The 72089-nt window shown below is 41.0% G+C and overlaps 1 protein-coding gene across 1 annotated transcript; it reads left to right on the top strand.

The window, feature by feature from the left end:
• Positions 1 to 41437: 41437 nt before the first annotated feature.
• On the top strand, positions 41438 to 56415 carry LOC116512408 (uncharacterized protein K02A2.6-like). The gene is made up of 3 exons (XM_032222878.1): positions 41438 to 41649; positions 53274 to 53448; positions 53980 to 56415. Exons 1-3 carry the CDS (start codon positions 41438 to 41440, stop codon positions 56413 to 56415), a joined length of 2823 nt encoding a protein of 940 aa, XP_032078769.1.
• Positions 56416 to 72089: the final 15674 nt, after the last annotated feature.

The raw sequence follows: 72089 nt of genomic DNA, 5'->3' as shown, positions 1-72089 counted from the left end.
ATGTACTGACTTGTCTGCTGTGATAGAAGTTATATGGTCGCCTACAGCTTCCCACTGAGTTTCCCCAGCTGTTCCCAGTGCTGCAAAGTGTATTTCATTGCTTTATTTACTTTTGTAGATTTTCGCTGGATTGATTTTAAGAGCCTTGGGCATTACTTCAATTATTATGATTTACAGGCTCATCAATTTCACAGTGGGGGGGAGTGTGTTGGGTGGGATAGCATATTATAGACCAATGTTGATTTTTTAAAAAGAGTATTCCCTGGTGAAAAATATTTGAAGTTGATGTTTGTTATTACTGGAAAACCCCACTCTCTTCTATAAACAGAGAATTGCACAATGGAGCAAAAGTCTCAGCTACTTACACACTTGGTTTGTAAGGAATAATATCCAGGTAGTTCTATAGATGCCCACTTGATTTTTCTTGCAAAAGAAAGTGAGGAGCAAGTCTGTTACACTATTCAGGAGCTGTTTTCAGTATCTCGATTTTTTTTAAAAAAAATCTGTGTTTGAAAAGAAATCCCAAGAAGCAATGGAGCAACTGCTGAACAATGATAACGTTTTGTGACCATTGTCATTCTTTTAATAATTACTGCATTTAACCTGCTCAGATTGTAAACATGTTCCTTTTCATTGTTTTCATAAGCAGAAGAGAGAGGAAGATACCTTTCCCAAGTCCCTGAAAGCTTAGGGCTATCACATCTGCATTGCAAAAATCTAAATAACATGAAATGCCAGGATATTAATTATAGCCTTTATTATTTCTCTTTGCTGCCACCTCCTGGTCTTTCATATTTTTGCATCCTCAATATGGTAGCTACCTGTATATAGAAGGCTGTGTCATAACATTTCACTTTCCCAACCAGTGGTAGGCTGCTGCCAGTTTGGACCAGTTCGGGTGAACTGGTAGTTCCAACAATCAGTTGGCCCCAGCCACCTGCTCCTGCCCTATGCTGTCCTATATTTCCTTCTTTCTGGCTCAGCTGATTCATTCATTCATTCATTTATTAAATTTATAGGCCGCCCTAGCACGAAGGACTCCGGGAGGCTTACAAAGAGAAGAAAAAATTAAAATAAAATAAAATAAAATAAAAAATAAAATTCACCGGCACCACTGATTTCCACGTCTCGACAGTTCTACTTACCAGGGCTGCCTTAGAAGGTAAGCAGCTGAGCTTCAAATTGCTGTATTTTGAAAGCTGCGCACAAGCGCATTAGGTGCGTACACAAAGTACGTGATCACCGAACCAGATGTTAAACCAATTGCAGCCCACCCCTGTCCCCAACTTGTATAGTTTTGGATTATTTTCCTCCTTTTGGAATTTGAGTGTTTTAATAAGTAGTTCTTATTCACAAAGTCAGTAGTTCACAAAGTCAGGTAGAAAAGAAATGAACCTAAAGAAATGGCTACCTTCATTTTAATCTGTGACTTTATTTTGTAATCATTTCCATTTGATTGTTTACATAGGTATTGTTTGTTTACTGAACTATCTCCTCACAAAATCAATACATGTATGCTTTAAAACCTTTATTTCTTCAGTTAAGTCAGCCTGAAAACATTATTAAGAGTATTACATGGACATCAACAGGCTGCTTCTTGTTAAATTAAAACCAAACTCAAAATCACACAACCTTGAAATGTTGACAAATTGTTGAGCTGAAACAGTTGGAACAATGGCTATGAAAGAAAGTGGCCTGAAACTGAACTAGCAATGCAGTCTTGTGCATGTATACTCAAAAGTAAGTCCCATTAAGTTCAATCAAGCTTAGTCTTAGGTAAATTGGTCAAGCCTTAAGCAAGACTACAAAAGCAACTTTTCCAATTGATTTGGGTAATTTCCTTCTTTTAGGAGGGGATTTGCATCAGAGGAGAAATATAAAGTGACTAACTCTTCCTCTACCAGTTATTATTCAACCACATCCTCTAGATATAACATCTCTATGTCTTCATCTACACTGACACTGTCTAAACCTGACAACTTTAAGCCATGCTGGTTGGAGAATTGTGGTAGCTGAAGTTCCCAAGTCTTAAAGTTGCCAGGTTTAGACACCCTGATCTATAGGGTTTCATATCTGGAAGAGTTCTAATCAATAGGGGAAGACTTAGGGCATAGCCACGTGTTCTGCTGAACCCATCAGCCATATATTCTGAAGTGTAGGAGTACATGATTCCTCCCACTTCTGGCCCATTGCAAAAGCCATCCCTATGGATGGTTTCCAGAGTTGACATAAAGTGGTATTTTTTCTGCACAAATCACTTTAACTCTTGAGAATCCATTGTTCCAATACTCTCTTCCAATTTACCTAACAGCTATAACTGTGATTAACTACATGGCCTGTCATACCGCTTTCCCTCAATTGGAGATGTATAGCCATTTCTTCCTGGCTGTTGAGTGTTCAGCTCCTCAATATCCCAGCCTCTCTAAAAATTTCTGCTAAACTTTGAAGAGTTTCTTCACAGACTATGTAAAGCAGTGGTGGATTCCGGATCCCGTTGCAACTGGTACGGTTGCAACGGGGCCCGGCATCCACCACATGAATGTGTGCAGCATGCATGCGTGCATCCTTACCTCTTGTGATACCTCTGCGAACTTCTGCGATGCTCCAGCTGCTCGGCAGAAAGTCGCACAGGCGCTGTGCACTACGTGCATGTGTTCAGAAGCACCGAAGAGCTCAAATACAGGTAAGGAGGTTGGGCAGGCAGGTGGGCCCTCCGGAGTACCGTACTGGAATGGTACCCAGTGCTCCAGTCAGGCACCAGTACACCCATACTGGGGCATACCACCTGCAACCCACCACTGATGTAAAGCTTGTTCCCTTCCTTTCATGCTTCTTGCTACTGAATGCAATATCGCTCCATGTTTCTATGAATTGTAGTAACATTATTTCAAGCTACTAAAGAAAGATGGCTAGTGAGATAAAAAAGTGGGGATACTCCAGCAGGTATGATTTCTATAAAGCAGGGGTGTCAAACTGATATCATTGTGTCAGTGTCATATGATTTATTGGGAGATTTTTCCCCTTCACTAAATCGGGAGGGGGCATGGTCCGCACATGACACATCTGGCCCATGGGCCGGGAGTTTGACAGCCCTGCTATAAAGGAAGGATGAGTTCTGATACAATATTTAAACAGATCCTGCTGGAAATGAAGTGGCAGAGTGCAGGAGACCATCCGTGACAGAAAACAAACATGGGGGAGATTATTGAGGCAGGACCAATCTCTAAAAGAAAAAGTCAAGCACAAGGAGAACTGGCCACACCACAGCCACCTAATAATGTTTGATTTCCCTGCACAGATGGGAAGGCAAAAAAGTTGGGTAAAAACTATCAGATCCTGTGTTGGTGCTAGTCTGGACTGAACATCAGCCTAATTATGTTGCCAACCCACAGCAACCCAGATGGGCTTTCTGAACTTGGCTTACAAAAAAGGCTGGAAACAGGTAGCATGGGACAGAACCAGCTTAGGCTGCCAAGTAGAAATGCTCAGCGTTTGGCAAAGTGGCTTAAATATCTCCCCTTGTATTTGTAACATTATTTCAGAAGAGTCTTATAAGAACATAACATTGTTCAAGAGTTACACCAAGCCATTTAAAATGCCCTTAAAGCAATGAAAAACAAATACAACAGTAAAAGGAGGCCTTCAGCCTGACCCTGCTGATAAATTTTGCATATCAAATATGTGTACAAACCTGTCTATGTCAGGTCATGGAAAACTTTGAAGCACTTTTTTAATTTAAGAGGGAGATGTTTTCTGCTATCTCAAAGCATTTTCTAAAATGTGAATAGCAAAAATATTTGCTAAGTTCCTATCTCAATATGCTAATGACATCAGAAGACAAATATATGAGAAGCAAATGGAGTTGGGATGGCCACGAGGATAAAGGACAGATGCAAAAACCCCAAAACCATTATAAAAATAGTATGCAGATGTCAATCATCCCTCACCCACAAAATAACCCAGTCCTAGTTTGCTAGAGGACATGGGGGCCCTTGGATATACAAGCCTCACTGCATCCATCTATCAGCTTATAGTTGACAGTTGTTAGATTTCTGTTCTATTTTGTACCAGCAGTATAACCAGCTTCTCAAAGAGGTGTGTCCTTCAATCTCTGTTTGGTAGCCTTCAAGTTTAAAAGGTAATCTGGGCCACTCAGATGGCTAGTTCTTCTTGCAACATGCATTAACATCTATTAAAGTTTCCACAGCAGATAGGATGGGAATGTTCCAACTGCATCTGTAACTGCAAGTGTATCTATATAATTTAATTGTTAATTTTTTTATCTTAATATGATTCAAGAAAATTATCCCAATACATCCTATCTATACAAGAAAGCAGGACATGCAAGAATGAATAGCATATGGGTAGATAAGGGCAACCTATGGCCTGGGGACAATATGTCTTTCTTAAGCACTTTTTAAAAACTTAAAAGATAAAGATTCCCCTCCCACATATGTGCTAGTCATTCCCTACTCTAGGGGGCGGTGCTAATCTCCCTTTCAAAGCCGAAGAGCCAGCGCTGTCCGAAGACATCTCCATGGTACTGCGGCCAGCATGACTAAATGCCAAAGGTGCATGGAACGTTGTTACCTTCCCATCAGAGATGATTCCTAATTTTCTACTTGCATTTTTACATGCTTTCAAACTGCTAGGTTGGCAGAAGCTGGGACAAGTAACGGGAGCTCACTCGGTTACGCGGCACTAGGGATTCGAACCACTGAACTACTCACCTTTCTGATCAACAAGCTCAGCGTCTTAGCCACTGAGCCACTGCGTTCCGTTTTTTGAAACCTACCAAAGCCATATTAGGGAGCAGAGTTAAATGTTCTCATTTGAGTTGAGAACATATATAAAATTATAATAGGTTATAATAGGCCACCAATGGTTTCAAATTGAAATAAGGTATCAAGTGGAGTGCCAGAGCTTTAAAGGTTCAAAGGTGCCAAAGGTTAAGTCCAAATATTTTTATTCCTTAATATTTCATAATATTTTGCAATAAAGACTTTGATAAAGAGGTAGGGGGATGTTTTTCTCCCAAATCTGCAGATATAATATTAACTTTGATAGTTAACACTTTAGAAGACCTCAAATAAAATTTAAAATTATCTTGACTGGTTAGTATATTAGATTGAAAACAGCAGAATGAAATTTAATAGACTGCAACATGGTTCACCTAGAAAACCAAATGATGTTTAGGGAGGCAGAGTCTAACTCAATGTTGGGGGAAAAAACCCTTCCTAAAAGAACAGTTTGATAATGGGATCAATTTCAAAGAGTGTTAGGCTTATTGTATAAGAAGAATGCAAATAGAATCAAAGCAGCTCTTCATTGCAGATTATTTATGTTGGTCTCTATTGGGCGGGCCGGTGGGGGGGCTCAGTGGCCTCTGAAACCATGATTCTATAATTCTAAATCGTAGAGTCAAACCATTTTTAAAAGCAAAAAGAAAACCTACAACTCTCCACATTAATAGTCCCATCCATTTTCTTGCATTGCACCCAATTGTTAAATCTACTAAAAATGTTCCTTAGGGTTTTGCCCATTTTGGGGGACAAAATGTAGCAACAAAGTTTTATGCTCCCTTAGAAGCTTCCTAGTTGAAAGGAGAGTAGAACAGAACAGTATGTAAATCTGGCACTGTAGCTTGGCTCTGAAGCCAATTTCATCTTGCAGATTTGTCTTTTAATTAAAAAGAAATCAACATTACTCTTTCATTTACCATTGACTTGCTGGTGAAGCATTTTCTTAAGCATCAAAGCATCAATACTCTGGCCAAATTCACATTAATTATTTTCACCTGGTTAGACTCTTTAATTGTTGTTGATTTTTCAGCATGGGCAATATATTAATTAATGTATAATGTAATGTTTATTTTTACATTATCATTTGGGATTCATCCCCCATAATTACTCTAGAGTTCCCAGAACAGCATACATTTTCATATCTTTTAGTAAACAATTAGGTTTGCATCACTTCTTTCTGTATATCTTTTTATATCTATATATCTTTCAAACTAATGTCTAAATAAATTGGTGCTGGTGGGAAGGAGATTTCTATAAAAAGTAGACAAAAGAACAGCAAATATTTGGAAATACTGAGCAACTCTTCATATGGAGAATGCACCAAGACCCTTTTCCCTCAGTAGTAATTAGACTAACCAATTATTTCTTTGATGAAACATATTTCTGTATGATAATGAGTATCATGCTCATGACTCATGATACTCATTATCATGAGACTCAAAAATGAGAAAGGGACTGAAAAGTGTATCAATATACATTTTAAAATAATTGCTAGTATTTAAATAGAAAATAAAATTTACCTTATTACATAGTAAGATAGTGACCTTGTGATGTCTCTTGTTCAATGTGCCATCCAAGTCCTAATGTTTGTTAGATGGATTAAAATGTTTGCTCTCCTTTTTTTATTAGTATTTATTTTTGTGGACTTGCCAATATCTCCCCCCTCCCTCCCCCCTCTGTGTGTGTGTGTGTGTGTGGTGTGTGTGTGTGTGTGTGTGTTCCAGCATAACTCTGGAATGCCTCAAGCAATTTCAATCAAACTTGGTACACAGATGACTTACTCTGTGGAAAAAAATACTGTGGAGGTAAGACACCCCTAAAACCCCTCAGGGTGTGTGCTCTATTAAGATACAGTCTGTTGTGCCTTAAAATGGCTTCTACCATACTGCCATAAAATGGCTTCTAAAATGGCTACTACTTTCCTTCTGGTAAGGGGGAAAATTCAACATTAGAATTATGTTTTGTCCAGACATTTGCAACAAAATCACAGCTTTTCCTGTCTAATACAGGTTTAGGATAAATAAACACGCAGGCAGCCCTGGGTTATCAACCAGAACACAGACACAATAGACTTTCCAACCTGACCTAGATATGAGATACAATTCTCAGAATTATTACTCTATATAACCTATACAGTCTAAACCTATCTGGAAATTTTTGGATTGGGGGGGGGGGGGCTGAAAGACAAAATCTCTTCAAATACAGATGCATCATCTTCTGTGCAGTGAAACTCAAGGCAATTTAATTTCAAGCTTGTTTTACTTGAAAGTGTTGTTTTATCATTTCTTCCTCTATATTTCTGTGCACGAACTGTGAATATTCTACATTGTCCTAGCATCATTTTTAAAATAGTGTATCATAAAGAAGAATATTTGTAGCTCAGGATTTAAATGAGGGGTCCTTGGTGCTTTCTAAGCTTGATTGCCATAGTTTCATTTTACTTATGTCTACTCTGATGTAAGGCCTCATCAGGTTCTCATCAAGGGCTGCTGCTGTGGCCTAGAGGTCGAGCTCTTGCCTCACAATTGGGAGGTTGTGAGTTCGATTCTAGGTAGAGGGAGATGGGAGTTCGATCCTAGGTAGAGGCAGGGGTTTGGACTAGATGACCTACAAGGTACCTTACAACTCTGTTAATCTGTTAATCTTCAAAGTTCAGTAAGAATTATTTCCAGAAAAACAGATTTTTCCTTCCTGCAAATGTAGGTAACTAATGGAAGCTATGATGACATCAAAATGAAGCTGCATGAAGTCATTGCATAGTACTTGCCATACCCTAAATAAATAAATCGCATAGTACTAATATTGAAGTACATAATATTTGATATTTGCCGGATTACATTATAATAAACATAATATAACTTCTTCCTCTTGCTCCTCTTATCTTTCCCAGGGACATCCGAGCATTCAAGGAATAATATAAAAGATAATCAGCAGTAGAATGCTTTAGAAACAGAATTATATGTTCTGCCAAAACACATAGTGTCATTTGTGGACAAAAGTTTATATAAATTACTCAACTTAAACATGAATTTGAAAAAGAACATAATCATAAAGATCATAACATCTTAAGTTTATATGCTACCTGTATCTCAGCCCCTCTGTACATTTTACACTTTTCTGAAATAAACATATATAAATTGCACATATTATGACATTTACATTTAAAATTTGGCTTTGGAGAAATTTGCAATAAAGAGTAAGAGTTTAGAGCAATCTCTTTCCTAAAAAATGGGAATTTATACTAAAATTTGCATGTCTTAGGAGATGTTTCTTACAAGGTTCCATACATCACAAAAGATGCAAAAGAAAACGGATGTGGGGATTTATTTGTGAACAAACACATTTTCTAGCAGAACAAAAAACTTTATTTTATTTGTACTTATGGTCAAAGACTAGCAAATTAAAATGTTAGGTTACAAAAAGATACAAGGAAGAGAGCTGTGCTATAGTCCAGATAAAAACATTTTAAATAATGGAAGAGTACATTTTCTACCTTTGGGCACTCAACAAGGAATAGTAATTGCAGTAACCAAACAAATAAACGAAACATCTATCAAATCTGTCAGTAATGTTATTGTCCTGATCCAAGAGACAAAAGGTTACACTGCATTTGTACATTTTTCTCCTCCATGTTTCTTGACCTGCTGCTTTGAATAAAAGTATGACAATCCTTTGGTTTTTTTATGTACAACGAGCATTGAAAGAGCAGGTGGTTTACTGCCTTAATCACTCAGGATAAGTAGTGTCCCAGAAATAGGTTTATTTTTCATATTTTGTATTTTATTTTACTATTTTATTTTATTATTTTATTTTATTTGAACTTGTCTTCCCAAAAAGCTAAAGACAAGACTCATCAAAGCATCTTAATCCTTTTGTAATATTCTTGGATAAGAAATTACATAGCTGTCTTGACTTGTACGTTATTTAGTCTACATCCATCAATGAGCTCATATCTCTTTAGCTATTAACATTCCAGATCCTTTGTTTTTGAGGTTGCTTATAACTATTGTCAGGATCATGCTGAACAGACCAATTTCCTCATTCAGCAAGCCAGAAACTGAAGAATCTAATGCCAGTATCATAGTGGGGGGGAAAAAAGAGATGCAGATTATATCCTACTTAGCCCTTTCTGGGGGACACGGTAGCTAAGTGGCTAAGATGCTGAGCTTGTCAATTAGAAAGGTTGGCTTGTTCAGCAGTTCGAATCCCAGCACTGTATAACAGAGCTCCTGTTACTTGTCACAGCTTCTGCCAACCTAGCAGTTCGAAAGCATGTAAAAATGCAAGTAGAAAAATAGGAACCACCTTTGGTGGGAAGGTAACCATGTTCTGTGCACCTTCGACATTTAGTCATGCCAGCCACATGACTACAGAAACATCTTCGGACAGCGCTGGTTCTTCGGCTTTGAAACAGAGATGAGCACCATCCCTTAGAGTCAGGAACAACTAGCATATATGTGGAAAGGGAACCTTTACCTTTACCTTAGCCCTTGATATAGAAGATTCCATCTAGAACTGGAGACAAGGTATCTCAACCATCAAAATATAACACAAAGAAAGAGTGTCTGCTTTCTTCAATTAGCTCTATTCTGCTAGCTGGAGCCCAGCAAAGCACTAGATTTAACCAGGGCTCTGAAACACCATGTAGGTTTGTCCTACAACAGAATATTCAATGGGTTCTGAGATATAAAGTACATGCATCCTTTCCTCAGCACATTGATGGTGTATTGCATGTGAGCACATGATCATCAGAATTTGTGTCATGATGTTGCAATGCATGTGCTATCACTTGCCCCTCTATATTGCATAGACTGAAACACCAAATTTGCCCATCCTTAAGGCCATAGCTGACCAATGCTATATGAAAATACAGTTTAATAAAAGAAGTTTACCCAGTTGTTTCTGGTCCAATTGAGGAGAAAAAAGTCTTAACTCAACAATATACATCCAAATATCATTAATATTTTTCAGCCAATCCTAATAAATGGGTACTTTTTATTCCTCTTGAGACCTACTTCCAACTTCTATTCTGAGAGTTTTCAAGCTGCTCTTTTTTCTCTAATGTCATACTTCAGTACCTTTTTCTGTGCCTTCCTTCTTCACTGAATTCACTCTAGTTACAGCATTCATGTCCTCCTCTTCCTCCTCCTCCTCCTCCTCCTCCTCCTCCTCCTCCTCCTCCTATCAGTGCCTCTTTTTAGCTGCATGTTTCTGATGCTTGCCACCTTATCTTAATGTAGAACAACACATAGACATATTTATGAAAACAGAATAGAAGTGCATATTAAATGAAATAATAAGTATAAATAATGCAGGAGGAAGGATGAGGTTTACGAAGATCCACCATGACTTTTAGCAATCTCAACTAACTAAACAGTTGAATAGGCAATATCATTCTAAATCTATATATAATGTTAAATTTCTAGCTCTGATTGATATCATGAGGCAACAAAGAGATGAAGTTCAGGTCCAGATTTCTTTGAAGTTAGTTGACTTTAAAACCTTCCTTGCTAAAAAAAATATATATGACAGCTATAAGAAGTTTAGAATAATACATATGGACAAATATTTTTTTTAACATTGCTTGCATTCTGCCTGCAGAAATCACCAGCACACGGAGTGTGCATGCATTCAAACATATAATTGAAAAACTGATCCTTTTATCCTATATATTTAAATTAGTGTACCTAGTAAAACAATGCACATTGTTTTAGTTTTGGAAATTTATTTTAATGGTTTATAGTAAATCGATCCATATTATTTTACTGACTGAGTTAGCTGCTAGAGATTGGCTGAAAGGAGCAGCAGATAAGAAAAAGAAAATGAAGAAATTAAGCATATAAAAGGTTTGCCTTTTAAATTACCTTCCAAGCAATTTTGTCATTGTAGTGTCACTTGTCAAAGCAATTTTATTAGTCAACTGAGACAGAGAGAAACATCCTTAATAAAATGAAGAGAAACAAATCTACTTTCAGTGTGGGAGCTGTTATGATAATTTAAAAGGGAGCATCAGCTCTGTACATTTAATTTGAAGTAAGAATAACGTGCCTTTCAGCATTGAAGGACCAATCTCATTGCTACAAAGTATAAACTTTTCCCCTGATTTTTTTTATTCCCATTTTGACTCTATTTATTGAATGAGGTTAGACAAAGACAGAAAACAACTTTGGAACACTTTAAAAAACACAAAAGTTGTATGTATACCCCCCCCCCCAAAAAAAAAGACTGTATTATCTATCATCCATATTTTACCAATCTGTCTGTCTCTGTTTCTCTTCCATTTATTGTTTGCCTGCCTGCCTGCCTGCCTGCCTGCCTGCCTGCCTGCCTGCCTGCCTGCCTGCCTGCCTGCCTGCCTGCCTGCCTGCCTGCCTGCCTGCCTGCCTGCCTGCCTGCCTGCCTGCCTGCCTGCCTGCCTGCCTGCCTGCCTGCCCTGCCTATCTATCTATCTATCTATCTATCTATCTATCTATCTATCTATCTATCTATCTATCTATCTATCTAATCTCCAAATGGTGTAATCCTTCATTATATTGGCTGTGGCTGTTGCTTTTGTATACTGTTTAGAATTGCCTTGATGGAAGTGGCTTATAATTCAATATAAATAAATGGCCAAAAAAGCTAAATGACTTCCTCTCTGCAAGCCGATGTCTTTAAATAAATAAAAGGATAAACAGAATCCCGAAGCAAGCATGCATTTGTGAAGGCCGATTTGATTGTGGTGCTTAAGATGCTGATCTTGAAAGCTGGAGTCTGTGAGTTTGAGGCCTTCCTTAGGCATAAAAGCCAGCAAGGTGACTTTGAGGCAGTCGTGCTCTCTCAGCTCAATCCACCTCATAGGAAGTGGGAGCATTAGGTATGTATACTTCCAGAGGTGATCAAAAATAAAAGTTCTCAGTTATAACCAACTTTAAACAATTGCCTATATCTATTTTAAAGCACGTGTTTTATATACAGAAAATTAAAAAAAAAAACAAAAAAAAAACATCGTCTTAGCATCTCTGGTCATGTAATAATTATAATTTCCTGGGCAATGAACCTTGAAAACAAGGAAATCAAGCTCTCATTTTCATCATTGCACTCATTTAAGTCATTTGTGCATCAAAAAACTTCCATATAAAACAGATGTGCACTTTTATTCAGCTGCTGTGTGGCGCAGTGGTTAGAATGCAGTATTGCAGGCTAGTTCTGATGACTGCCAATTACCAGCAGTTCGACAGTTTGAGTCTCACCAGCTCATGGTTGACTCAGCTTTCCATCCTTTCAAGGTCAGTAAAATGAGGACCCAGATTGTTGGGGGCAAATATGCTAACTGTAAAATGCTTAGAGACGGCCGTACAATACGGTGAAGCAGTATATAAGTCTATGTGCTATTCTTATATGCACCTCCCTTTCAAATATAGTCTTTTTGCAAATTCCTATTGAAATTTGTTTTCATACATACTTTTTCTATTATATCTGTTCCTTTATGTACTGTTCTGTAGTGTGCAGTTTTTAAATTGGGAATTGCATCAATGCAATTTGAAAAATGTGGATTTAGGCATGCAACTGCTTTTCAATGTGCATTTAAATTTGAATAATGTTAATTGGCTAAGTTCATATAAAAATTGCACTTGTTTCCCATCTCCCATTGTTAGGTTACAAAATGCATTCCTACCTTGCAAGTATAATGGTAAACTATTATATTTAATATATAATCAAGGTACAACAACCAAGGGTTTATGTATGAACAAAGCATAGGAAAGGTTAAAGATATAAAACCAAATGAGCTTCCTCCAATGTCTTTAATATGTCTAACTCCAAGTACCTAGTTGGAGATCTGAAGGAGAGTTGCAGTATATTATTGACTGCTTGAACAGAAGTTTTTACAGGACTGGTAATTCTGTTTTATCAGAGAGCATATTAAAAAAACTAAGGCCACTTCATCTACCTCTACTCTGCATTCTGACATTCACAAACCAAGAACATAAGCAGTTTACTTACATTCAAATATCCAAGATAGGATCCTTTCAGTTGGTGTAACGTATGAGGCTTGGTAAAGCAACTTGAGATATTCTCACTGGAAAAAAATGATGCAACATCTGTATCTCCTTGGACTATTTTCAAATAACGAAAAATTACTTGCAGAAAACTACTAGATCACCTTCAGAATCAACTGATATGCACTGGGAATGAATGGAACATTATGACATTCACCAGAAAATGAGTTTTGCACACAATTAATTAACATACACATGCTATTTTTCTTTCTTGTAAAAGTAATGAATAAATCTAGGCTTTGGATATATTGACCAAAAGGGTTCAAAACTCTCACAAAATGTTAGCAGAGAATGCTTAATATGGCAAGATTATGACTAAGATACTAATCTACACATTTTCTAAAAACCATTATGGGAAAGCCTAGCTCAATCAAATCCTTAAGGATTATTGGAGATCAGTATCTGGACTGAACTGGTAATGACTTGTGCACAGGAAGATTGTGACTTGGAATATATGTAGAGTAAATAGTAAATACTATTTAACAAGTAACATGAAAGGAAAAAACAGATATGGTATATGTAGATGAGAGTGGTACAATCAGTGTAACATATTCAGTAAAGATGGTATGATATTGTGAAGTGGAATTGATAACTATATGCAGTACATTCAAGAAAGTGAAGATACAGTTCAATTATGAAAACCTAAAATGCAGTCAGAAAGTTTGGATCTAGGTTGCTAGAAATAGATCTGAAAGTAAAAAATCCATTGGTTGAGAGTAGTTACAAATTATTCTGAAGTGAATGGCAGTAATACAATAATCAGAGATGAATTTTGGGGGAAACTGTGCAGAAGTCATACTTAAAATAACCCAGAAGAAAAAAATATTTTAGGGAAAAAGTAGAGCAAGTACCGGGGAGGGGGGGGGGAATGATCAAACCATTTGAAGGCTCAAAATATATAAAAAGGTTCAATGAATGTCTAGTTAAAAGGTAAATTTGTTTCAATATATAGTGTAAGCCTATTTAAAAGCAGCACTAGCAAAATAATGAATATCTCTCTGAAACAATAATTGATTTTGATTGTAAGGATGCAGGGTGCAGGATAGAAAAGTACTGAAAGTTCTGATTGGATGACTCTTTCGGTAGGAGGAAAATGTATAATAGGGAAAAAAAAAATGAAAGTAGAGTGAAAGTAGAATGACTTAGGAAGAGAAGCCATTGATTTATAGGGAAATGAATCTTAATGTTTTTTTGAAGAAAAATTAATATCCCATGGGATTAGGAAATAGGATGTGGATTTAAGAAAGTGGGAGTTGCTTCGAATAGAATAGGATTATATTACAGAAGTGAGTAGAATTATGCTAATGAGAATTATGAACTTGTAAGACTGATGAAGTGAAACAAGAGCACTTAGATTTATATACAATTCCATAGTCCTTTATAGCTCTTGCTTAGGGGTTTACAATGTCAGTATATTGCCCCAACAATTTGGGTCCTCATTTACCAACCTGGAAGAATGGAAGGCTGAGCCAATCTTGAGTCAGTCAGGATTGAACTCCTGGCTGTATGCAGAATTAGCCTGCAAATACTGCATTCTAACCATTGTGCCATCATGGCTCCTTGAAGTTGTGAAATAGGAAAAATGTAGCAATCATAACAGAATGATTGCTGGAAAAATGAAAAAAGTAATAAAAAATATTCCACAATTTGTATAGAAGAGAAAGATATATTAGTGCTAATGCTATCCTATGATCCTACAAGTGTCACTACTAAAATATAAAATATAGAAGTGCAATCAGGAGTTTAAAAATTGTAAGACTGCATCTGGCATAACTAAAGAAATGTTACAGTAAGGATGCTATTGCATATGCTGTGACTTGCTACATGGGCTGGCACGCTGCACTGTTCCTGGTGACTAAGAATGCTATTTTTGTTACCCTAGGCAAATGAAAAGCAAGCAAGATGATTAGTCTGGGTAAGGGTAATTGGGAATACACTTGGCAGAATTCTGATCAACATGGAAAAAGAAGTGACAGAAAACAAAATTGTGAATGTGTAACTGCATTTTTGCTCTTCCACAGGTCATTGAGAAATTTTGAATATGAGAAATTTTGCTCTATTGCTTGTGTAAAAATAAGCATGTAAGGAAGACATGCATGTTTGAAGCCTTCTTTCTTTTCTTTTTTGTTCCAATTTGGATTAGTTATTTTTACAACCTTTGTCCTTTTTTTATGCTCCTTTCCTGTTTTAAAGGGTTTTTAAAAATGTTTTGCAAGTTGAAGAGAGTCAGGCGGCATATAGATTAAATAAATGCATACAAATGGATGATTAGGAACATTTGTGCAAATAGGGAACTGAAAGCTAGTTACTGAAAATGTTATGAGTGGTGTTAGAACATGTAGGAGAATAAAGGTGGGTTTAGTGGTGAATGGCTGGAGAGGAAGTGAGAAGATGTCTGATTTCCTCTTGGTTGTTTAATGGGCTTATGGATAATATTCATAAGCCTTTGCTATTGGCACATGTAAGACTCAGACTGTAAGAGTATATATATACTCTTTTATGATTATGAGATAGGATAATGCTAAATATGCTATGAATGATTAAAACTACTGCCCAATGTGTTTTGCACATGACAGCAAGAGTAGGAGGAGGAAGAGGAGGAAGAGAAGGAAGTGGTCCATTTTCCAGTTTTAATTTGTAATTAGTTCCTGCGCTTACTTGAAAATAGATCATTATAATACATTTTTTGTTCAGCTGCCTTTGTAAGGATTCAGAAACATCAGTTAGTGCAGAATACATTAGCCAGTGTTATCTGCCTGTCAGAACAAGCTGACCATATTTCTTTGCACACTGAAACATAACTTGGACAAATTCCTTAAAATAACTTGCACATTTGAGTACATGTGAACCAGTGGTGGGTTTCAAATTTTTTTAGAACCTCTTCTGTAGGTGTGGCCTGCTTTGTGGGAATGGCTTGCTGGCCATGTGACTGGGTGGGCGTGGCCAACTTGTAAAATGTGGTGAAACTCACTTAACAATGCTCTTGCTTAGCAACCAAAATGTTGGCTCAGAAACTCTGGCATTTGAAGCACACAAGTCTTAAAGCTGTCAAGCTTGCACCCCTAACCCTTTAGAAAAAAAATAACCCCGGGATGTTCAAACTTGACAGCTTTAAGACTTGTTGACTCCAACTCCCAGAATTCCTCCTCTCGCTCTTCATCTTGATGATGTGCGGACGGGTGGGGAGAGGGAGCTGGAACCGGTTCTAAATGGCACTGTAGATTTGTGGAACCTCTTCCATAGAAGAGGTTAGAACTGCCAGGAACCCATTGCTGATGTGAACTTAAAAGATCTAGAAAAATATGCAAGAAAGATTGACTGCCATGGCTCTATTATTGTACCATATTAGCATAGAAGAAAGCCTACCCATTGAAGTTACATCATCCTGTTTATATGTACCTTTTATATTACAGCATCATCAGTCTGTCAAAGCATTAACATATTGAATCATTGGAGGGATGATTAGCAGCTGTGGAGATATGTTAGCTTAAATGATTGTTGAAGTAATCTTGTTGTAATGTTCCTAGTTTGATGGCTTGAATTAATATATTACAGGGGAAATATACTGATTACATGTAGTATAATATATCATTATGTGGATGTCACTGTAACAATGCATAAGTGTAATTTGGAAGCACACAAGGAAAATCAGTGGCATGGTTGTCCTCCGAAGAGCCACAATTATTTTCTCTTTATTGCATTTAAAAGATACAACACATATAGGAGTTGGTGAGAGAACAACATCATAACTAGCAACTCTGTAACTACAGGATCACAACCTAGAATTACTTACTTATTTATAAATGCTTAAGGCCAACTGATTTTGCACTGATACTGAACAGTATATAGTAAAACAGTTATTCAGTAAAGGAGGTTTGCTTGTTTGTTTAATTAAAATGCTAAAGAAAAGCAACAAATGAAAAGTCATCTACAAGAAGTGTCACCTACTCAACCCCAACTTTAAGGCTTGTATCCTAGGAGCAATGCTGTTCTAGGGGCAGGTGTTATAACATAAAAGATTCACTTACCAAACCCCATTAGATGACATAGCATGATGGATGGGATCTGATACATGCTAACTGCCTGATTTAACAGACTGAGTGGAAGCCATGAAAGTCAGATGTTCCTTTAGATAAGCAGGTCCTTTGCTATTATAGATAACTAACACCTGGAGCCACACCTGGAAACTTATTTGCAACTAACACACCTCACAAAACCAAAATGTTAAATGGCTCTGATGAGATACATCTACAATTGCTTTTGCTGACTTATTCTGATCAGCTATAGGTTCTCAGCAGTTTCCAAGAGTAGCCCCAAAGTCAGGACATTGCGGTAGTCCAGATGCAAGTTAATCAAACTGTGAATGACTGACCCAAGGAACCCTGGTCCAGACAAATTTGCAAATTTGCATGAGACAGATTTGTTGCTGATGACTTAAATTATTTAAATTATGTGAATTTCCAATAACTTGGATTTCTCACTCTTAACTTAAGGCTATTAAAGTCCAACAAGAATGTCTTGTTTTACATGCAATTTTTAAAATCAATTTCTGAATTTTGTTTCTTAAGCTTCATAATAAAAGGTAAAGATTCCCCTTACACAAATGTGGTAGTCGTTCTTGACTCTAGGGGGCGGTGCTCATTTCCATTTCAAAGCCGAAGAGTCACAGCTATCCGAAGAAGTCTCTGTGGTCATGTGGCTGGCATGACTAAACAAAATGCTGTTACCTTCCCATCAAAGTTGGTTTCTATTTTTCTACTTGCATTTTTACATGCTTTCGAACTACTAGGCTGGCAGCAGCTTGGACAAGTAATGGGAGCTCACTCCATTATGTGATGCTAGGGATTCGAACCATCAAACGGTCAACCTTTCTAATCAACAAGCTCATTATCTTAGCCACTAACCCACCGCATCCTGAGTTTCATAATAAATAGGATAAATTTCCTCTCACAATTAAAGGAACCATGGTTCAGCCTAACTAAACCACAATTCCTGCTTGAAGCTAGTTTTTTTTAATATGCTCGTAAAACAAACATCAGTATTTTCACTGTCAATCATGAATACAGATCTAAATATGTTGAAGTCATTATATATATTTTTTCAAGAAAATAAAGATACAAAGTTCATTATTTTGAATCGTCTGGTAATTGAAACAATTTTAGGAGTAAAAAATGAATTTCAATTGGGCTGGGGCAAAACAATAAAATGACAAACTTGAAGGGTAATGATTAAAATAAAACGATTGCTAATGAGTCAATATTTCATTTTCCTCCCCACAAATAATTTAATGGGTTGTCAGTAAAGATAAAACCATACACTTCCACATGCTCACAGACAGCATTTGCCAGAAGACCCTGATAAAGAACATTTTAAAAGATTAGAATTTATCTGCAGGGAACTTTGATTTGTTGAATTAATTGTGCCTTCTGAAGTAAAATGGGAAAAAGAGAAAGTGTTTGTTTTTGTCCAAATATAGCTGGGGTGTCAAACTGGATTTTTTTTTGAGGGCTGGATCAGCATTGTAATTCTTTCTCCTCTGTAGGCAGGCTGGGGGGAAGGAGGGAGATGGGATGGATGCCCCCTGCAGCAAGTTGGGAGCCAAAACAGGTAGAAGGGCCACATGCAGCCCCCCCCCATGGCCCATTTCAAGTCTTCACAGCCTCCTGCAGCACTCTGCTGCTGAAAATAGGCCGGGGACGGGCTGTGTGAGGCCCCACTGTGCCCCATTTTGGCCAGTAGAGTCCCCATGGGCTGGACCTTGAGTTTGACACCCCTGAAATACAGCTTTATAATCCTTCTGAGAATATATTCGCTTCGTTGGTTGTTCTATAGTCCTCATTTTATAGTAAAATCAGTTTTAAAAGAAAATATTTGCTTGGTGCAGAGCCAGCAGCATAAAGAAACTCATGTAGGAAACTCCTGGTGAGTTTTAATGAAATGTTCTGATATAGTGGGTTACAGGAAGCAATTCATTTACTGTAACTCTCTCCATTTCTCCTGATTAAGTTGCATGCTACAGTAACTAATAAAATACAATGAAGTAGAGTTTGATCCAGAATTCTAAACTAAAGCAATCATACTGCAAGCTATAGAAAAGAAAAGGAGTAGAAGCAGGTCTGGCCCTTCCTTTAGAAAGAATAATGTCTCAGACTGAAGATTTCAGATGACTGTGTTGGTGTGTATGTTCCAGCATAACTCTGGAACACATTAAGCAATTTCAACCAAACTTGGTATACAGATTACTCACCCTCTGTAAACAAATACTGTGGGGGTAAGACACCGCTAATACCCCTTGGGGTATGTGTTCTATTAAGAGCCTGTTGTGCCTTAAAATGGCTTCTACCATCATGTCTGCCTTAAAATGGCTTCTACAGTGCTGTGGAATTGCCATGGTAATGGCTTCACAGTACTCCACCAGGGGGCTCTTTGTGGTAAGGGGGAAAATCCAACATTAGAAATTGCGGCAACGTTCATGGAAGGAGAGTTGGGATAAATAAATACCCAGGCATCGCCAGGTTATCAGCTAATTTTGATTATTTTAAATTGTTTTACTGACAAGAGAAGAAAACATTGCTATAGTTCTTTTCTCTTACATGGCAGAAAAATCTGACTGGCTTCAACTATACAGATCAGAAGCTTAATACCGAAGGTCACAATTATGTTTTCTAGTAAGATTACTAGGGTATATCTATAATAATTAATTTCCCAGGATCTTCTGGGAAAGCCCAACAGTGAAACATCACCCAGGAAAATCCAAGCTACTGACACCAATAAGTTTTCTTCTGTTTCATGCTGTTCTTGCCTTCATTCGTTTAAGTTACTTTATAGGATTTGTAGACACAACCTGATACTTATTTTATCTATGCAGCCTATTTTTCTCCTGTTGTCAGAAACATGATCTTCTTGCAACAGTTAAGGACACAGCCAATCTGTTAATTATAGACTAACATTCACTGCTTCCCATCTGCAAATTAGACAGATTAGTCTCTTTCCAGTGTAGGACCACTGGAGGTTATCATTTGCTTGAATAATGGTTAGAAGCCACACAGGGGACTTTTGTGAGTGAGCCAAACTAGCTTTGAAGTGTGTGCATCAGGAGACACAGATAGATCAAGACTAAATGCCAATTTGGAAAACTGATGAAATGGTATGATGGCCTCTTCAGACTCTCTCACATGCTTTCATGCTATTTGTATGACATTCCCAAATTATGAATTTCTTTATGTATATTTTAAGTTTGTAATTTATAAATATAGAAGTCAGGCCCCATCTTCCTGTTTATTATACTGCTTGGTCTAATCCCATGATGGTGAACCTATGACATGTGTGCCCAAAGTGGCACATGGAGCAATGTCACCTGGCATGCACGGCATCACCCATTCCTCTTCTGGGTTTCTGGCGTGCATGCGCACAGGACAATCACCTGGCCTTTGTGTGTACAGCAGTGCTGGAAACTGAAAGAACTGGTTTTCCATTGCATGCTGGAAAAAGAACTTCCGGTTTTTGGTGTGAACATGCGCTCTGCCCAGATGATTGGCATGTGCGCATTCATGGCAGTAACTGTAAGACTTGCTGGCCAGCACGCATGTGCACACCAAAAACCGGAAGTTCTTTTTCCAGCATGCACATACCCCCTGGGCAGCTCTTCTTCCTGGTTGCAGCTTAGACGAGCATGCACAAAGTGCATGCATGTGAAGTGCTCCCTTTTTGGCACTTGGTGCCCCACATGCACACTTCCTTTTTGGCACTTGGTGCTGAAAAGGTTCACCATCACTGGTCTAATCTATTGTCAGTCCTCCATAAAGAAGTCTATAACCCACTTAAGTACTTCCTTCTACCTCTAGCTCCAAGGTAGCTGTTCTCTCTTTGGGTGCATTAACTGCTAGCTGTCTAAAGCAGTGCTTCTCAACCTTTAAGATGACTTCTTCATCATGCCGATTGGAAAATTCTAGGAGTTGAACTCCACATATTTTAAAGTAGCCAAGTTTGAGAAACTATTCTAAAGAAAGTACATGATGAGAATTTGTCTTCATAGAGAGGTGTTAAAGTAGCAGACTTTCCTTTGGGTTCTCTCCTCCATATTTTTCCACAAAGCTTCTGATAATCTCCATCTCACTAAATATATTGATTTGGATTTATGCTGATGATGTTTGTATGGAAGGAACTTTGTACAGCATATATATCCTTGACATAGGAATCCTAAATGCTTCCTGTGGTATTCTTATCTACAAGATGTCAGTGCTATCAGGGATCTTCATTATTGTGATAATGAAGATCTTTTCTGGAAACCATCAATATATTTGATGACTGATCAAGACAAAAATTAATTTTGTAATACAGTGCTCTTCAAAATGAGAGGCATGAACCTTGTGAGGGTACTCGACCAGTGACATGCGGTGAGGTTTATGGCTGGTAAGGCAAAAAGAAAGAAAGCGGCTTTTGCCCACCCTGCAGCTATGTCCGAAATAAAGGCGTCCCGCACCCCTCAGCTATGTCCAACCCATCTGTGGGGTGTGGGATGCCTCTATGTCAGACAGAAGCAGCAGGGCACCTTGTTTTGGCTTTTGCCTGCCCCGCAGGGCAAAAGCTGAAAAAAGCGCCTGGGTCGGACATAGCTGCAGGGCGCGGGATGCCTCTGTCAGACAGAAGCGACAGGGTGCTTTTTTCAGCTTTTGCCCTGCAGGGCGGCAAAAGCCTCTTTCTTGACAGCGGGCAAAAGGCCCTTTCAAGAAAGAGGCTTTTGGCCACTCCGGCACTATGTCCACCATTAGAAGCGGGACACGGACATAGCGGTGGAGTGGACATAGCACTGGAGTGGCCAAAAGCCTCTTTCTTGAAAGCGCCTTTTGCCCGCTGTCAAGAAAGAGGCTTTTGGCTGCTCTGGCGCTATGTCCACCATTAGAGGTGGGACACGTCCCACTGTATGGCGGACACGGCACCAGGACTTTAAAGCCCTGCTGCCGTGTCCACCATAGAGAGGGATGCGTCCTGCTGTATGGCAGACATGGCACCGGGACTTTAAAGCCCTGCCGCCATCCTGGCGCCATGTCTGCCATATAGTAGGATGCATCCCGCTCTATGGCGGACACGGCAGCAGGGCTTTAAAAAATAAAAATAAACTGCCAGCCCACGCGCCAGCAGAGGCAGGTAAAACACACACACACACACACACACACACACTACTTACACATTATAATAATTTTGAATTCCTCCCCCCCCCTTTGACCACATACCTTTTCCAGCTGTTTCACAGAGGATTTCAACTCTCCTCTTGTCTGCCATGATGAAAATGTAAAAAATGTAAAAAGAAAAAGGCAAGAGCTGCTGGTCAGGCTGGATTAGCTGCTGCCAGAGCCTCCAATGGATGACTCTGCTTAACTGTTTTAAAAAAAGCCTCTAAAAAAAGTGCCCTCTACAGGAGGAGTGCGAGAGAACCAAGTGCCTCATCTACATAAGGAATTTTTCGCCTTTTAACCCTTGCTTAATTCTGCTCGAGTGATCATAAAGATAGACTAAATGAGACACGTGGTTCTCTTACCTCCTCCTGCAGAGGGCACTTTTTAAAGAGGCTTTTTTAAACAGTTAAGCACTAAGCAGAGTCATCCACTGTGACTCTGGCAGCAACTACCTCAGCCTTTTTCCTTTTAATTTTTTTTTCTTTTCATGATGACAGTGGTGAGGCCCTGCCTTCCCTGCCTCCCCTGACTGCACGTCACTGTACTGGACAATCCACGGAAGTGCAATAAAACAATATTAGAATCTCTTTAAAATCTTAAATAAAGTACATTTAGCTATATTAAAGCTTGATAGAAAGAACTCCATATTACGAGTATGTTTATATAGTAGCAAAATAACACACATTGGAGCATATGATAGTATTATGCATGGGTATGTAATCAGCAACATTAGGAAAACATTGTCCTAGTACATTTTTCTTTACATACCATCAGTAAAACTCTAGATATATTTTTCAAGTCTTAACTTTACATCTTTCTTTGGGGGATAGTCACTATGACCCACAGGGAATACTGATCTGTATGTACTTTAAAATCAGATTTGTCTTTTGAGTATTATACAAAATGCTTCTATTAAATACAATAGACTCTTTTCATAGTTTAAAAAACAGTAGAAGACAACTTGGGATTTGAGTTTAATGATTCAGCTTGGGTGTCTTTAATGGCAAAGCATTCTCTTTAAATCTAATTTGACCTATTATCAAGAACTGAATATTAAACTAATTCATACATGATTCTACCGGTATGCCATTTTAAAATTGAATTATATTCATTAAAGTATTTCTTGATTGTTTTCAAGGAATTGTAATCAAATTAATATCACCATCTTTGGTGATAATCTCTGGTTAGCTTTTCTTTTGGATGAAAATTGTTGAGAAAATATGAAAAGTTATAAAGTGTAGATTTCAATGTTAATGCTTTATTGTTCATTTTTCCTGTAGTTTATAAAATTGTGCGGCTTAAGAAATTAATTTGTTTTTGTTATCTGCTATATTTTCTACAGCAAAACATTGGAACCAAAGTACTTTTTCTTTTAATCAACGATATTTTAGAATGTGGGACATAGCATTATTGGGATAAGAGAACAACAAATTATACTGAAGAATTATTTCATTGAAGAATGTCTTTTTATTATTCATATCTGATTATATTTTTAAGTTTCATTAAGAAAATTCTTACTAGATTATCTTTGCTGAAACAAATGTCTTTTGGGTTACAAATATTAACTATCTATTTTAAATGTTTGTTTTAAATACATTATTATGTTTTGCGTATGTGTGGATATATAGTCCCAAGCCACAGTTACATTTTGTTTTGCTTTTATGAATTATCATTTTCCCATCTTCAAACGTCCAGATTTTTGAAGTTCAGTTATGGTAGTCCTCAGAGGTGGATTGCAAATCCTTGCTCTACCAGTTCGCTCATGCTCATGTGTGCGCTCACTTGTGCGATGCTTCTGTGCATGCACAAAAGTATCCAGGCTGGTGGGCGGAGCATCCCGCCGCCACCACTACTAGTTCCCCCGATCTGGGGTGAACTGGAACCAACCCACCTCTGGTAATCCTACTTCTATTTTTAAGACTATGTTAATCACTATATATTTCTTTTTAAAAAAAGATAAATGAGAAGGCTGTTCATCCTATCGTACAAAACAGTTTGAGCTTAGTACATAAGCAGTGTGTTGTTACTCAGTCAGGAGACATTTGCTGTTCAAATTGAGAGTTTTTCACTCAAGTGTTTCAGATTGGGACAAGCCAGTAACCTCTCCAGAGCTCCATGCAGGGGAAGGCGTAGTCTCCATACTGAAGGGTGTCCAACCAGTGGTGGGATTCAAATATTTAACAATTGGTTCTCTTCCTTAAGGGCCAGCTAGGTAGGCATGGCTCAGTGGTCACGTGACTGAGTAGGTGTGAACAATTCAACATCATTCAAGTCAATGGGTGCTTCACCTTAGCTGTTACAATGTAATAAGGGTTAACCAGAGAGTAAGCAGGGCAATAAAGTTTAGGCTAGAAACAACACCATAATGTTTCCATCCTGCCTTCCTTACAGGATTAGCCCTGTAAAGTGGAAAAACAAAATAAGATTTCTTCCAACAACCGGTTCTCCGAATTGCTTACAATGTTAACAACCAGTTCTGCCAAATAGGTGCGAACTGGCTAAATCCCACCGCTGTGTCCAACCCATGCTGACTGGGGAATTTTGGGAGTTGAAGTCCACAAGTCTTAAGTTGCCAAGGTTTGACACCCATGCTCTACATCTCCCTCTGCTTAGTGCTGATCTGGGTGAATAGAGTTATTGCATCAAATGTAATTTTATTCTGCTGCATGACATAACATCCACTTGATATTTAAGCCTCAATATCAAGACATAACATTAAGTCTGTTTATTTTCTAATTAACACAATTCTTATCCTGTTTATTCAACATAAATATAAAGCAATTATATCATTAAGTTAATAAAGCAGTGTTGTGGTGTTATCTCAGGAATCACTGCAATGTGGCAACCTACTGACTTGTAATATTGTAAACAACACAGCAAAAATTAAAAAACCTCTCTCTCTTCCTCCTCTTTGCATCCACAGTGACTTACTATTTGGTTTTGCAACAATTGAAGTAAAGTCTTTTTCCTCTGCAACAATGATAGAGAAAAGAAAGAACAACAGCAATCTCATTTAAGAAATATGTTAAATGCTGTGCTGATAGAAGATCCTAGATTAATTAGAATAGAATAGAATTGTATATTGATTTTTGAGTTCCTATTCGCAAACATGAATATCTCTATAGCCTGCAGAACTATCTAAATTATTTTGCTATCATTTGACACATTTCCATTCCTCAAGCAAAGACTCATTTATCAAAAAGATTTTCTGTGCTCCAAGCTTAGATTATTTCATAATGTTGGCTTTGTGTAGTGCTGATTTCCACCGCCACCTCTTTCAATAAAATCACTGATAGAGAGGCACCAGTGAAGCACATGAATTTATTTATGAAAATTGATATGCTATGCATTTTTAATGGGTCTGGACAGTACCAAAAATAAAGTAAAACAATGATAAATGCATCATTAAAAATAAGAAACATAAATGTGTAATCCTTACTTCAAAATATTAAAACATTGAAAGATTAGTGAATACATATGAATTTAGCGATCTCTTAAGCTATAATAAAAAGGAATCCTTTCCCAACTCCTCCTTGCCACAAAGGAAGCAATAGTAAACTATGCTATCAAATAGCAATAGCAATAGCATTTAGACTTATAAACCACTTCACAGTGCTTTACAGCCCTCTCTAAGCGGTTTACAGAGTCAGCATATTGCCCCCAACAATCTGGGTCCACATTTTACCCACCTCGGAAGGATGGAAGGCTGAGTCAACCTTGAGCCTGGTAAATTTGAACTGCCAAATTGCAGGCAGCTGGCAGTCAGCAGAAATAGCCTGCAGTACTGCACTCTAACCACTGCGCCACCAAGGCCAATGCAACAGATGCCACAATAACCCAAGATTGATAAGAAAACCACATACAGTACATGGGGGTATGTGGTTCATTAAGTAACTGGGATCTTAGATTTGTATTTTTCATTAATTGGGAGTAGGGGTTCAATTTCAACATTGAATTATTTTACTTTAACTATAATTTCATACTTAAAATCTAATTTGTAATTTGGTTCCATTTTGTGAGATGGCATAGCATGTTATAAGAGCCGAGGTGGCGCAGTGGTTAGGGTGCAGTACTGCAGGCCACTTTAGCTGACTGTAATCTGCAGTTCAGTGGTTCAAATCTCACCGGCTCAAGGTCGACTCAGCCTTCCATCCTTCTGAGGTGAGTGAAATGAGGACCCGGACTGTGGGGGCAAGTTGCTGACTCAATTTGCTAAAAAAATTTGTAAACCGCTTAGAGAGGGCTGAAAGCCCTATGAAGCGGTATATAAGTCTAATAAATAATAAATAAATAAATAAATAAATAAATAATAAATAAATAATAAATAATAATAAATAATAAATAAATAAATAAATTATTGGCCTAGTGGAAATAGACTTAGTTTCTTAATTATTCTTATGCAAAGTTGGTTTGTCCAAAATAACATCTGCATGGTAACTATTGATATATAAAAAGAAAACATAACATTTTATGCTTAAGAACTCCACAGGAACATTTTACACTGCTCCTAAGTATAGGATTATACTATCTTTAAAAACCTCCCTGCTTACAATTGTTATTTTTACACAGAGATTTATCAGAATGTGACAACTCAAGAGTAGCCAGTTTGGTGCAGCCAGCTCACTGGCTGCAAAGTCTTCTCTACCAACTCATTACCAGCAAGTCATCATAGGACAACTCAACAGGGCCAATTTACCACATAGACAACTTGGCATGGGCATCCAGAGGAATAGCCAGGCAGGCAGTTAAGCAAATGGGTGGGCAGAATGCAGAGCAATGGCAATGGCCAAGGGCTTCCCATTTTCACAGATAGGGCCACTGTTATTCTCAAGCTTCGGGCTGAAGAGTCCTGGGATGGTGATGGCAGTGGTGGGCAAGGTGGGCAGTGGGGAGGAAGTGACTGGACATGTTTCATTTATACACATTCCTGTTGCTGCCATTGCACTGGACTGTGGGAGTTCAGTGCAGTGTCATTGGCGAGGTGTATGAAAATGGGACACGTTGAGACACTGTGTCTCACCCCCACTCTGCTCACCATTACCACCACCAAACAGCCTGAAATCCAAATGGCCTGGAGCTTGGCACAGTAACAGTGGAGAGAGATTTGAAAATGGGAAGACACTGATTGCCATTGCTGCTTCTGCATGCTGCCCACCTGCTTGCTTGCCTGCCTGCCCAGCTTTCCCTCCAGATGCTCATGGTAACTTGTTCCCATGGTGAGTGGGGTGTGTTGAGTTGTCCTGCAGCAATTTGGTGGCAGTGAGTTGGCAAAGGTGACTTGGCGGTGGTGAGATAGTGGCAATGAGCTGGCCATGCCTAGATGTCCTAGACCTGAGACACACACATACAAACACACATAGTATTGTCTTTCTATAGATCACAAGAAAAAAATTCAGGGAAAAATATGTATATTGTATCAAGGATAATAAAACTGTAATACAAAGTATAAAAACTTAAATATGAAAGAGGGAAAAATTAAATATTTGTTAGCAAACATTAGGCATAAGAGTTATAGAAAGGTATTGTATGGCTCTGTCTGTCTGTCTGTCTGTCTATCTTTCTATCTATCTATCGACCTATCCACTCCATCCATCCATCCATCCATCCATCCATCCATCCATCCATCCATCTATCTATCTATCTATCTATCTATCTCTATCTATCTATCTATCTATCTATCTATCTATCTATCTATTTATCTATCTATCTATCTATCATTTCAAAACACATATATTAAGCAATGCAACTGATGCTGAGAATGGGAGCAGAAGTGATGGAAAATAAACATCAATCAGAAATAGGGGAAGTCTAGCAAAGATATAGACTAATGAGTTACTTAAGGTGATTGCATGGAAAATCTATCAGTTTGACAACAAAGTGTATCTTCCCAATACCTTGCTGTTTAAACTTAGCAGCCTACTTAGTAATAATTATGTATAAATGCCAACCATCAGAATAGTCTTCCTTTTTTCTAGCATTGAAATGTATATCCTCCAAATAAAAAGCAGATTAGATGCTATTTTAATTTTATATCTTCCTTAATAAAATAGTTAATTATGAATTAGGTTTTTTTTTGATGCACTGCTTCACATCTTCATAAAACCCTAAGATAATAATAAATGTGTCATTTTTCTTTAAGTCTTACCATTTATATTTGCATCATATTTGATATATTAGTCAAAGTGAAAAGCTGCAGGTAATGCTCCTATGAAAGAGATGCTTTCTTTGAAGTGGTTGGTGGTCCCATTTTCAAAGGTTTTTTTTTCCCCACTACTATTCGAGGCCGAACAGGTATCTATTGTCAGAATAGCAATCTTGGAATGGTAATTCCCCTTCCAAATGATTATAATTATTTAGATAATTAGCTAAATAGGGTACAGAACTAATGAGGCCTTTGATCTGATCCATCTGATCTATCTATTCTGCTGTATTTCAATTACCAGCTCCTAATGTGATATCCATCAAAATTCCTTTAGATATCCTTTTTACATCATCATAGTAGTTTTAAAACTGCTGTAAGAAATGCTATGTTCAGCTGCAATAAGATAAATTGAAAGTAGCATAGAATAAACTGTCTATTCATTTTGTTTGAAGACATAGTTAATAATTTCTTGGGTGGATATAGAGCAGGGGTGAAATGCTACTGGTTCGGACTGGTTAGCCCGAACTGGTAGTAAAAATGCTGCCTGTTCACCTGAATCAGTAGTAAAAAAAATTGCTACCATTTTGGGTGAACCAGTATTTCTGACAATCAGCTGTGACATGTGATTTATATTAGCTAGAAAGCAGGATTTGCTGCTTTCTAACTAATCTCAATTGTGTGGCACAGCGGATTCCCCCCTGTTTTTTGCTTACCTTTGGCAGGTGCATTCTGCGCATGTGCAGAAAGTCCTCACGCATGTGCTCACATTGCTACTGAACTGGCAGCAAAGGTAAGTAGATTGATTTCATCTCTGATATATAGTTCATGCAAAGGAACATTGATATGATCAGATTGAACCAAACTACTTAGCTGTTATGGTATATCATAAAATGCTTCTCCTGTGTTCAACATGTAGAATCCAAAATATTAATGAAACCTGTTTGGACAACGTTAAACAGCATTGTGAATGAAAGCCACAGAATAAAAAAAGATGAAGGGCAAGCTGCAAAACATCCATGGCAATCTGCAAAATGTTATGTTGTTGCCAATTAAGCTTATTGCTATCCCTTCTGGTTCTGTTACCTGAAATGTTCACATTAGACTAATGGTAGAGTCAGTCTTTAAAAGCTATCATAAAATATCTTGTTTGATAATAAGAAATAAGTAACTTTTGCTTGTTTTAGTGCCTAGTGTGTAATTTCTGTAGCTGTAGTAATGATCATCTTAGAAGATTTCCACTTGGCCTACTTTTATGGCAATTATTAGTATGCTGTGTTATAGATATTCAATTCCTTCATGTAAAAGATCGCTTCTTTTGAATTAAAGTGTCCATGTTTGCCCAAAACTTTGTTTTATAGAGACACCTAGTGGTATGTATTATTAAAAACATAGTCATGGATTTTTTCGGTATTATTTTTACAAGCCTTATGTTTCATTTATGAGACTTAGAGGTAGTGTAGCAGAGCAGAGTGATAGAGAAATTCTCCATCCTTTCAATGATTCTAAAATGGCCTGGAAATTAAATATGCCACTATCTGCACATACCATGCCAGGAAACTATCCACAGCAGGTAAGTAACATAAAAGAGCCTTGTTAGCTATTCAACCAGATGTGGAGAGGATGATTTCTTTCAAATCTATATAAAAGAAAATGTGTACAATGACAAAAGACATAGGCTATCATCATCCAGTAATGTAGCTACATATAATGAAGATTAATGTGCTGAGTATGTGCATTTTCCCCCACTTACAGTATTTATCATATACAGAGAGCCAGATTTTTTTTGAGGTAAATTGTGTGACCATTGAGATGTAGGCCTGCATAACTTCAGAAGGGGAGCTTATTTGTATGCTTAGTTCTATGTCTGTTCCTAGAATTGCAATGTTTCATAATTCCTAGAATTACAATGTTTGACCTAGGCTTCCTAGAATTACAATGCTTGACCTATGCTTCCCAAGGGCATGATGCAAACTTCTTGTTCTGACAAAAAACCTTTTTATTAATTTACTGCGAATTCTGCTTATTCACATCCAGAAAAGTCTTTCAAGGGAGAATTTACAGTCACAGACCTTATCTGGCTTGGAGAGCTGACAGGCTGATATATGCAAAACTTGGCAAGGAGTCTTGAACCAATTAAGAGTCACGAATCAATTAAGCAAACTAATTGTCTCCTGAAAACTCCAATCCCCTTTTACTCCTTTTATTTCCTCTGGGAGGGGCCATTTATTGTCCATCTGTGGCCTTACTCCCAAGTCGACCCCTGTTCTTTAGCTGTTCCCTTCATCTGGCAACTCTGCGGATGCGCACACTGGGAACAAACTCCAGCTGTTCGTCTGCCTCACTGATCTCCGACTCTGAAGGCAGCTGATAACTGGCATACAGCTCTGGCCCCCTCTCTGCCTCTGACATATAGCCCTCATCAGAGCCTTCCCCAGATTCCAGGACTGGCCGATGTTCCTCTCCAACCTCCTCACTGTCCTAATCTGCTACCAGCTCCCCTGGCCACTGGTGAGCCACAACACTTGTTTATATCCTACCTTTATTACTTTTTAAAATAACTCAAGGCAATCAACATACTTAATAGTCCTTGTTTCTCCTATTTTCCTCACAACAACAACTTTGTGAGGTAGATTGGGCTGAGATAATGTCACCCAGGCAGTTTTCATGCCAAAAATGGGACTTGAATTCACAATCTCCTGGTTTCAAGTCTGGTGCCTAAAATTTTAGGGCAAACTGATAAATCATAAAGTTCCAAAGTAAACAAAGTTGTAGAGTTTGTTGAACCTCAGTTTCCAAATAAGGCAGCATAGGTTAAGAAAGGAGGACAATTCAAGTTAGCAATTGGCGAGTATATAGGATTGTTGTTTTTGTTTTTAATTTATTTATTTAGATCTGGGATATAAGTGTATTTTATTTTACTAGCTATGTTAAGAAACAGTAAGTATTTTGCATTTCACTCAGCATTTTACTTAATATTCAGTATTTTCATTAACTTATGTAATTATTAAATTCCCCGAGAAACCATGTTAAAAACAGATATAAATTTGCCTTATGCCTACATACTTACATATATACATTTCTACAGTATCTTTTTTTGGTAGAAACTCATAATTTTAGTTCCATGTAAATATGTGGAGTAATTCTTTAATATTGCCATTCCAATGTTCCTTTCTTTTACTTTTTCTAGGGAAAGAGGTTGCCATATAAAGTAGATCCTTCTGATAAACATCTTTAGAGGCTGGAAGTTGATCTATCAAGGAGAATGAGGAGAATGGCTAAATGACTGCTAACATTCCTTCCAATGCCATAATTATATGATAAACACTAAGATTTATTCATTCATGAATGGTTGCCATCAAGCTGATTCAAATTAGTTTTGGACAAACAGAGTGGAACCCATAGAGGTGTTTTTGCTGCAAAAAGGATTTGTGTTGCGTTACTTTTGCTAATTCTTTTCTCCCATGATGTCTCTTATTTGTTCTGCAAAGACACTCAACCAGGTGGTGGTGGTGGTGGTGGTGTGGTGGTGGTGGTGGTGGTGGTGGTGGTGGTGGTGGTGGAGGAGGAGGAGGAGGAGGAGGAGGAGGAGGGGGAGAGAGGAAGAGGAAGAGGAGGAGATTCATTTACTTAAAATAAAGTGAAGTGGCAGATGATTTTCTCTAGCTCAGATGAAAAGCTCTTTGATGTCATACACTTCAAGGACTGTAGCTTGTGAATGGAGTCTAGGACTAAAGAACCAGATTAAGTCCATCCTCAGCCACAAAAACTCCCTGAGTAACTGGGTCAGTTACTTTATTTTAAACTAGCTCATTACACAGATTTTCTATTGTATGATTAAAAATGAAGAAAGATTCCTATGCACAGTAAATGCTTTGAGGCTTCTGTAGAAAAGATGGGATATTAATCAAATTAATACATTAAGACTGCTGGTTTAGAAAATACCGCTCTGCAGAAACGTGGATCCAGCCCATTGTGCTTTGAAATGAGATGAATCAGTTCCTTGCCACATTTCTGAAAGTTCTTCACATGTGCGGATGGTGTTCCCTTCTGTTATATTTTCATTTCAACCTTGACAACTACGATGACTATTCAAATATTTACTTATGATAAACTGCTTCGTCATCCATTTTACCTGTTTAATATTCCATTATCTCATTATCCTTATTTCCTGCTCTATAAATCATTTGTGTTCATGTTGGTGTTCAGAAGATGTTGATGAAAGCAAAAAAAAAAAAAAAAAAAAAGCAGTTTCCTTTCTACCCTTCTAACAAATGTTCCTCCTGTGACTTGGAACTTTTAAGTGGAAAATACAATCAGATTAAAAAGAAATTGTTGTGGAAAGGCTGTTTTACATAAATATGCAGGTCAAATAACCTACGGCTTTACAGACTGACAACTATTCAATGTACAATTCACACAAAAAAAATACCTAGTTTATAAAAATTTGGGGGGGGGGAAAGGAGATCCCAATCAGTAATCATTGCTTGTATTTCTGAAATACTAAAATGATTCAAAATATAGAAACTAATATTTGTTGTTCATATATACGGTATTCATTTTATGAAATTGTTTTTTTTCTCTTCCCTTTTCTCTTTTTCCATCTTCATCCATAATCTTTCATGTTATTTGCTTGATCTTATCACTCTACAGCATAATGGTGTTATGCACACAGCTTTCTGTAACCCAGATTTACTGGATCTGTGTTACAGATATGCCGCTTTTATTGGAAAAAGAGGAAGGATATTGCTCTTACATCTTGTGCAGAATTCTTTATGGCCCACAGGACTGTAGCAGAGAAATAGATAAGGAAGTAACAAGCATCAATTTATTCATGAACCACCTAGTGTGGATCTTCTCAGGCTCCTTGCCTTGTTGATTCTTTAGCATTGTTAACTATTTTTAATTCAGTTTTCCTAGGCTTTAGATGTAGCTTGTCCCATTTGAGATATCATACATTCCAACTCATTCTTTCTGCCCCATTCTTTCTTATATTCCGAAACCAATCGCCAAATGGAGAACAGACAGGCTTTACTAGGTAAAGTAAGGTGGCAGTAGTAATCAGGGCAAGAATGCATTTGCACAATACACGCGCGCACACACACACATTTCAAGTGCTCCCAAATCACTTGGGAAATGTACAGATACTGTCACAATAAGCAAAGTCCCAAAGAGCAGACAGAAGCATAGTCAGGGCAGAGTCCATAAGTCATAGAATCATTATGGATCAGCAGCTGATCTGGGTTTAAGGCACAGGGCAGTAATGGCTAGCTGTCAGCCTCTGCTTTGCTGCTGCTTCGGCTGCCATTGAAACGGGGAGGGTGGGGCATGGTATTTGGGAGGGGTTTACTAATTGTGCTGGAGGAAGATTCTGGAGTTCTGCTGCCTGTCGGACTACGCATGCGGAGGAGGTTCCCGCCAAGGCCAACGGCACCGACATTCCATCTTGGTGATGCCTTTCGAAGTTATCTCACACCTGACACTTAGGAGAATTATGATTGGACTGTAACTGGGATGCCAAGGGTGGGGAATGGGTTATTTTATATATCATTCGCTTTCGCGCCTAAATAATCAGTCTTCGCTTTGCTACGCTTCTAATCATTTATAATTAGTAAAAGTACACTTGATTTCTATCAATGGAGTCTCGTGGTCTTCTTTCCTAATTACTCAATGAAGAGGTGCTGACACTAGCCTTTTCTGAACCGAGTGGCCAAAGAGCACATGTGTATGACGTGTGCAAATGTGCACATGCCTGAAGCCCCAAAATGCAATGTGTGCACAGCCCCATGCATGCTTCCCACCGCCTGTGCATGTGCACATGGCCTCCTACATGTGCCCCCCCACATGCATGTGGCTCCCCATATGAGTCGCTTCCACCATGCATGCACGCACAGTTCCCTGCATGCACCCCACCTCCCACACATGCATGACAGAGACCCCAAGACCAGCTGGTCAGCAGAAGGCACATGTCCATGCATGGTAGAGCTGAACTCTACCATGGGGGGTGGCTCATGTGCCATCAGAGAGGGCACTGTGTGCCACCTCTGGCATGCATGTCATAGGTTCACCATCACAGGATAGGGTTTTCACAGGCAAGAGTTTAATGTGAGATTCCAGTAAATCCTAATAAAGGATTGCTTGCCAACACTCTAAAATAGACCCCCAGCAAGTATAAGGAAATGTTGATGGCCATGCCCTTGCTTTGTAAGGAGCCATGAAGACCTTCTGTTCTACTCTTAGGTCTACTTGGTTTAGGATTAGAAGGAGATCTTGAATCAACTTCTCTTTTTGGTTTTCTCTGCAATCAATTTAATTCCAGGTGTCTCCATGCTGCTCTCTGAGGCAGGCTGCTCTTCCATATGACCTTCATTTTCTTCCTCCTCAGGGTGGGCCACAATAGCCGTATTTCTCTTTTTATTCCTTCTGCTTCAAAGAACTCTGAAAGAACTCTGTATCGATCCAAATTATGAATGAACCACATACCTAAATCTTAGTTGGACACAGTCCATCAAAAGATTATTTTTTGGTGAGAAGTAAGGTAGGAAGTAGGAGGAGGTGTTTAACTATAGCAGTTAATCCATTTCTACGTCTTTTCCCAAAAAAGTTTTGCTCCTACATTTGCCTGAGTCCCATTTCTGCCCAGATTCTCCTGGTTTTCTGATTGGCTAGAGAAATACATCTTCCAATACCCTGATACCAGAGGGCTGCAATGGTGATCAGTAGAATTACTTAGCGTTGAAGGCAGATCTATTAATTATCCATCCAATCCTTCCTTTCTCTTAAAGACATTTTACACAAAACAAGCCTTGGAAATTTCCATTATACCATTTTATGGCACAGCAGAGCTTGAATACTAATAGAAGAAAAAACTTCAAATCAAAATTCAGATTCATCGAGAGTTTGAATAAGGGCAGGGAGGATGAGAACTATTCAGCTTGCTTAAACTAAGTAACTCGCAGTCCCAAATTTATCCCAACCACATAGAAATTGGCCTTTTCACCAAATTGGCTACAATCATAGTAGTTTATGACTCATGTTATAGATTTTGTGAAAGTGCTGCAACAAAATTTCTAAAAAATCCACCAGTCCAAAAAGTCAAATGCGGAAAGAAAGGATGAATTTCAGCACAATCCAGACATTAGCACAGGATATAAAATAGTGTAATGTAAAGCGTGTATGTGTCATACTTGCCTAGGGTAAACAATACAGATAATCATTACTTAATGATTGGCTTATTGACTACGGCAGAATTGAAACCATAAGTCCATTGTGGTCACATGATTAGTTTAATTATTACCACTGGAATTGGTAACTCCAATGCAATCATTAAGTAACACAAGTGAAACATCATGTGACCATAATGGACTTATGACTTCAATTCTGCCATAGTCAATAAGTGAATGACCTCAGGCCATTTAGTGCAATAACACGGGGTTACAACTTGTGATTTTACTGCTAGCTTCCCCATTGATTTTGCTTGTTAGAAGTTGGTTGTGAAGGGTGTAAATGGCCATCACATGACTATGGGATGCTGTGACAATTGTAAATGCATCCAAATCTTGATCATGTGATTGAAAGATCAAGTGTTGGTCATAAAAATACTTTTTTGAGAATCGTTGTAACTTCAAATGGTTGTTGAAAAGGGCAATTGTTAAGAGATAACTAGTTGTATATATGTTTGGCTGCTTGGTTGCTTCGTTTATACCATATCTCTCTATTTTGATAGATGGCTAAAAAACAAAAAAAATAAAACATTTAAATGGAGAGTGTTATTCTGTTATTCTCTGTTATTTTGTTATTCAGTGAACCTGTTTATAAATTAATATCTAGCTCGGTGAAGGCACATTTTGATATTTGTTTTAAAATGTTGAATAGGGGCTAATAAACTACCTCATGGGGTGGATTCTATAAGCCTGAAACCCTACAAGAAAAACTTTAACTCTTTTGAAAGAAAAATGGGCTTCTGACAGCATGGCATGTCCCTAAACTATTTAGGTATTAATTGCATCAGTACTGTGTGGTGTTTCTTTCCTTTTTAAAATAAATAAAATAAAAGCCTACTTTTAGTATTCCCATTAAAAACTTGAAAAAGATTAAAGAAAATAAACATCACCTTTTGAAGTATCAGTGCAATTTGGCCCACACCTGAAAAAGTCTGTAACCTAGGTGAGAAGGGAGAACATGTATGATATGTGGCATAAATTAAACCATTTTAGAATTCAAAATTAATATTATTGTTCCACTAATTATCGATTTACTACCCCAGTTTACATTTGGTGCAGAAAGCTATTCTGTCCTTTGACATTTAGACTTAAAAGCAATGCAACAGGCTTTTCCACACCTTCTAATTTATGTCACATGTCTTTCCCAAATTATATGGAAAAGGCATTAGAATAAAACGTCAAGGTATCAGTGTTGATCATAAACTTAATATTAATTCAGAAATCTAAAAATACCATTTGGGTTTTGTCACAAGGAAAAAAAAGTGGCAAAGTTTCTTTCATCTATAATGAATCCGAGAGGGAATTTCAAAACACACCAGGAGATGCTTCAAGTTCAAAGAAATCGAGCCTTGAACTTTCATAGATTGTAAGGTTAATAGGAGCAAGCAAGAAAGCTCCTTTAAAATTCAAAATTATGCTGAATCCAAAATATTTCATCTTAACTTTTTCAAGGGATGACTTATTACTATTGTATTTCCAGAGTTGAGTCAATTCAGAGAATACATTAGCAAATGCAAATGCAATATAAGTGTTCGATTGGCAAGCAAGTTACAATGGCATCCAAAAATGCCTTTGGGAGCTATGCTGGCTTGATTTTAAATTGGGCCATTTTCAGAAATGTGACTCTTTTTTCCCCCCAGGTCACATTCATATCCTCTCATCAATTACATTAGAAACAGTGTGCCCTCACTTATTTGCTGGCTCTTGTGGCTTTTCCTCTTTTTTAATACCACCAGGGGACACAGAAGGGTAGGTCAAATGGGTTTTCAGCAGAGTCCCTGGCTCAGCCGAATTTTCTGTCCCTAGGCCAGGGAAGGTAAGCAGAATTATTGTCAATTGTTTATTATTTTCTGAAAAGGTGAATTGCATAAAACTCCAACAGTAAAATGAAGACATTGCCATTCCTCTCTTCATTTATTAGAAGAAAAGAAAGCTGGAGGAGCAATTAGGGCTAGCAGACAATTAGAAAGAGAGTTAAAGGAGGCATATTAGGTAACAAAAAAAAGTATGTGGACTGGCACCAAAATCGAATTAATTCAATAGTGCTGTCAGGTTTCACAGGGAAAATGTCTTCTGGCCACATGCATACATCTTGACCACAGTTACACAGAGAGGGAGGGAGGGAGGGAGGGAGGAGGAGGGAGGGAGGGAAGGAAGGAAGGAAGAAGTAGAGCTTCATTGTTGTTTCTCTTTCCTATTTCCCCTAGAACAGGGCTGTCAAACTCCCGGGCCAGTGGGCCACATGCGTCATGCCCCATATCTCTTTTAGCGAAGGGGGTAGGAAGTCCAATGTGTTATGTGACGCCATGAGTTTGACACCCCTGCTCTAGAACATCTCCCAGGAAGGAAAGAGGAGAATGAGGACAAGATTTCTTTAGAAATATATGTGATACAGCATATTGTGACCTTGGATTGACCAACTGTGGATCTGCAGTTGATGGTTTAGTCTTAATGGCACCATCAATCCCATTAATGGATAGAATCTACACACACACACACACACACACACACACACACACACACACACACACACATCATTCCATAGGAAAATAAGAGGCTAGCAAGCAAAGAATATTGTGAGTTAAATTTCAAAACATTAGGAGACAGATAAAAGTTGATTTTTAGAATCACTGCAATCTATCTCAACGTCCACTAATTTTGAATATTTGTGAAAAAAAAGGAAATATTGTTTAATTGAAAACATAACCTTGTTACTTTCCTAGATTCATTGGCTTGCACTTTAGGACTTTAACAGGATAAATTGATATCTAACAACCTTCAAAAGAATTATTTGTAACTAAAGGTCCTCTCTCTCTTTATTCAGTTAATGATAATTAGAAATAGCCATGATCTTTAACTTTCTTGGCTATTTTTAAAAGAACAAAGGAAAATACATCATGTCAGGTTTAGTTATTGCAACACATTAAATTTGTGCAATCTATGATTTTTTCTATATTTTTGCCGTTACGACAGCAATAGCTATAGTATTTATGATATTGCTGGCTGATGAATTCTGGGAACTGAAGTCCACAAGTTTAAAGTTGCCAAGGTTGGAGAACCCTGCATTATGGCATTCTCTGGGCAGTTTACAATAAACATGACTTTGCACATTGCCCCCAACAATCTGGGTCCTCATTTTACTGACCTCAGAAGGATGGAAGGCTGAGTCAACATTGAGCCCATCAGGATCAAACTCTAGGCTGTGGGCAGAGTTTGCCTCCATTATTGCACTTTAACCACTGTGCCAAGAGGGCTCCTTAACAAGCATAGGAGAGGATGTACACAGGAGTGGGGTCCTACTGGTTAAACCACTGGTTTGCTGAGCAGGTTCTGAACATGCACCTGCTTGCTTCACTTGTGCACAGTTTACAGAGAAATCACCTTCCGCATTACTGCTGGGGATGAAATCAGCTGAGGTGCAGAAATCCACTCTGCCACACCTATCAACTGGGTTTCAGAAAAGGGAATATCAGTGAGTATAGCACAGTATAATATTAGCACATTATTATAAAAAGCAATAAAGTTGTTGTATGTCTATTGGCACCAAGGTGTGGGATGCTCTAAGTATTGTATGGTGATATTTATTAAGAGAGCAACAATGATAGAGGAAAAGCAGCAGTTCTCCTCAACAGACACAAATATCTGTTACATTCACACTACGTCCTGTTAAATGGACCATACATTACTTATCCCTTTGGTAAGGATTAACTAAAACCATATACTATATATAAAACAAGAGTTTAATGAGGCCAGAAGTAACCAGTGCTTAATCCATTGATGTGGGTGTTCTATACCACCATTGATTATACTCAAAGAATATGTCCATTTACTGCACTGATAAGGCAACAGTTCTCCCATGAGATGTCACACATGTAGACAATTCAGCTGTAGCAGAGCAATAGTCCCCCCTTACTATTGAAGCACCTGCAACAAAATCTTCAACCATAAGATCAGAATCATCTATCAAGGTGTTTTTGCCTCCAAGCCATGATCACTCTGCTGACCCATTCCATGTTCCTTGGGTGTATGACATCTGTTTTGCCAATCCTGTCATAAGGAGTCACAACAAGATACAAGTTTGCTGCTCACATTTGGGAGTAATTACAGCTAGCTGTAATCCATAATCACTATACATTTACACATAATCTCCATTGTTATGAACAACCCAGAGTCATGGAAAGTTGGACAGCATCCATTTAATTAATAACTGTAACAATAAACAGAAGGAGCAGCACCAGGCAATACAGACCTGCTTACCAACCACTTTCATATTGCTATTTGGTGTGGTAACTGATGTAGACCAACAGCATCTAGTTGAAAACAAGTTCTTTCCCCTTGAGCACAAAGGAAATACCCAAACAACAGAGGAACAAAAGATCAGCTCCTATTTGACAAGATGATGTTGGAAAACTGCAAGAGAAGGAATATGAATATAGCATGGGTTGATTATAAGAAGGTATTTGAATCCCTGCCATAGGATTGCATAATCAAGTGCCTGGAAATAACGGAAGTCCCTAGAAACACCAGAAGCTGTGCAAAGATTAATGGCACATGCTGGTCAATGGTGCTAGTCAATGGTGAGAGGTTGGACAAGTTAATATCAAGGAGACTCACTAACACCACTACTGTTTGCCATTGCATTGATTCCTCTATCAACAATATTAAATAACTCAGCAAAGACTCCCAAAAATGGAGGGCGAAGTGGCCAGAATATGGCATGGTGAGCATTGGCTTGATTTTTTCTCTCACCAAAAACAGCCCACTTTGCTGTTAAAGCTGCCTCTTTGGCAACATGCTTCCCAGGTTTTGAATAGGAATAACTTGGAATAACCCACGATGACCCTCTGACAAACCACTGTGTGCTTGCATGGGAAGAGAATCCAGTGAATTCCAATTCTCAGTAAGTGCAGCAGGGAGATCTTTTTCAGTTGTTTGCTGTTTTAGGCATGCCTCTGTTTTTAACATCACTTTCTGAAGTCTCATTTTGCTTTGATCTACATTTTTAATGGTTAAACATCTGGCGGAATGCTGATTTATACGCTCAATTACAAAAGTGAAGCTTTTGTCATTTTTAAAAAATTTTGGAGTTAAAAAAACACTTTGTCTTTTGCTAAAATGTATGCCAATTTTTGGACTTTTCACAATTCAACCTTACTAAGGGTTATCTTTGCTGCATTCTGGTCACATAGACAAAATTGTTTGGCCAGAGTTTCTGCTCATGGGGGTAAGAACTACCATGTTTTCCCAAAAATACATGTTCTCATAATACAGCCATGCCCCATTTTTCTGGTGGGCAAAAATATAAGCTCCCCCTGCATATAAGCCCCCTGGACAACTGCCCACCTCTGGCCAGGCAGAGCGCCACTCATCAACCTAGCAGTAACCTGAAGGTGCCAAGCTGTGGGAACCTGGGAGGAGACAAAGCTGATTGCGTTGCTTGGTGCCTTTGGGATACTGCTAGGTTGGTGAGCAGCACTGTGCCCAGCTGAAGAGGGGTGTTGCTGGGTGGCTGCTCTCTTGCGAGTGGGCTCCCAAAGAGCCGGGCACATCATTATGGGTGAATGGTTATGTTGCGCTGTCGCAGCAGCGCAACACAAGAGCCATGAAGTGACCACGTTCACGAGCAGCCATCCGGAAAACCCCCTTTGCAGCTGGGCACAGCTTCATTCACTGACCTAGGGGTATCGCCAAGCTGCGTGAGCCCCTGTTCACCGCCACCCAGCTCCTGCGGCTTGGCACCTTCCAAATGCCAGTGAATGGCGCTCTGCACAGCTGGAGAGGGGGGTTGCGTGAGCAGCTGTTCTGCTCTCGCTCACCTGCCTCCCAGCCTCAGGATACATGGCCCAGCTCTCATTATGGAACCAGGGCAACTCCACCACCATCCCAGCCTGGCTTTTTCCACAGCTTCCAACCCCAGTCTTTCAGCAGTGGCCACTCTGGGCACATGCTCTATGGTTGTACGCTCTGCAGGCAGCTGGCCCACAACCATAGAGCATGCACCCAGAGAAGCCACTGCCGAAAGACTCGGGTTGGAAGCCACGGAAAAAGCCAGGCTGGGATGGCGGCGGTGGTGAAGGTGCCCTGCCTCCATAATGAGAGCTGGGCCATGCATCCTGAGGCTGGGAGGCGGATGAGCGAGAGTGGAACAGCCGCTCGTGCACCCTCCTCTCCAGCTGTGCAGAGCGTCATTCACTGGCATTTGGAAGGCACCAAGCTGCTGGAGCCAGCCGGTGGTGAACAGACGCTCACACGGATTGGCGATACCCCTAGGTCAGTGAACGGCATTGTGCCCAGCTGCAAAGGGGGTTTTCCAGGTGGCTGCTCATGAGCTTGGTCTCTTCATGGCTGTTGTGTTGCGCTGCTGCGACAGCGCAACAGAGCCGTTCACCCATGAGGATGTGCCCAGCTCTTTGGGAGCCCACTTGCAAGAGAGCAGCTGCCCAGCAACCCCAAAACTATAAACCCTCCCCCCATAATAAAGCCCAAACCATATTTTGAAGATAAAAAGAAAATAAGACCCTGTCATATTTTCGGGGAATCAGGGTATTTTTGTTTGTCTCAAGACTCACAGTATTTTGATGCTTGGGAAGGATGTCCCTGGGACACATGGTTTTTAGATGTAATTAAACTTTTAAATATTCTGGCATTCGTGTTACAAGCATCCTTAAATCTGCTGAAATATGGAAACGGAAATCCTTTTATGCACAGGGTAAAATAGCTATATAAATGTAAGTGTTTGGGGGTTGATAGATGGACTTTGTGTCAATTCCATTTGTTTAGTGTGTTGTCCTTCTTCTTGTACACATATTGCACTTTTTCTATAGTGCAACTAACTGATTAGAAGTCTTAAGAAATTATTTTCTCATGTTTTTTGGAACTGCAGGAAAATGAGGAATAAGGTGATTCAGTGAAAAATGTGGTAAGAGAGCATTGCAAAGAGTTTTTCTCTTAATTAACTAAGGCAGAGACTAGCATTATACTTTTTAAGATTCTGCAGGACCCCAAAATAACATTAGAATGCTTTCCTGAGGAACATGTACCTGCTTTCTCTGTCTTAGCAGCTGCATGGAGTTGACAGTGTACACAAGATGGCTAGTATGAGAAGAGATATATCTACATCAGCCATTTCTATTTGTTTTTACAGCTCTGAAATAGTTTTTTACTGATAAAATTCACATTCCAGGTTCAGCCCTGAACTTTAGCCAGCGAGCCACCGCATCCCGTTTTCATTTGTTACTTAAATTCAAAAAGGACAGTATTACCGTATTTTCTGATGTATAAGGTGACTGGGTGTATAAGACGACCCCCTACTTTTCCTGTTAAAATATAGGGTTTGGGCTATACTCACCATATAAGACTACCGCTCTTCCGAGGCACACCAAATAAAAATTAAAAAACATCAGATTTGATTTCAATATGGTAATTTTAATTCAAATGGTTATGACAAATAGGTATTTAGCAGGAAAACTGTCACTTATAAACATAAGGCTGTTTGTCATCAAACATGTAATATAAAACATTGCAAGTGGATTAAACTTTTCCTAATTCACTCTAAAGTAGAAAGGAAGGATAAGATGATAAACCCAGGGGGGTGCCATGCTGTTTGTTTTCTAAGCTGTCAACCAAACTGGAACTGATGATGATAGGGGGAAGATGAGAAACAATAGAGAGGGAGAGCAACTCCCTGGCGAGTCAGCAACGGCCATCATAATTGCAAGCTACCGCAATCAAAGGAACAACTTGCCTCCAGAAGTTGTGAACACTCCAACACTGGAAGTTTTTAAAGAAGATGTTAGATAACCATTTGTCTGAAGTGGTTGTAGGGTTTCCTACCTAGGCAGGGGGTTGGACAAGGTTCCTTCCAGCTCTTCTGTTATTTGAATATAAAAATGCTTTATTTGATCAAGGTTAAATTAGTAGCTATCTCTGGTTACCCTTAATGGACTTTTACTAACTGGGATCAAATGGCTGCCTTTACACTTGCTTACAAATAAGAGATGAGATATGGGAAGAAGGTATTATTAGTTGTATTTTAAGAGAAAGCGATATGTTACTAAAAATGCATATTCTTGTTATGCACCGATAAGTCATTTATTTATATATTTTACTTTATCTTCTTTCTTTTCTATTTTTCTCTCCATTCTTTTTACTTCTTTTTAGTTAGCATTCATTTGTAAATTTTAATGCCAATGTTTAATAAAATTAACTTATTTTTTTAAAGAACTCCTTCTCACCATATCCCGATACCCATAAAAATCCTTCAAGCTGGGTGTTACAGTCCAGCTGAATCTGAAAGCATCAGACAGGGAGCATATCACTTGTGCAGTCACAAGTTTCCTAAATCATTAAATTACTGACTCACGATAACCTTGGTTACTTTGGTCGCACACTACCTGAAGGTTTACACTAGTGTTTTTCAAACTGGGCTGCGTTAAGATGTGTGGACTTCAACTCCCAGAATTCCCCAGCCAGCATAGGGAATGGTTCATGGCTAGCTGGCTCGCTGGCTGGGGAATTCTGGGAGTTGAAGTCAACACATCTTAATGCAGCCTAGTTTGAAAAACACTACTGTTGCAAACACGAAATAATTTTAAAAAATACATGCCGCAGCCAGGCTCCTAGAGTGGTTCGGCGAGTGCTATCCAAAGGGAGGCAATGCAAGATGCGACCACACTTTCCCGTTCTGTCCAAAGATGGAAAGAAACAAAACCTGGCCTTTGATTTGATCCCCTTTATTAGCCTTGAGGGGAGCCGCAACAGTGGTGAGTCCCGGGCAGGGAGAAAAAAAGAGACGGAAGCCAGTGGCGAGAATCCCGGGCTGGAGAAACTAGGAAAACAACATCTCGCTTTGCTTCGCTCTACCAGCCACGTGGTTCCTGAACTCGAGGGGCTTTTTTGGATCGTGGAAGAGCCTTTTTGGGGGAGGGGTGAAGTTGGTTTGGGGCTTTCCCTGGTCAATGCACATGTGTCTTTCCACCCCTAGGTTGATTCGCGCTAGTTTTAGGCAGAGCGGGATGATGGAAGGGGACGGAGAACCACACTATATGGTGTACGCATGCAGGTGGAGGATCAGTTTCAGCCAGAGGTGGGTTCCTACCAGTTCGCACCTATTCGGTAGAACCGGTTCGTCAAGTCTACTGAACCGGTTAGAAGAGGTTCCACCAGTGGACCCGGAAAGCAGGCCACACCTAGAGAAGAGGTTCCAAAAATTTTTGAAATCCACCACTGGTTTCAGCTCATATACTTGGTGTATAAGAGGACCCCCGATTTTTGAAAATTTTTCTGGAGTTAAAAAGTCATCTTATACACCGGAAAATACAGTAGTAGGGAACTTTTGTCAGAAATTTCTGTCCAATTTAATGGGATCTTTTGAAAAGTTGTACTAAAGCTGAGAACAAAATAAATCTTGGCATCTTTCAATTTTTTTTTCAGATAGTATCTGCATTCAGAAATATTAGGAATTCAGGGTAGCAAATATGTATAGTTTATAGAATATCAGAATTAATGAGGTGGAGTTGAAGTCCTAAGATCCAAGCATTTTAATGTTTATTCATGTTTTACTCTATCATTAATGCAGCAAAGCACAATCAGAGGGAAGAAAAGCTTCAAAGACTGAAATCGTGTGGAAAGATTGAGAAAGTTGGACTTATTCTCACTGGAAAAGATGAAATTTCACAGTGTGCTAATTAACGTTTTTAAGATTTGAAAGATGAACAACTGTTCACTTTGGAACAGGAATATTCAAACATTTATTTTCCTGATATTCTTAGTTCAATCTGAGCTGTAAAGATAGTATGAGCTAAAAGCAGGGTCACAATTCAGCCTGGTTCACGGCAGTTGACAGAAAAGGCATTTATCTTTGGCCCCTGCCTGCAATTACAGCTCCAGTTCATCTGATTTTTTGCTGGGTCTAGGAGATTGGCAAAATTCATTGCGCTTGCCAGATGATCCAATAGCGTTTTTTGATAAATATATCTTATCATGAGCCAGACAAAGTAGCTCACTTGACAAAGGATGACACAAGGCTGGGCTCAAGTACCACTGAGGAAAGTACGGGGGGGGGGGATGGATATGGAAGGCAGTAACACAAAATACAGGGAGTATGGCAGATCTAGCCAAAGAGCAGACAAAGATGATGAATAGTTTTAAAGTTGTGGGAGAAAAAAGGAAAGTGGAAATGTCTGCAGCGATATTTCAATGCACAACAGGGCTGTCTTTTTCTGTTCCTTTCATCAAGTGAGCATGAATAGTGTGTCTGCCCCATCCCTTTCTACGTATACCTAAGTCTTTGTAACATTCAGTCTTGTCATCCTACAAGGAGACATATTTTAATAGTTACTGCTGTAGTCAGACAAGCTTTATGGGGAACCTCCAAAATATCACTAAGTCTTGAACTCATTAATGCCTCGTTGAACTTCCCTCCCCCTTCTTACATGTGTTCTTGGTAATTCCCAATGCCTAAAGTGAAACATGTTGGAAAATTTTAAATTGTGTAGGCTTTTACTGGATCTGATGATGTCCCACAATTCAAAGCTAGTATGGGAGAATTTGGAGAATTAAAGTATCAAATAGTCTGAAAGTTAGAATAAAAATACATCATGTCCATCTATGAATATTTAGCAGTTTGAAGGTGTAATTTATCCCATCACATTCTCTTTTGGAATCAATATACCATTTCATTAATTCCATTGATTTAAGGTATGCAAAATCTAACTCTATTGCCCATAGCTCTACTTATGACACTTGAAGATATTGATTAAATATTTTTTGTATCATTGAACTAATTCTTTCAGAAAGTCTCAGGAGTGGTTCACTTTTTGGTTTATGTGCTTTAAAAGAATGTCGAGCAGCTATCAGAGACAGACCCAAAGAGGAAGCTAGGAATCTGTCTTAAGAAAACAGTCTATTCCTGAATTTTTTACCCTGTCTGAGAAATCTTTTTATTTTGCTACAAGATATGACAGGAATTTCATGATCATACTACTACCTATACGGCTAGTCTACAATCTCCTGCTTTTAAAAAATGGTCCAGTGGTATTCTAGGACATAAGCTTTTATGTGACATCTTATTTGTTATTTTATTAGTCAGTTTCTGTAGCTGCCCATCTCAACAAGTCATTCCAGGCAGTGAACAATAGCAAGTAAAACACAATTGTGGCGCACAATTCATACAAAAATTAAAGGGCATAGAAACTGAGGAAGAAAAATCACAATCAACATCACTAATACAGTCTGGAGACAGTTTTTTTCCCACATTCAGGGACAGAAGCCCTTACATACAGAGACAAGTCTTTAGGTCTTATAAAAGGTCAGTAGAGTTCGGGCATTCTTAATCTGATCAAATATGCTATTTTCTTGACCATTGTACATAGCCCTTGTTCCTTATTCTACCTCATACACAATTACCTGAGCTGGGAGTAATTCTACCTGAATTCAGTGAGATTTACTTCAGACTACCCATGCATAGTACAAAGTAACATGCTAGGAAGCTGAACCTGATGTCTGACTTCATGCAATCATACAGTTTTCTTGGCAGTACTGCAGAAGTGGATAATTGTTGCATTCTTCTTGAGATTTTTTTCCACTTTCCACTCCAGTCATCATTATACAACATCATAAATAATGAAAAAAATAATAAGGAAGGTGGGGAAGGTGAAAAAACCATGGCAAAAGTGAGGGGGGTGTCGCTGAGCATGTGCAGGCACATGTGCTGGGGGGGGGGACACACTCATGGCATTATGGATGTGGCATGCTGGAACACGACCCTCCACACTCCCCCCACTTTTGGCACGGCAACCAAAAGAGGTTTGCCATCTCTTTTCTATAGGATATAGACTAGTATAGGAAATCAATAATATAGGAAATAATATTTGTATTATGTATTTATCTGAAAGCAGAAGAAACAAACAAATAAAAATTGCAATACTGCCTATTGGAGAGGATTGAGCAGATTGCCATGAAAATCAGTTGTGTTAATCCTCTAAAGAAACCTAGAAGTGAAGATTCCTTTAAACTGTACATGCACGCGTAGCACGAATGCAAATCGCACAGGCAAATCATGCGATCACCAAACTGGTTGTTAATCCAGAAGGATCCCACTACTTCCTTTGTGTTCTTTCACTTTTCTCTCTCTTACTACTATTTCTCCTCCATGGATCTTCTCATCAGCCTTTCTCTGCATGGATCTTCTCAGTTTTTAACTAAGGGAAAGCCAGGAGAAGTAATTGACAGGAAGTTACTCGGAGAACTTCCAGCAGGAGCCAATCAGTTGTTTTTTTCCTGACTTCCAAAGGTCTTTCCCTTCAGCCAGAGAGGCTGTCCAGCACCAGACTATCTGCCATCTGGGGACAGCATTGAATTGCCAATCAGCTGTGCATCCAGACTGTCCAATGCATCCAAATGCTCCTCATAAGGCTGGGCTGAACATTAGTTCTATATTTGCCTCTAACCTTTCTTCTGTCTAATGGGAAAGAAATCAATTTTATTGGTTTCTTCAAAAGAGAGACAAATTGGGAATAAATTCTCTCGCACAAAATACGGTCTTCTTAAAATGACCTATTACAAAATGTGCATAATTTCTCTCTCTGTTTTATTACATGATCATCTCTCCTGCCATCTGCTGTTCTCCAAGGTCCACATTTCAAATTAAACTCCATGAGAGCTTCTGCCAGTAGGGCTTTCTTTCACTGTGGCAAAAAGGGAAAGAATATATAGAACAAAATGTTGTCCGCTTCTCCCAATTAGAAATAATAAACTAACTCAAAACTAAAAGGACTTCTAAAACATCTGAGATGAATTTCTTTTGCAAAGGAAAAAAAAGTTTAGGATTGCTAATCAGAGAAGAGATTCGTTCTTCCATTCTGATGCTACTGTTTAGTAATCCACTGATCCCCTTTAGCTGTCAGTGCCAGGCAACTCGGTCCAGGCAGTTCAAGGGAATAATGATTTATTGCAAGCTTAAGCTTCTACAAGAATGTGAACAAATAACAGCCAAAGAAATAGGCAGTAGTTAAGGATTGAAGGAATTCAAGGTAAGCTGGACTTAGATCTCTTGGGGGTGCCAAGGGATTCATGACTGATGACACATTTGACCCCTCTCTCAGCTTGGTTATCTCCTACAGTTGTGCCCCTAATACTTTTCTGAACAGAAAAAGATGGACTGAAGGACTATGACAATATTGTGAATCAGATAATTCAGTTAACCAAGCGTCTAATGGACTGAATATGAGTCTATCTGCAAGCTAAAGGTATCCCCTTATTTTAAACATGCAAAAATTATAAAGTGAAGTGTTTAAAATCTTCTCTTTTCAACATGTGTGAGAATCTCTTTATTATCTTCAATGTAAGCAAATTCACTAGTATTGAAGCCTCCTGCTCCTTGTTTTAAAATAATGCACTTATATATTTTGTATGGAACATTCCAAGCATACTTGTATACTTATAATTAATACTGAATACATCATATTCGCACTTCAATGAAATTCTGTAAGGTATAGGACATTTTGGGTTAATTCTTGGCATCATTCTTTTTGGCGCAGATTTGTGTTTATCCATCAGGTGGCAGTATAGCCTTACAACAGAAAAAACATTCTCCAGGTAAAACTTGAGTTTTATACATTAGGGTTATGAATTGAATCAGTGTGCTCTAGATTACTTTATAAGAATATAAATTTAGCAGATAGTCTCAGTTAATACCAGGATAATCTGAGATCAGTAAAGAGCTTAGAAATGAATCATTGTAAATTACTTTGGATAGTAATATAATAATATAATCTTTGAACATCTCCTGCAGAAATGAGCTGCCTGCCTGCTTGCTTCAGCTATAATTTGTAATTTTTTTTATTAAAACATCCCTATATGTTAGTAAAAACAGAATACTACAACACCAGATGGAGTTTATTGTCATCCTTAGTAGAGAGTCAGTTTCCAACTAATAATAGCACAATAATTTACCACCAGTCACGTTTGGCTCTTGATATATAAAGTTTAACAAAGCTAAAGCCAATTAGTATTTTACCTTAAACTCAGGGTGGGATTCGCCAGTTCATACTGGTTCGGATGAACCAGTATGATCAGCTGGGGAGCGAACCGTTTTGCTCTGACAATCAGGTAGGCCCCCCGCCCACCCCTGAGCTTTACTTACCTATATCCTCTCAACGGAATTCGTACAGCAGAGTGGATTGCTGTGCCTCAGCTGGTGTTACACCCCAGAAGTAATGTGGAAGGTAAGTTTTGTTAAAACTGCACACAAGCGCAGAACTGCGTGGATCTTGTGTGCATGGCGGGAAGCACGCGATCACTGAACTAGTTGTTAAACTGGCAAGATCCACCACTGCTTAAACAGCATGTGAATTAACCTGTTCAGCAAACTGTGAATCATTCATGTATTTTTTAAAAATATGTATACCTCTATCCAAATAATCTTGCCAAATGAACGCTTACTATCGCTGTTTTATTGTCAGATTTCTCTCACACCTTCCTGGTGAATTTCAACATGCCATAAAAATGATGTTGTGGTTGAATGCTCACATTACATTTCCCTGCTAACTCTTTTGTTCACCCCATCTTCAACAAGGTGAGTGAAGAATAAGCTGTATTCTTATCCAGTGGAGCCTGTGTGGTATGGAGACCTGTATTTTCAGTCAAATTAAATCAAGTAGATACTTTCTTTAATGCCCAGGATAAAACATATGAGTCTGGTACATACAACACAGAAACGGCATGGAAAGACTAGGTTGTTCAGTTTCGATTCCTTTGGAACAGGGGTGTCAAACTCATGTCGTCATGGTGACCTCATGTGACATATCAGGACTTTTTCCCCTTTGCAACCAGGCATGGGCATGGCCAGTGCATGAAGCATCCACCCACGAGCTAGAAGTTTGACAGCCTTGCTTTAGAAATATCAATAGACAAAGCACCAATAAAGTGGTAGATCACATGAGCACAGTGTCATTGTGACAAGTTTGACCTTACCATGGACAACTCTGCTTGCTCCTACCTATTTCAAAATTTTGTGCTTGACATCTAACGAAGCACTGTACTAATCCTATTCAAAAATATTGGCTTATATTCAAAGTAGAAAGTTGTAAAGTTTATCCACGGAAAGTCAGTTTATTCAATTTATTTCTTAAAGTCGTTGTTTGCTGTCAATTATGCCTAGAAACAATTACATTATTTGTTTAAATTGCACTAGAGATGTTTTTCTACTTTCTCAAGAACAAGAAAAATGAGAAAAGTAAAGCAAATGATCTGGTATCGCTGAATCTGAGCATGAATACAGATAACAATCTTAGAGAACTGTATTAAGCAACCAAGAATATAAGAATACTAAGAACAGAACAATTTATTTTACAAGGTATGAATCATGCTTTCCAGTTTTCAGGCTAAAAGAAGCTCAATAATTAAAAGAAAAAATGTTATGGTTTCTTCTACATTTTAATGTAGTAGTTGCAAAAATTAAGCATTTCACTATGAAATAACCACATTTTGCTTTTTTTTTAAGCACTGTTATTGCAATAGTAAATATTGTTTCTGTCTGAAGCACCCTTAGGATATAAGAATATAATCAAACTATTTTTGTGTCATAAAATCAGAAGTGAAATTCAGCAGGTTCTGACAGGTTCTGGAGAACCAGTAGCGAAAATTTTGAGTAGTTTGGAGAACCAGCAAATACCACCTCTGGCTGGCCCCAGAGTGGGATGGGAATGGAGATTTTGCAATATCCTCACCCCAGGAGTGGGGTAGGAATTGAGATTTTGCAGTATCCTTCCCCCTGTCACATCCATCAAGCCACACCCACAGAACCGATAGTAAAAAAAAAAAAAGAATTTTACCACTGCATAAAATGTATCATTTTGATACTGTTAGATATTTACATACAGATATTCTGAATTCCTCTATCTCAAATTACTGTACTCAAATGAGTAATTTCATCAGAAGGCTATGATCCTGTAACTGGAAACTGAATATTCGAACATTTGCTGACATTTTTGTAACCATCATCCAATGCATGAACTTAGTCATAAATTATTTGGTGGCCATCACAATATGGTGATAATTCCCCTCTGTAACACCTCTGGTCAATAATTCTCATTAGCAAATAGATTGTAATTCTGGATTTATAGTGAGAGTGTATAGTGTATAGTGTAATTTGGTGGAGCTAGCGAGACGGGAGTAGAGGAAAATGAAAGTTATTCTATTGTTCCTTCCCTGCAAACATTTAAGGCATGCAATCTTTAATTCAATAGGTGACCCTGAGTTTTCACTTTCTGGGGAAAGGAGATAACTTCTGTAGCCACATTATACATTATTTAAGCCATTGGGAGCTTAAACAAGTTAGAAGGGTGTTTTTATAGTTCTCTTAATATTATAAGTAATTCAACCTTAAGATAAAAAATATATCAATCCTACAGTGGTGGGTTTCAAAAATTGTTCGAACCTACTCTGTGGGTGTGGCCCTCCTTTGTGGTAGTGGCTGCCGCCCATGTGACCGGTTATGAAGATGCCGACTACACTTGTCAGAAACCACCTTAAATTACCTCACACACAGCCCTGGCATGCATAAGAATATGATGTAACTTGTTTTTTAAAAGGCATCTTTGGTTTTGCGTTAAAACAACTTCAACACACGCAATGTTCTGATTGCACCACAAATGCAGTAGTCATCCTTACCTTTCACAGAGGGACTGAGTTTTATAAATATGAGCATGATAGTGTAGAATAATCATATCCCAGGACCAGTGGTAGGTTTCAAAAAAAATTGGAACCTCTTCTGTAGGTGTGGCCTGCTTTCCGGGTCCACTGGGTGGAACCTCTTCTAACCGGTTGGTAGATTTGACAAACCGGTTTCTACCGAATAGGTGCGAAATGGTAGGAACCCACCTCTGCAATCTTACTCATCTCTTTGTTCTGTATTTGTGCAAAAAAGGGTCCCACATAATCATCTTGATGAATAGCTTTGATAAACACTTCCTCCTTGACTCAGCTTTATTTTCTTTCTAAGTGCCAACTTCAAACCAGTGTTAGTAATTCCTATATTAATTATCTAATTAATTATCTACCTGGGATATATGCTGGTCTTTTCTTTTACTTAGAGATATAGTAGCAGAAACATATATTGGATTTAGATTTAGATTTAAATATAGGTTCTTACTGTATACATATCAATATCTATGTAAGTTACACAGAAACTCGAGATCTTCCCTTGTTGCCTTTTAAATAGTTTTTAAAATGCCCCAAACAAAAATATATTGAATGTAATGAATGTCAATGAATCATAAAATGACAAAGAATGTCAATGAATCATAAAAAGAGATTATGCTATTGCTACTGTTAATTAAAAAAAGAAACCTAACTGTTATGTTCTGAGCAGCCGCCAAAACAAAGAGTTTAAGCGGGAAGCAATTCGACACCTGATTGGCTGATCGTTTGACAGCTCCTGCATAAATAGGGAGCTGTCCAACGAGCACCGGCGGCATTCCTGTTCTAAGCCGGTTCTGAACTGTTAGCTTGTACTTTGAGGGAATAAACTTGTTAGCCTTTTATTCCTGTCTCCGCTCAGTCCTTCTGGCTACCCACAGGTCCTTTGTACACACCACTGGCGACGAGGATGGGATTGCCAAACTGAGGTGCGATAAGCTGAAGTCACTTACTGCTGAAGTCACTCGCTGAGTCACTAGAACCGCGCTTACTTCTACCGCGATGAGACGTCGCTGACTCTGACAGGAATGGCCACGTTAATTCGTGCCATTCAACTATGGCTCTGAGACATGGGAGTCTTACACGGCTCGGTTTGAATGTTTTTTGGTCGCACACGACCTCACCGAGCTGACGGATGAGCGAAAATGTGCGTTTTTCTTGTCCGTCTGTGGCACAGACGTTTTCCACACCGCCAGGGCTCTCACAGCTCCTGAGCCTATCAAGGCCATTCCGTGGCCCGTGCTGCTGGCTAAGCTGACGAGCCATTATGCTCCATCCCCGTCCAAGATAGCCCGCCGGCACGCGTTTCACCAACGGAGCCAAGCTGAAGGAGAGTCTGTCAGCGCGTATGTTGCTGCACTACGATCGGCCGCTCTGCACTGTGAGTTCCGAGATCTCGATGAAGCTCTCCTCGACTGCCTGGTGTGTGGCCTCCGAGACCTCAAGCTACAAAAGCGGCTACTAACAAAAACAGATCTTTCCTTCCAAACCGCCTTTGACGAAGTTCGGGCTTCTGAGATGGCTGCTGCTTCCCTAGCTACCATCGCGAAGGCCCGGTCTGCCACTTCCGCGCAGGCTGCCAATGCCTTTAACACAGTGACCGATCCGACAGACTTGGAAAGTGAAGATTCTGATGCGGAAACCCACGATGAGGACATTAACCGCCTTGATGAGGCGAACAGAAAGAGCTGGCATCGGCGGAAGGGCAACCCTAAATCTGCATGTAGTGGTTGCGGAGGCAACCACGAAAGAGCTGAGTGCAGATTCAGGCAAGCCCTCTGCCAGCGGTGTGGCAGAAAGGGCCACATCGCTCGGGTGTGCCGAGCAGCGCAGCCCATGTCCTCTTCAGAATCCCAAGCCGAGTGGTCTCGGCAATATCGACCCCGGACAGAAGGCCCCAAGAAAGCTAGAAGGGACTGCCATGCCATTCTCCGCAACTCTAACCACGGTCCTCTCTTGCCACCATCTGCAAAGAAGATCCAACTAATGGTGACGTTAGAAGGGAAGCCCTGCGAGATGGAGCTCGACACCGGTTCTGCAACATCCATAGTGTCTTGGAGCACAATCAAACGCCTCTTGCCTCAGCTGTCCAAACGCCAATTACAAGACTGTCATCTCACACTAAGAGACTATCAGGGCAACCTGATTCCAGTAATTGGCACCCGTAAAGTCAGAGTGCAGTTCAAGGGGTTTGACGGCCGGTTACCTCTCATCATAGTCGAGGGACGGCTGCCCAGCCTTCTAGGTCTTGACTGGTTCCAGTCCCTAGGTCTGCAGGTCAGCGGAATCCACCACCTCGGCGCAACTGCACTCGATTGCCTGGTCAACGAGTTTCCAGCTGTATTCGATGGCACCTTAGGCAAGTATACAGGCACACCTGTTTCTTTTAACCTCGACCCGTCAGTACAGCCGGTGCGAATGAAGCCACGCCGAGTCCCCATTGCACTCAAGCCGAAGGTGGACGCCAAGCTGGACAAACTCGTAGCTCAAGGCGTCCTCGAGCCAGTGGATCATGCACGATGGGAAACACCCATCGTGCTACCGATTAAGCCGGATGGCAGCGTGAGGATCTGCGCAGACTACCGCTGCTCAATCAACCGTGCCCTGCCTTCCAACGCGTACCCAGTGCCAGTGGTCCAGCACCTCCTACACACTCTGGGCGAGGGGTCTATTTTTGCAAAACTTGACCTTGCACAAGCGTATCAACAACTGGTGGTGGACGATGAAGCAGCTGAGGCACAGACAATCATCACGCACCGGGGCGCATTCCGTTGCCGCAGATTGCAGTTTGGGGTGAGCATCACCCCTGGACTTTTTCAAAGTTTGATGGAGCGGTTGCTCCAAGGACTCCGAGGCGTCGTCCCCTATTTTGACGACGTCCTCGTATCTGCAACATCCTTAGAAGAACTCATGGCCAGATTGCAGGCGGTTCTGCAGAAATTTCAACAAGTGGGACTCAAAGTCAAAAGAGACAAGTGCCAGGTTGCGGTGTCCCAGATAGAGTTCCTTGGGTTCCTCATTGATGGCAGTGGCATCCACCCCACTGCTGCCAAGACCAAAGCCATCATTGAGGCCCCTGCACCTACTAATAGAGCTGAACTACAGGCCTTTTTAGGCCTACTCAATTTCTATGTGGTCTTCCTGCCGCATAAAGCCTCTGTCGCTGAGCCACTTCACCGTCTCCTAGACTCGGGGGCTGCCTGGGTCTGGGGCCGGCGGGAAGCTTCCACATTCATAGCTGTTAAACACCTCCTGATCTCCAACGACGTCCTCGTCCAATACAGCGAGCACTTGCCTTTAGTGCTCGTCTGCGACGCTTCACCCTACGGGGTGGGTGCCGTCCTTTCCCACCAGTTGCCTAGTGGGGCAGAGGTGCCTGTTGCCTATTTTTCCCGCACTCTCTCTGCCTCCGAACGCAACTACGCACAAATTGATAAAGAGGCCCTAGCTATTGTGGCCGGGGTGCGGCGTTTCCATCACTATTTGTACGGCCGCCCCTTCCAAATTGTCACTGACCACAAGCCTTTGCTGGGGTTACTCGCCGGCGACCGCCCTGCCCCGCAGGTGCTGTCTCCCCGAATGACGCGTTGGTCGGTGTTCCTCGCCTCCTACGACTACCTGCTCCTGCACCGACCGGGGAAGCAGATCGCTCATGCCGATGCCCTCAGCCGTTGCCCCTTGCCGGACGCTCCTGAAGACCCTGCTGCTGCCGCCCCCGTCTTCCTCATTGACGACCTCAACCTTCCAATTTCTGCCGCCGACATCGCCCGGTTGTCCGCAAGGGATCAGGTAATATCCCGGGCACTAGATTGGGTTAGGCGAGGGTGGCCCAAGGACCCCGTAGATCCCATTTTTCTTCCCTTCAAATCATGGCTGCCGGAACTCTCCGTCCAGTGCGGCTGTTTGCTGTGGGGCCACCGCGTCGTGGTGCCTGCCCCACTGAGGACTACCGTCCTGCAACAGCTTCACCTAGCACACCCCGGCATTGTCCAAATGAAAGCCCTGGGCAGAAGCTATGTCTGGTGGCCTAAGTTGGACCAGGACATAGCAGCCCATGTTGCCGGATGCCCGAAATGCCAGGGCGCCCAAGCTTTGCCTCCCAAAGCCGAGCCCCGGACGTGGGAGCCACCATCCTCCCCCTGGTCTCGAATCCACATTGATTTTGCGGGCCCTATTCAGGGCCGCATGCTCTTGATTGTTGTGGATGCCTTCTCGAAGTGGTCGAGGCCATCCACATGTCCTCCACCACGGCGGACGCGCTTATCGCCACCCTCCGCCACGTATTTGCCACCCATGGGTTACCCGACGTGCTGGTGTCCGATAACGGACCACAACTAACAGCTGCCAAGTTTGAGGCCTTCCTAGCTTCCCAGGGCATCCGACATGCCCTTACTTCTCCCTTTCACCCCTCTAGTAATGGATTGGCGGAGCGCGCTGTGCGGTCCGTCAAGGAGGCCCTCTCCAAAATGGATCACCTGCCCTGGCAAGAACGCATTGATGCATTCTTGTTGGCTCACCGCTACACGCCATCCCCAGAATCCAACACCAGCCCAGCCGAGCTCCTTATGGGACGGCGGCTGCGAACGACCCTTGACCGGTTGCACCCTGCATACTCCATCCCAACGCCTTTGGATTCTCAGGGAGGGACGAGATCCTTCACCCAAGGGGAGGCAGTGTATGCCCGCAATTATGGAGGGCATCCCTTGTGGCTACCGGGCATAGTAACTGATCAGACCGGGCCCTGCTCCTACAGGGTCAGGCTCCTCGACTGCAGAACGTGGAAACGTCACTGCGACCAGTTGCGGAGCAGGCACCCAGTGCTACCACGCCAGCAGCCACCGACCAACCCATCGAGTCCAACAGCGGCGACCAGCGACGGGGAACCCAGAAACGAGGAGGCCGCCGGAGAGCAGGCAGCCAGCGCTCTAAACCGAAGCGGCGACTTACCTGGTGGGCCAGCACCCTCCTGTGTTCTTCCTCGACGACCCGGGCAATCACCATCCTCCGGCACAGGGTCCTCGGCTGAGCAACCAGAGCCTCCAAGCAGGGCAGAAGTGCCCCGGGCATCCGGCCGAATCAGGCGGCGGCCAGCGTACTTGCAAGACTACGCTTGCGCGAACTTAGAGGGGAGGGGTGTTATGTTCTGAGCAGCCGCCAAAACAAAGAGTTTAAGCGGGAAGCAATTCGACACCTGATTGGCTGATCGTTTGACAGCTCCCGCATAAATAGGGAGCTGTCCAACGAGCACCGGCGGCATTCCTGTTCTAAGCCGGTTCTGAACTGTTAGCTTGTACTTTGAGGGAATAAACTTGTTAGCCTTTTATTCCTGTCTCCGCCTCAGTCCTTCTGGCTACCCACAGGTCCTTGGTACACACCACTAACATTTAAGAATGTGGGGGGGGGGGCTTTGAAAGAAAGGTATATATTTCTCAAAATTTCTGATGGAAGTCAAATACAAAATGGCAAGAAGACTAAAGTCACGTAGGCTGGAAGGAAAATTATAGGCCTGTTTACTGGGGGTTGTGATATTTATATCAGAGAATAAAGGAAGCATTTGTTGCTTTAGAACTACTGACATGCTGAATGATACGATCAGCCATGGGGAAGAAAATCAATAAAAAAATAATTACAGAAGAGCAAGGATAAATGGCATAGATAATGTGTCTTTTGGCTGCCGATGATATGGCTTTAAAGATTATAATATGAATATGAGTGAATGCATTTAGATAGAAATAATATTTTCATCTATCTTAATCTCACTGTAAGGAGTTACATCATATTAACTGGTTATGGTGTTTAGATTCCTCCTCTTGTTGTCTCCTTTTCATTCCTTAAATTTATCGTCTCAACCATTATCATAATTTAGGTTATTGGTTGCTCACTATTCTTAATAAAAGTTTTGAATTCATAGAAACCATCCAGGACATAAATTTGAGTAACTAAGATGAAAGTTTTTAAAGCCTAGAAACCTTTATAAATTTTACAGAATGCCCTTTCTAGAGTTTTCTATGACAACAAAACATCAAAGAATCTGACAGACTCTTAATGATTAAAATATTAATAATTCTGGTCTTGATAGAGCTGTTAATGATCCTTGATTTTTTGAACTATGACCTCACTAGGCAATTTTAAAAATATGAAATGAAAATATTTAATTAAAACATCATTAATCCTCTTTTTTCTTTCCTTTGATTCCCATAGGTGACCTCATTACATGTTGAATATCTATGCATATATTTAGCTTATTATTAGCATTTAATTATTGCAACTATCGGATATAACAATGTGATTTTTGACTTACTTATTGATTATACAATAAAAAATGAAAATGTGATTAATGGGCAAATTCAGCCTATCAGGATTAAAAAACCAATTAAGAATAATTAAAAACAAGTTGTAATTAAAATCAAGTGAAGTTAGATTTATAGAGGGGATGAAATTATTTATGTTGCTGAGCTGCTTCATAGCTAAAGACAACTAAATACCAGAGAATCTGGTTTTTCCATGAAAGTTCAATCTTACAGTTATCTGGCCATTGTGATTTCATAAGAAGGAGAGGATCCAATTATTTGTAGCAGGCTGTAGCTTAAGTTGGACAGTGAAAACATGATGGGAAATATCTTGTAGATGTCAAAGGCAGAGACACCTGGATATAAGGAATTTTCTTGGAGCAGCCTTTAGATATAGCAGAGACATTTGCTGTTGTTGTGGCCCACTGTTGTTGCAGCCAGAACAGCTGGTAACTATTGAATATTCATGAGACTTGCAAATAGGCTCCGTTGGTTAATAATGAGTTCAGCACCTTTTGGAGGTCAGCAACAGCCTCCTCCGTCCTGATTGGCTAGGACGCGGAGGAGGCTGTTGCCGGCAGATTGTTAGCGTTCATTGGACCAGGATCTTGACAGCTGTTGCTGCCCAAGCCCCGGGCTCCTATTGGTTGATGTGTCAGTATATATAGTTTGGCACGCACCGTGTTTCTCTCGAATCGCTGTCATACTTACGTGTTAATAAATAAAGTTATCGTTCACCCTGTGGTCGCCTCCCTCCTTTCACTCCTCAAAACTGGCGACGAAGGTGGGATTTGCGATTCCACGACGCTAGGGTGAAAAGAGAGAGACAAGCAGTTAGCTGCCGCCGTGTAGACCGGCAACGGATACTGCCTGGAAGAAGAAAATTTTTTTGTCTTATCATCGTCTCTCCCTTCACTACTGTCAACATGACGTCTGCTCTGCCTCCCTTTGCCCCCTTTGGTTCTGCCGGAGAATCATGGGAGGGTTTTATGGAGAGGTTTGAGTGTTATTTGATTGCTTCAAAGAATCAAGCTCAGACCGAGGAAGAAAAGTGCAGCTTCTTCCTCTCCTGCTGTTCCGGAACCACCGCATCACCCTGCTTCAGGCCGTGGAGACTGCCAGGGCAGCAGAACTGTCAGAGCAGTCCACGGCCGATATTGAGCGGCTGCAGCTATCTGCGCCGGAGCGGCCACCTCCAGAAGCGTCAACTCAAGCCCATATGGTTGAGGACGACCTGCCGTTTGATGACCCAGAGGAAGATGTGGTGGCACAAATGAGAACTCAGCCTAAGCGGAAGCCGAAACCACAGCCAGCGGCGCAACCGGCGTCCATGGTGCCCTGCCGGGGATGCGGAGGCCGTCACAAACGCCCGGCCTGCCCATTTCTCAATGCCATTTTCCTCAGATGCAAAGGGGAAGGCCACCTAGCAAAAGTCTGCAGGGCCCTACTGCCGGCACCCTCGTTCCTGCAGTCTTCCAGCCGTTCCCAGGCGCAGCCGCGCTGCCAGCAGCAGCGGCCCCCGCGGCGGGCTGAAGATTGCTATTCCACCTGTCAACCTAGTAATTCTGACAGTGCGGCGAACCAAGCCGCTGCAGGAGCCCGGAAAGTCTCAGCCTCCGTACAGCTGGAAGGTCAGCAGTGCCGGATGGAGGTGGACTCTGGCTCTTCACGGTCCCTCCTGCCCTGGTCCCTGTTCTCTAAACTCTGCCCCAAAGTGCCCCAGAGCCACTTGGTGCCGTCTGAGGTTTCCCTGAGGGATTATCAAGGGAGGTTGATTCCTACTTTGGGATCCTTCCCTATCTCAGTGCGCTATGGGCCATTCCAGGGGAAACTGCCCATTCTAATCGTTAGGGACGACCTGCCGGCCCTTTTGGGCCTGGATTGGTTTCCAGCCCTGGGATTGTCTATAGGAGGGGTCCACCGGGTTGTCCCCTCTTCCATCGAAGACACATTAAGGGAGTTTGCCGACGTCTTCGATGGCCAGTTGGGTTGTTATAAGGGCACCCCCATCTCTTTAAGTTTAGACCCTCAGGTTGCTCCCATTAGGCTGAAAGCCCGTAGGGTGCCTTTTGCCTTAAGGGCCAAGGTTGACGCCGAACTGGATAAGTTGTTGGCGCAGGGAGTCATCGAGCCCGTTGATCATTCCCCTTGGGAGACACCCATTGTCCTCCCAATTAAACCAGACGGGTCGGTGAGGATCTGCGCCGACTACAAGTCGACGATCAACTTGGCCCTTCAGGCAAACCCCTATCCAGTCCCTGTAGTGCAACACCTGCTCCACTCCCTGGGGCAGGGTTGCACATTCGCCAAACTGGATATGGCGCAGGCCTATCAACAGCTCCCGGTGGATGACGATGCGGCGGCTGCCCAAACCATCATCACCCATCATGGGGCTTTCCGTTGTCGCCGCCTTCAATTCGGCGTTTCCGTGGCCCCGGGGATCTTCCAAAGCCTCATGGAGCGGCTGCTCCATGGGCTACCGGGCATTGTTCCGTATTTCGATGATGTTCTGATCGCTGCTTCCAGCAGCTCAGAACTCATCGAAGTACTCCGGAAGGTCCTCAGTCGTTTCAGGGGTGCGGGCCTAAAACTTAAACGCAGCAAATGTTCGTTTGCTGTCCCAAAGGTGGAATTCTTGGGCTTCATGATTGACGCCCAAGGCATCCACCCCACGCCTTCTAACGTACCAGCCATTAGGAATGCCCCGGCACCCACCTCCAAGGCGGAGCTGCAGGCGGTCCTAGGGCTCCTGAATTTCTACGCCCCTTTCATACCGCACAAGGCGTCACTAGCCGAGCCGCTGCATCGGTTGCTCGACTGATCTGCGGCCTGGCGCTGGGGAAGCCGCGAAGCGCATGCGTTCGCGGCTGTCAAAGAGACTCTGACGTCAGCGGCAGTCCTGATTCAGTACAATGACAGGATGCCACTGACGTTGGCGTGTGACGCCTCCCCCTATGGAGTCGGGGCCGTCCTGAGCCATGTCCTCCCGAATGGCTCGGAGGCCCCTGTGGCCTATTATTCCCGGACACTCTCCTCAGCGGAGCGAAATTACAGCCAGATCGACAAGGAGGCTCTGGCTGCAGTGTCCGGGATTAAGAGGTTCCATGACTACCTCTATGGTCGGCCTTTCACTCTTGTCACCGACCACAAGCCACTCCTTGGGCTTCTGGCAGGCGACAAGCCGACCCCCCCATCCTCTCTCCCCGCATGACTAGATGGACGGAGTTCCTCGCAGCGTACTCGTATACGCTGCAGTACCGTCCGAGCAAGCAGCTAGGGCACGCCGATGCCCTAAGCCGCTGCCCCTTGCCGGAGACCGATACCGCCCAGGTGCCCAGTCTCTCCATTCTTTCCATCGCGTCTTCCGGTTTCCCCATTTCTGCCGCGGATGTCGCGGCCTGCACTAAGGCCGATCCTATCCTCTCCCAGGTCACTTCCTGGGTTTTGAGGGGATGGCCCATGGACAAGGTGACAGAGGGCTTCCGGCCCTTTAAAACTCGACAAGCGGAGCTCTCCCTCCACGGGGGGTGCCTCGTTTGGGGGGATCGAGTAGTGATCCCCACTGCGCTGCGGCCACAAGTCCTATCCCTGCTCCATAAGGACCACCCTGGCATAGCGTGAATGAAGGCATTAGCCCGTAGCTATGTCTGGTGGCCCTTGCTGGATTCAGAGATAGCAGCCTATGTTGGCCGCTGCACTCCGTGTCAACAATCAAGGCCAAACCTCCCAGCTGGGCCTGCTCGCGAGTGGGAGGCTCCGAGAGGCCCATGGTCACGCCTCCACCTGGATTTCGCTGGTCCCTTCCACGGCCAGAATTTCTTGATTGTGGTGGACGCCTACTCCCGCTGGGTGGAGCTGGTCCTGATGGGCTCCACCACGGCTGAGAGTACGGTCCGGGCTTTGAGGAGGCTATTTGCGACCCATGGGTTGCCGGACTTGATAGTTTCGGATAATGGGCCCCAATTCATGTCCACCACGTTTCAAGAGTTTCTGGCCGAGCAAGGGATCCGGCATGCGCCCATAGCCCCGTACCACCCGGCCAGCAATGGCCGGGCGGAGCGGGCGGTCCGCTCAGCGAAGGAGGCCCTGGGCCGTATGGACTGGGGCGACTGGCAGGAGAAAGTGGCGGCTTACCTGCTAAGCCAACATTCCACTCCCTGCCCAACAACCAACCGAAGCCCCTCGGAGCTCTTGATGGGCCGGCGTCTGCGGACTCCCCTGGATCGGCTACACCCGTTGTATTCAGGGGATCAGCCGAGCAACCTGGGGGTTATCCCTCCCCGTTTGTTTAAACTGGGGGACACAGTATGGGCCCGAGCATTTTCTGGGCCTACAAAATGGGTTCCAGCCACCGTAACTGCCCTGACAGGCCCCTGTTCTTTTAGGGTCGGATTGGCTGACGGATCCCAATGGAGGCGCCACCTGGATCAACTAAGGAGGCGCCTCCCGCCACCGGCCGACAGCCCGGACCCTACTGAAGTCAGCACCGCCTGTCCGGGGTTGCAGTTTGAGGCCTTCGCCACACCAGGCCTCTCCTATCAAACACCAGAAGCTCAATCCGGAGAGTCGAAGCCTTGGGCCTTCACCACACCAGGCCCAGCCTACCCGAGCACCCCCTGCAGGGGACTCCAACCGAACGCTCAAGCCGCCGCGGAACGGGCCCCACCTCTAGCTATGTTTTTTCCCAGTGACACTCCGCCCAGACCTAACTCTGTCATCCAGGACTCGCCTCCACGCCCCAGCTCACCATTGCCGTTGAGCCCGCCTTCTGGGCCTTCTCAAGAAGGCGTGCCTTGGAGCTACACCCCCTTCCGGGAGGAGCTACCACAAGGAGGTCCACCTCCGCCGACGACTCCTGTGGAACTGCGAAGGTCGGGGCGGGTCCGGCACCGCCCCGCCTATTTACAGGACTACGCATGCTCCACCCGGGGAGCATGCGCGGAACTGGGGGGAAGGGGTATTGAATATTCATGAGACTTGCAAACCAATAAATTGGTTAATAATGAGTTCAGCACCTTTTGGAGGTCAGCAACAGCCTCCTCCGTCCTGATTGGCTAGGACGCGGAGGAGGCTGTTGCCGGCAGATTGTTAGCGTTCATTGGACCGGGATCTTGACAGCTGTTGCTGCCCAAGCCCCGGGCTCCTATTGGTTGATGTGTCAGTATATATAGTTTGGCGCGCACCGTGTTTCTCTCGAATCGCTGTCATACTTACGTGTTAATAAATAAAGTTATCGTTCACCCTGTGGTCGCCTCCCTCCTTTCAGTCCTCAAAAGTAACAGATTTGGACAATAAGGAGATTGGGGAGAATCATGGACCAGTCCTGGTGCCTGGGGAAGGCTCTGATGAAGGCTCTGTGTCAGAGGCAGAGAGGGGGCCAGAGCCGTATGCCAGTTATCAGCTGTTGTCAGACAGCAGTGAGGCAGACGAACAGCTGGAGCCTGTTCCTAGTATGTGAATGTGCAGAGTTGCCAGATGAAGGGAAAAACTAAAGAGCAGGTGTCGACTTGGGAGTAAGGCCAGACAATGAGTGTCCCCCCCCCCAGAGGAAATAAAAGAGGAGCGAAAGGGGAGTGGAGTTTACAAGACACAATTAGTTCAATAATTTGTTAGTGACTCTCTGAGACTCCTTGCCAAGTTATCTACATATCGGCCTGTCAGCTCTCCAAGCCAGATAAGGTGTTTGACCATAAATCCTCCTTTGAAAGACTTGCCAGTGGTGAATGAACAGAATTCACTATAAATTAATAAAATGTGGTTTTTTTGCTGGGGGTTTGCTTTATTTTGTACTCTTGGAAAGCCTCAGTCAGAATAGCTGCATCCCAAATTTTGTCAAGATGGATTGAAGAGAGGAAGTAGTGATATATTTTAAAAATGGCTCGTATTCTGCTCTAGTTCTTTTTTACAAGCCACAGTAGTGCAGTGGTTAGAATGCAGTACTGCAGGCTACTTCTGTTGACTGCCGGCTGCCTGCAATTTGGCAGATTGAATCTCACCAGGCTCAAGGTTGATTCAGCCTTCCATCCTTCCAAGGTGGGTAAAATGAGGACCCAGATTGTTGGGGGCAATGTACTGATTCTGTAAACCACTTGGAGAGGGCTATAAAAGCACTGTGAAGGGGTATATAAGTGTGATTGCTAATGCATACTAAGGGACATTTTTTTTAATTTCCAATGGTAGTGAGATCAATTTGTGTGGAAATATCTGATATCCCTTTCTTAAACTACACAGCTATTGAATCAGTGAGTATTTGCATCCCTTGGGAAAACCAGTAGGAATGTTTTCTAAATATATACCTCATTTGTTCAATCGCATGAAGTTTGGTTAGTCAAAAATCTGGATGGGAGCCTTACCCAATATTTTACAGCTCTAAAAATTTGTTGATTAGTATCTTAACATCACCAACAGAAAACTGTATTGCATGCATGGAATTCTGTTCAGTCTATAGGTCAAAACTAGCAATGGTTCAAATTCAAAACATTTGATATTGATATCAGGATGTTGAATTTAGTAATGAGACCTCACATAAGTATCATTTTTCAAGTCAGGTATTATACAAAAAGCCTTATGACTCAATTATTTGTACAAAAGGTGTTAAATTATTTCTACGAAGGGAAGCATTCTAGCTTTCCACTCTTATTCAATCTCTTCATTAACAGCATTACTTTCATCTTGAAGGATGCCAAGTTCTTCCCGGTCAAAATCACTGAGCGAGAACCTATCTGCTGTCTTCGATGCCAACAATCTAAGCTCACATTCCACTACATCAGTTGTTCTGCACAGATCACTGTCTTATTTAGCTCAAAAGTAAAAAGAAAATCATTTGAGCAGTAACTTGAAAAAAAAAAACCAAATACTATGGTCTTGGTCCAGAATTTTCCCAGGCATAAAAAAGCAGATCCTTACTCTATTGAGCAAGTACCTGTTTATGAATACTTTGCTCCCTTATTTATATTATTTTGCAGCTGGCTGATCTAACATCATACCCTAAAAGTTAAGGCAGCTGTGTAACTAAATGTTGTACCATTCAAATGATGGTAAACCCCCCACCCCACTGGCAGTTACTTACATCCTATGCTACTGCTTTTTCTTAAAATGAAGCTCACCTTATTTTTCTTTACAGAGTGGAGTTGTGCAAAAGTTTTAAAACAAACTTTTCAATGTTTTCAAAACAATTCTATCTGGGCATTTCGGAAGGGCATTCTCACAGCTTTCATTAAGCCAAGACAGGCATTGATCCTTATTCCCTTCAAATAATGTCAGAACTTTATATCTTTTCATTTTTTTGTCATTTCTCATAAAATTCTTTCAAATTCTCACAAGCCTCTTTTGTGAATCCAATATAGGAAAGTTACCCAGGTCACTTTCTTGATTGTTGTTTGTATATCCCTTTTAATTATTAAGGCTTCAGCGTAGCATCTTTTTCCATGCCATTCTTGTACCTGTCATTTCTAAATCCACTTCCAAGTCAGTCTCAGTTCTCATGTAGGACTTGATCTTTCATAACAGCATTTAGACAAGTCTATTTATAGAGGCTCTTACGGTCTTCCAGGTTTATTGTTAAAAATATTCTTCAGCATATCCAATGTTAAAATATTTTGCTTTATTCAATATTAGAAAGTCACTATAGTGGTTCCAATTTTTAAAGTCTTATCTCATTCTGATTTTTAAAATCAAATTAATTGATTCCAAAATCGTATTTCATTTTTTAAATGAAAGGTTTAATCACTCTTTTCTTGTTAATTAAAAAAGGTTTTAAATTTGTAATTAAAAGTTCCTTGATATCAGGATCCAAGAACCAAGAACAACATGAATAATTACTTCCTTTGTTGTTCTTTACCTACAGACATAATCTTGCCAGATTTAAGCAGCTATTTTCATAACTATAAATATACTGGGAACAGCTAGGGAGGAAGCATTTTAACTCTCTTCCTATTGACCAAACTTTCCAAGCTTCACTGCCTCTTTACCTTCTGGAAAGCAGCCCCACCTTTAAGGAATCCAGACAACTTCACAAAGGATTGAAGAAAACTATGTCAGTCCAAATGTTTCCAATAGTTGAAAAACAGTTAAGGAGCAATTTCTAAAAGTGATTAGAAAAGGAAGCTTCCAAAAGTTATTAGAAAAGAAACGTAGTGTCTACTCTCTTTTCTTCCAGACCTCTGAACCTCTGAGTTCACTATTCTTGCAGTCACCTCATGAGGAACATGGAACCCTGGAAAAACTTAAGTCCTCTCCTTGCCTGGAAAAAATTATTGAAAAGCTGTTCTACCCTCTGGCTCTTCACTTCTTCATGGTCACTGGCACCATTTTAAAAGACATCTTTAGTCCACCATTTCTTCCCTGGAGCATGTCATACATAATGAGGGTATTACAATACTTTGGAAGCAATAGCACTTAGATTATATACCACTTCATAGTGCTTCACAGCCCTCTCTAAGTCATTCATAGAATCAGCATATTGTCCCTAACAATCTAGGTCCTCATTTTACCCTCGGAAGGATGGAAGGCTAACTCAACCTTGAGCCTGGTGAGATTTGAACTGCCCAATTGCAGGCAGCTGGCAGTCAGCAGAAGTAGCCTGCAGGACTACACTCTAACCACTGCACCACCACGGTTCTTAATCCTTGCACCAAGGCAAGAATTATTGCAGTAAATAATTAATAATAAGTAATACAAAGCTGCTGCTTTCTTGTCTCCTCACCTATGAACAGCCCACTCCCATCTTTAAATATTGCTTTTGTATATAATTGAAAGATATTGTAGCATATATGCATATGTGTGTATATGTTCTGCACAAACATACAAGCATTTATTTATTTATTTATTTATTTATTTATTTATTTATTTATTTATTATCAAAATTTATTATAAAAAAAGCATGTTCTGACCCCCTCCTCTGTCCAGTAACAAATGCTGAGACAAGCTTAGCTGGAAATTCCACAGCACTTTATTAGCAGGAAACATAAACCTCGGTGGCTGAAAGCCCAAGCAGACAAACAGATAAGAACCTTGGCAGCAATTCAGACTTTGACAGATACAGATAACAGCTTCTCCAGTGTTAAGAAATAAGTTGAATCCTACAACCAGATTCCTGACAAAGTCTCTCCTTAAATACAATCTTGAAAGGAGCCTAATTACAACCACCTGAGTCCAATTATCTTTTGTATCTGTGTAGTTGTTCTTTACGTCAATCTGCCCGGCATTGCTGGGCATCCAGGACCACCTCCCTTGTCTACTCACCACTGCTCCAAGGCCTGAGGAGCACACTCCCTTCGGATTTCACCGCTGCTCCATGCCTCAGGTGCCTCCTGGTGGCCAACCAGCCTCTTTGCGCCCTGCTCAGAGTCGGAACCCTATCCAGGGTCCTCCACCTCTTCCAGAGCCAACTCATAAGGCCTCTTGCTGGCGGAGTCTGTTTGCAGCTCCAACGGCTTCTGCTGGGCTACAACACAAACATATGCACATACAAACATTCATAGACATCTATTGGGTGGCTTATCAAATGCAAAATGTTTAAAAGATAAAAGACAGAGAAAGTTGTAAAAATAATAAAGGAATATTATAAAACAAGCAGAAAATAGAATGGTTTGCAGCTAATGTTTTGGAATCCCTTTCCATAAGCGGATTTGTTTTGATTGAAAATATTAAAGAGGCTGTCAAACTGGTTTCTATAGAATCATAGAATTTGGCTTATCAGCAGCAGCAAACTAGTGAAGCCTGTAGTGAATCAATACAATATGGCAGAATTTTCTAATGATTTAACTGAGTAACAACGATAGATGCCACTTCTAAAAGAAATCCAAGAAAACGAAATGCAGAACTGGAGTAAACAGTTAAAAGAGAGCCAGCTTGGTCTAGTGGATAGATACCAGGCTAGAAACCAGAACACTGTGAGTTCTAGTCCCACCTTAGGCATTAAAACCAACTGGGTGATCTTGAGCCAATCACATTCTCTTAACCCAACCCACCTTACAGGGTTGTTGTTATGGGGAAAGTAAGAGAAAGGAGTACTAGGTATGTTTGCCGCCTCAAGTTATTTTTACAAATAATGTGGAATAAAAAAAATTAAAAGCAGATCTAAATCTAGAAAAGGGGGGAAGATATTGGATTACATGATAAATTTTGTTTTCCAAATTCCACTTCTAAGAGTCATATTTCTGATAATAGAGCTCTTTTATGAGAAATAAAAATATGGATATTTAACTTTGGGGGAAGGGGTGTCATCTTATAAAAGAGAAAATTGCATTTTTTCTTCTTCTCAGATTCTTCCTCTAGTTTACATTCCCAAATGAAGATGATTATCAACTGATGAAACTGAATTGTACATTAAAAGCATACTACTGAATTGCTAGACTCTGATAGTGATGAAACCAGCTTTCTGAAGCTCATGTTGTATTTGCTTAGTATTTACAAGTTCTCTCAGCAATGTTTCTGAAAATATATATATATACATTTTTTTTTTAAAAAAGTCCTGTGATTCCTGCACACGTATAAACATCTTTCATCATATGCTAAATAATCTGTGTCCATGTGTTGTTATAACACTCTGTGAATTTGATGCACTCAGTCTGCAGCACCTACTATGATTAAGAATCTCCTAGGAATTTACTTGATTTACTTGATCCTTTTCAAAGAAACACAAGAAAAGAGTCCAATTTTTGGAAAAGTCAACAGTTTGCGATGGATGGGGGGAGGAACTAAAACAATCAAGAAAGAATTTTGCAAATAGATCTGAGACAGATGGTATAGCCTATCCCTTTTACACACACAAACACACACACACACACACAAACACACACCATGTTTCCCTGAAAATACGACAGGGTCTTGTTTTCTTTTTACCTACAAAATATGGCTTGGGATTAATTATGGGGCGAGATTTTATTGTTTTAGGGTTGCCAGGAGACTGCTCTGTTGCGAGCGGGCTCCCAAAGAGCCGGGCACAGATTCATGGGTGAATGGCTGTGTTGCACTGTCACAGCAGCGCAAAACAACAGCCATGAAGCGACCACGCTCATGAGCAGCCACCCGGCAAACCCTCTTTGCAGCCGGGCAGAGCCACTCACCGACCCAGTAATATCCCAAAGGCATTAAGCCGCATGGTGCTCTGTCCAGCTGGAAAGAGAGGTTGCGCAAGCACTTGTTCTGCCTCCAGCTTGCTTGCCTCCCTGCTTCACCATGCCCAACTCTCCCTGCAGGGCTGGGCCAGGGCACTGGCACTGTTGCTGCCCTGTAGCCCCACTGCCGCCATGCTCCAAGCATAACTGGCTTCCAAACTCCAGAGATCAGCTACCGAGTCTTCCGGCAGCAGCAGCCGCTCTGGGACTATGCTCTATGGTTGTGGACTGGCTGGTGGAAGACTCTAGTCTTCCCACAGCCAGCCCACAATCATAGAGCATAGTCCCAGAGCGGCCGCTGCCGGAAGACTTGGCAGCGGATCTCCGGAGTTTGGAAGCTGGTTATGCTCGGAGCATGGTGGTGGTGGCGGCAGCATTTGAGTAGCAGTTGGTGTATGTTTTTTTCTGGTAGATGGTGTGTCCTAGGGCTAATGCACAATCCCATCACCACACTGTACAGATCAACTCTGTAGCCAAGACCCTCATCTCCAGAACCAAATGCCTAGCCAACAAAGACCACCTGAAAACTGAATTACACACCCTCACAAACGTATTAATCTCCAACAGATTCCAAAGAAAAACAATTGCCAACCTAATCCAAAGAGAGACTCCCCCCCAAAACTGAGACACAGAACAAGACAATGGCATCGCCCCCTTCTCTTACATCAAAGGCACCACAGATAAAATCAGAAAAATTCTCCACAAACACAATATCAAGACAGCCTTCAACACTGACCAAAAAATAGCTAATATTGTGAGAAACCCCAAAGACAGATCCAGCTAGAAAACCAAGAAGTCTACAAAATACCATGCAAAATCTGCCCTGCAACATACATAGGACAAACTAATAGGCAAATAAATGCATGCATCACAGAACACAAGAACGCAATAAGAAAATAAGAAAAAACTTCCTCCCTTTTCCAGCACCTTAAAACTACAGGACATGAAATTCATTTTGAAGGAACCAAATTAATCTCCAAAACTGAACACTTCAACAAGAAAATAATTATGGAAACTATTGAAATAGAGAAAAACCCCTACAACATGAATAAACATGACGATACCTCCTGCCTGCCAGACATCTGGAAACCAGCCCTGGTCAACAAACAAGCCCCACGCACCAACCAGGCCGTCACAACACAAAACAACAATGTACACACAGCCAGCACCAATCAGCACGAATCTACCAATCATGATACAGCCACACAGCCAATCAATCCACTTACTGAAACAATGGCAGCACTCCACACACACACACCAAGATTTATAGAAAGACGGCAGCTCCAACCATGCTTTAAGCTGAAAACACCAGCCTGAAGATGGCGAGTGAGACCTCGCCAAAACGTTGCCAAGACAATCTCAATCTTATACGGGAAAAGTCCTGAATACAACAAGACTAGCATACCTACACCCATGAAAATCTACGAAAACATATATGCATGCATACATACATCATACACACACATACAAAGACAGACAGACAGATAGACAGACAGACAGATAGATATACGGCTGTGTGTGTGTGTGTATATGCCAGCATAACTCTGAAATTCCTCGAGCAATTTTAACCAAACTGGGTACACAGATGACTTACACTCTGGAAACAAATACAAAGACAGTCCTAAAACCCCTCAGGGTGTGTGTTCTGTTACGATACAGCCTGTTGTGCCTTAAAATGACTTCTATTGTGCAGTGCAGTGGAGTTGCCATGATAAGGCTTCACAGTACTCCACAAGGGGGCTCCCTCTGGTAAGGGGGAAAATCCAACATTAGAAATTACGTTTGGTCCAGATATTTCCCCCCTATAAATAAATACCCGGGCAACGTCGGATAATCAGCTAGTTTCTAATAAAAGTGGAAAACATTCCCTTAATTATGCTTCCATCAAGAGTGATAAAGACTCCTCTGAAAAGAAATCTATCTGAACATGCTGTCATACTATTGCTTTACCGCCAAACACCATGTGTCCATTCCACCATCCCTGGTTTTATTTTTATTTTATTTTTATAAAAGATTTGGTATCTCTATCTACTCAAACAAACTTGCCAAATTGTAAAAGTCAGAAATAAGGAAATAGTCAAAACTGTCTATAAATCACTGTGGCATTTATATCATGTTTTCAATATGACAAATTAAAAGAATGATATCTTCTCTGCATGCAGTTTAATTTGCCCTCTGTATTCCATTTCCACTGTCATTTCTCAACTGTTTATAGCTTTGCGTCTTTTTGATGGGGAACACAGAACGAGCTTCACTGACTAAATAAGGCAGGGAAGAGATAGATGTTTGGAAGACAGAAATCTCAAACAGTGAGATAAGAAAATAATAGATGTAAAAGAGTTTTTCCCTTTCTCAAGCAGAAAGAAATGCATCATATATACGGCAATGAGTCTAAATGGGACAGGCTGAATCATTTTGGTTTAAAATCTATTTGTCTTTCCAGATCTTTCTAGATTTAAAGTTTTTCAAAATTGTGTCACTAAAAGCAGTGATATCTCTTAGATTCAGTCCTGTGGATTTCAGTGGACAAATCCTAAATACAATCAAGTCTACTTACAACCTCTGACTTTAGAAAGCAAAATCCAGCTTGCTCAGCAGTGCT

This window comes from Thamnophis elegans, chromosome 8 (assembly GCF_009769535.1).
Source record: "Thamnophis elegans isolate rThaEle1 chromosome 8, rThaEle1.pri, whole genome shotgun sequence".
In the NCBI taxonomy this organism is placed as follows: domain Eukaryota; kingdom Metazoa; phylum Chordata; class Lepidosauria; order Squamata; family Colubridae; genus Thamnophis; species Thamnophis elegans.
This window is presented reverse-complemented; position numbering and strand designations above follow the sequence as displayed.

What these genes read in the sequence shown, in the direction of transcription:
- LOC116512408 (XM_032222878.1), top strand. Translation starts at nt 41,438, where the DNA reads ATGGCGGCGGTGGTGAAGGTGCCCTGCCTCCATAATGAGAGCTGGGCC. An exon ending in CGGATTGGCGATACCCCTAG is followed by an intron (nt 41,650 to 53,273) that starts GTCAGTGAACGG and finishes CCACACCGCCAG; the next exon opens with GGCTCTCACAGCTCCTGAGC. An exon ending in TTGCTGCACTACGATCGGCC is followed by an intron (nt 53,449 to 53,979) that starts GCTCTGCACTGT and finishes GAAGGCCCCAAG; the next exon opens with AAAGCTAGAAGGGACTGCCA.